Source organism: Erpetoichthys calabaricus, chromosome 3 (genome assembly GCF_900747795.2).
Source record: "Erpetoichthys calabaricus chromosome 3, fErpCal1.3, whole genome shotgun sequence".
In the NCBI taxonomy this organism is placed as follows: Eukaryota; Metazoa; Chordata; class Cladistia; order Polypteriformes; family Polypteridae; genus Erpetoichthys; species Erpetoichthys calabaricus.
The window spans coordinates 290,381,398-290,453,486 of record NC_041396.2 but is presented as its reverse complement, the minus strand read 5'-3'; the positions used below and the strand labels follow the sequence as shown (position 1 = coordinate 290,453,486).

At 40.4% G+C, this 72,089-nt stretch overlaps 2 protein-coding genes across 6 annotated transcripts in view; one reads left to right on the top strand and one right to left on the bottom strand.

Moving 5' to 3' along the window:
• The window catches only part of tespa1 (thymocyte expressed, positive selection associated 1), a 120,978-nt gene extending 115,419 nt beyond the window's left edge, over window positions 1-5,559 (top strand). For both annotated transcript variants that reach the window (XM_028798511.2, XM_028798510.2), the window contains one exon: window positions 5,265-5,559. In XM_028798511.2, the coding sequence (XP_028654344.1) occupies window positions 5,265-5,390 (126 nt within the window). In that variant the 3' untranslated portion in view covers window positions 5,391-5,559. The remainder of the gene's footprint in view (window positions 1-5,264) is intronic.
• A 13,564-nt stretch (window positions 5,560-19,123) lies between these two features.
• tarbp2 (TAR (HIV) RNA binding protein 2) lies at window positions 19,124-65,032 on the bottom strand. Of its 4 annotated transcripts, XM_028798505.2 has the most exons (9): window positions 64,776-65,032; window positions 51,159-51,249; window positions 42,345-42,514; window positions 40,917-41,019; window positions 37,512-37,581; window positions 35,943-36,060; window positions 25,683-25,810; window positions 23,007-23,199; window positions 19,124-20,906 (listed from the first exon to the last, which is right to left on the bottom strand). In XM_028798505.2, exons 2-9 carry the CDS (start codon window positions 51,221-51,223, stop codon window positions 20,749-20,751), a joined length of 1,005 nt encoding a protein of 334 aa, XP_028654338.1. In that variant the 5' UTR covers window positions 51,224-51,249; window positions 64,776-65,032; the 3' UTR covers window positions 19,124-20,748. The 4 variants fall into 4 exon arrangements, with proteins under 4 accessions (XP_028654338.1, XP_028654340.1, XP_028654342.1 ...); XM_028798507.2 differs by lacking the exon at window positions 51,159-51,249; XM_028798509.2 differs by lacking the exon at window positions 64,776-65,032 and having other exon boundaries at window positions 51,097-51,233.
• Window positions 65,033-72,089: the final 7,057 nt, after the last annotated feature.

Genomic DNA, 72,089 nt, shown 5'->3' with positions numbered 1-72,089 from the left:
GACAAAATTGAGAGAAGGATGAATGCAGCCAAATACAAGAGGGGCCCTTGAAGTAAACCTGTTTCTGAGTGCACACGAGTACAGACTGGGGCCATGGCTCACCTTTTAGCATAACAATGACTTGAAGCATATAGCCAAAGCATTGCTGGAGTGACTTTGAGACAAGCCTGTGTCTGTCTTTGCATCACCCAGACCTAAAAAACCACAGAACATCTATGGAGACACCAGAAGTTTGCAGTTTACAGACGCTTCCCATCCAGTGTAACAAAGCTTGGGAGGATCTCCTAAGAAGAATGGAATATGCTACCCAAATGCAGGTGTGCAAAACTTGTAGAGATATACCAAAAAGAACTGAAACTGGACTTTCTGCCAAATGGGTGACTACAAAGTACTGAATTCTTGAGTAAGAGATTTCAGTTTTGAGTTTTTTTTAATAAATTAGGTGTTAACAGAGCAAGAAGCAGAGGACAGAAAGATATGGAAAAAGATCATCCCCAATTTTTCTAAAAAATATATTCTCATTTTGTCATTATCGTTTAGTGAGAGTAGATTGACGGGCAAAAATGAGAAACATATCCATGTATAATTAAATCTACAGAACAATAAAGTGCACAGAAAGTGAATACTTTTTCAGTTCACTGTATCTGTGCTCTTTCTTCCCCATAAAACATAACGAAGCCAAACGCTGAACTTACAGTAAATGCAGATGGAGCATTTCGTATTGGAATCTCTGCAGTCGTTGCCATGGCTCCTGTTACACTAATAGAAAAAGTTGTTTGTAGGCTATTTCTGTTCTTGCAGGAGAGGAAAGGAGTTCAATCTGAGGAGCTGAATATAAAAAAAGAAAAATCACAATTGCAAAATGGAAAACTATTAGATTAGATAAACTTCATTAATCCCCATGGGGAAATTCAGATGCATAAGCAGCAGAAACATAAAACAAGGATACAAACTCACAGGACAGATAATACAGCCAATCAAATAATCAAAAAATAAAAATGAACTTAACAAGTACATTGGGTGGAAACACTGAATTGACTGATAAGCAATGGGCAGAAAAGACGCCCAGAGGTGCTTATTAGCACACCGTGGTGGAAGAGAGAGGGCGCCTCCTGGAGGGGATTTTTCATGATGGCATCCAATTTTGCCATCATCCTCTTTTCCGTAATATCTTCCAGTATCCAGGGTGCAGGCTTTCCTGATAAGTTTGTTCTGGCATTGTGCTTCTTTTAAAGTCAGGTTGCTTCTCTAGGAGACCACAACGTAGAACACCACACTGGTTTCTATGGACTGGTAAAACATCAGCAGCAGCTCGCTGCACATGTCAAAAGACCTGAGTCTCCTTAGCAAGTCCAGTCTGCTCTGGCCCTTCTTGTCCAGCACCACGGTGTTGTCAGAACAGTCCAGTTTGTTTTTCATGTGAGCCCCAAAGTACATGCACCACTTCCATGTCCTCCTCCTAAATGGTGACTGGTCTCAGGGTCTTCTTGGCATGGCAGAAGTCCACCACCAGCTCTTTTGTCTTGCTGATATTGAGATGCAGGTTGTTGTCCCTGCACCACAAGACGAAGTCCTCCACAACTTTCCTGCACTCTGACTCATCTCCATTATTAATGCAGCGTATGATGGAGGAGTCATCTGAAAATATGTGCTGATGGCAAGAGCTTGTATTGTGCTGGAGGTCTGTTGGGTAGAAGTAAGCAGGAAGGGAAACAGGACAGTCCTCTGAGGTGTCCCAGTATTACACTCCTCCATTTCTGACACACAGTCCATCAGCCTCACAAACTATTTTGAAGTAAACTATTTTTTAAAGAAAAAAATCCTCTTTAACACTAACAATTTTACCATAACCCTAAGTGTTATTATTAGCAAGAAATGGCTTATAAAGAAGACATTTCAAATTGAGTAAGAGTACAAAATCTCAACATGCATGAGTAGGAATACTCTCAATTACAAATAGTACAAACAGTAACTGCAGGAATTAGTTCAAATGAAAATGTGAACCACTGCAGTTACACAGGACAAACACTGGAGACCCAGGGCCATAACTGTGTATCGAATTAAAATAAATTTTAAAAAATCCAGCAAAGCAGGTTAATGAAAGGTTTTCATTGCAGTACGTTAGATATATTGTAAGGAAGAATCAGGAGTTTCTTTGGTTTCTATTATAGTACAGATTAGTCTAAACCAGGGGTCCCCAACTCTACTCCAGCAGGTTTTCATTCTAACCCTTTTCTAAATGAGTGCCCTGTTTTTGCTGCTAATTGACTTCCTTTGTATTAATTTTAGTTGACTTGTTCTTGAAGACTCAGACCCCTTAATTATTTCCTTTTCCTTAATTAACAGCAAAACAATAATGAGATACAAAGGGAGCCAAAACAACTGGTGTCCATCATACAATATCTGAAAATAAATAAACATGAAGGTCTCAGTAATGCTGATCTGCTCAGGTCCCCAAAACATTTGACCAGCGCTCTTAGAAAAGAGAAAATCAACAATTTCAGAAATGTCTGCTATTGCACAATGAGAGCAGCAACAAGCCATGGAACAAAAGAACGAGTTTAATTAACGACAAGACTCAGCGCCTAATGAAGCAACTGGTTGGAGTGAAACTGGTTGGAGTTTGAGGTCCTGACCTGCTGGCTCACTCACTTCACATTTCATTTCTGTTTAAGGAAAGAAATGAAGCAATTCAGAGGAGTGATGAAGAAATTCACGGGAACAAATCTTAAAAAACAAGTCAATTAAAATTAATTCAAAAGAAGTTAATTAGCAGCAAAAACAGGTCACTAAGTAAGAAAAGAGTTAGAATGAAAACCTGCAGCCACTGGGCCTCTCCATGACCAGAGTTGGTGACCCCTGGTCTAAATGTTTGTAGTATAATAATAATAATACATTTTATTTATATAGCACCTTTCCCATGCTCAAGGCTCAAGAGTTTTCTTAGCTGTGTATTTGGGGTCCTTGTCTTGCTGAAATGTCCCCCCTCGTTTCATCTTCAGCATCCTGGTACATGGCAGCAGATTCTTATCAAGAATGTCCCGCTTCATTTCTCTATTCATCCTTCCTTCAATTCTATGAAGTCTGCCAGTATTTTGGGGTGATGTGCAGTGCCTTTTCTCCTCCAAACATCCATCCATCCATCTATCTATTATCCAACCTGCTATATCCTAACATATGGTGTGTGTGCAATGACATCTAAAGAGTTCAGTTTTGCTCTCCTCTGACCAGACTCTTCTCTCCCAGTATTTCATTGTTCAAATGTTGTGCAGCAAACTTTCATTGAGCTTCAACGTGCTTTTTCTTCAGCAGTGAAGTCTTGCACGGTGAGCGTGCATAGAGGCTATGGTGATGGAGTGCATTACTTATTGTTTTCTTTGAAACAACTGGACCTGCTTCTGAAGCTCTCAGCGAGTGGCCCTGGGCTCTTGGACAACTCTTCTGATTATTGTTTTGACTTCTGTCAGAAATCTTGTGAGGAGCACCTGTTCATGGTGGGTTTATGGTGAAATGATGTTCTATCCACTTCTGGATTAACGGTGCTCAGTGGAACATTCATAAGTTTAGAAATCCATCTGTCACCAATGCTCATCAGTAAGGTTGTGAAGGTCTTCAGAGAGCTCTTTGCTTTTACCCATCATGAGATGCTTCTTGACACTTTGGGAATGAGAAACCTTTTTATAGGTCATCAGATAGGACTAAACCAGCTGATATTCATTTGCACTGATAGGGGGGCTATCACGATTGCTTTCTAAATACTCACAGATATCATGGAGTTTCATGGCTTTCCAGGCCTTTTTGCACCTCCTTTTCCTCATGTGTTCAATACTTATTCCCCGTGAAATTCCACTATAATACATATAACTTAATTTATGGACTTATTTGTTTTGATTCCTTTGTATTTATGGATCACTTAGGTTGTTACATCTGGTGAAAATGTCATGTCAATAGCCCCATTAGAAATAGATTTACTGAGAAAAACGTTGATGCGTTCAATACTTATTTTCCCCTCTGTACAGTATATTATGTGAAGGGCCTAACTACATGCAGACTATGTACAGAAGCAATTAAGAAGGATAACTGGATGTTAAGTTATAAAGCAACCCAGTGTGTAGGGTACAACTCAAGAGAAGCTTTAGAACGCACTGGTTAGACCTCATCTGGAGTACTGTGTGCAGTTTTAGCCTCCTTATTATGTAAAGATATAGCAGCCCTAGAGAAGGTCCCGAGAACAGTGACTGGGCTGCTTCTAGGACGGCAATGAGCTCTCACCAACTATGCAAAAACCTAATAGGTCACATCTTTCAAGTTTTCGGCAAATTGAGAAAATGATTTGCCCCTATAAATAATGATCTCTAGATTTCATTTTTCCTGAGCTTCACATCCACAATATTGTTTTTTTCTCAAATCAACAACACCTGCCATTTAAATCATGCAGTCGCAGGATTAAAATCACGTGATCATAACTCAACGTTTTCATTGGTAGGTGGTCTTTCCTCATTGGTCAATGGAGTTGCTAGGTTTTTTTCTTGCAGAATGTAAAATACTGTTTACATACTCACTTCTTCCATCGTGCTATGACCGGAATGAAGACATATTTGGCCATCGCCACTACCTTATAACATCAGGAAAGACCTAGCAACTCCAAAAACTAAAAAAAAAACTCAATTCTGAAAAGAAAAAAAAAATATGGCAGTTACTAGGTTTTTCCACTGCACATGAGAACTATGAGGAGAGCTGGAAGGAGTTGTTTAAAATTATGATGGGTATTATAATGGTTGATCCTGCCTACTACTCTAAATGATTAAAATGATGGCAATGGGAATACAGAGGCAGAGCTGTGAATTTGTTATAAACATGAAAGCTTTTTCTTCATCCAGAGAACCACAGACACATGGAATAAGCTACCAGGTACTATGGTAGACAGTAAGACTTTATGGACCTTCAGAAGTTGACTTGATGTTATTTTGGAAGAATTAAGTGAACAGGACTGGCAAGCTTTTTGGGCTGAATGGCCTGTTCTTGTCAAAACTCTTCTAAAAGTGTAAATCTATGGTGTAGGTCTATCTGTGCAACAATAAACAATGTAATCATCAATTTTGTGCAGTCTGGGAAAAGTGAACAATGCTGAACAGTGCAACATGCTGAATAAAGTGGTCAATGTAAGTCAGCATAATAAGGCAGATAAAAAACATTTTCCAGTCTATGCCCTCAGCCTTTATCTAAAACCACCAACCTGAAAATGCTTCATTTTCTCTTTGCAGCTCTCTATCTTCGAGGGGACAGCATGCAGTCAGACAGCAGCGGGTTTGTCGAGGATGAGTTTCAAAACCAAACGCTCGCAGTTGCTCCAGATGAATGAAAAGAAGTACAGCCTTCTTTGTCTGTGAGGGAAACAAATAAAAAATAAAATCACAAGACAGTTGGACGACGACAGTGAGGATCAAGGTCAAGGCTGAGAGAGGACACCTTTGAATCTGTTCTTTTGCTTAGACATCATGTGTGTCATTTATTTATTATGAAAAAAATCTATTGTGTATTTATATTATTTTTCAAATAAAAAAACTGAATTCTCTCAATTCTTTCCCTTTTTAATATCTCTCTCTCTATATATATATAAAATCCAACGTCTGTCTGTCCGCTTTCACGAGAGAAGTACTTAACGGATTTAGATCGGGTTTTTTTCTATAATTTGCTTGAACATTCCAGTTGATTTTGCGACTTCTCTCATTGCGCTAAGTATCATAGTTCGGTTCCGGCAGCGATTTATAAGCATGAAGCAAAGAGAAAGGCTGCGGGCCGATGGGAGTGGGGAGCTGGGCTGACCCTCCTCACTCACAGGCCAGCCTCCTTTTGAGTTGGTGTACATGTTGCAGTGTACCTTATCTCTGCCTAGCTAGCAATATCCCACTTGTTCAGCAGACATTATCACCTAGAGATTGTTAAGGAGTAACATTTGACATTTTTGAGAGAGGGCGGCACAGTGGCACAGTGGTAGCGCTGCTGCCTCGCAGTTAGGAGACCCAGGTTCGCTTCCCGGGTTCTCCCCGTGTCTGCGTGGGTTTCCTCCCACAGTCCAAAGACATGCAGGTTAGGTGGATTGGTGATTCTAAATTGGCCCTAGTGTTTGCTTGGTGTGTTTGTGTGTGTCCTGTGGTGGGTTGGCACCCTGCCCGGGATTGGTTCCTGCCTTGTGCCCTGTGTTGGCTGGGATTGGCTCCGGCAGACCCCCGTGTTCGGATTCAGTGGGTTGGAAAATGGATGGATGGATGGACTCCCGTGACCCTGTGTTTAGATTTAGCGGGTTGGAAAATGGATGGATTTTTGAGAGAGAGATCAGAGCTGCGTGTGTTTTAGAGGGTACCTGTTGTTTGCCAGAGATATCACTGCCACATGCTCTTCTCTCCACGTGGGGGACGCTCTCCCATCATCGCTGAACATGAACAGATACAGTGGCAACGTTTGACGTTACAGCGTACCTGCCTTCCCAACTTTTTACATTTTTGGCAAAGAGATCACAGCTACATTCTCACCCCTGATACATTTTTTTTTTATTATTGATTTTAAAAGTTTGTCGTATTTCACTACTACGCAGGCAGAGCCGTGGGGTACAGCTAGTAATAAATTAAAAATCAGTCATCAGTCAAGTTATTATAATTCGGTTGTGGCACCGATTTATAAGCATGAAGCGAAGAGAGAGGCTGCAGGCCGAGGGTAGTGGGGGGCATAAAATTAATCAATTGGTGCTCAAATTATTCAACACACTGTCTCAGACATACACTTCAATAAATAATGTTTTAGAACACAACGATTTAGTTCATTATCTAACAGAATTTTTAAATTCTATTAATCCTCCAGGCATGCCACCCCAAAACTTAGCATTGAAAGTAGGAGCACCGATTATCCTTTTGAGAAACCTGAGCCCACCCAAACTTTGCAATGGTACCCGTCTCCAGGTCTGTCAGCCTCAGAATAACATCATAGAGGCGATAATCGTCACTGGATGTGGCATTGGCGAGAGGGTTTTAATCCCTTGCATTCCTCTAATCGCAATGGACATGCCCTTTCAGTTCAAGAGACTATAGTTCCCATAGCTTTGCAATGCCCATTAACAAGGCCCAGGGACAGGCACTCAAGTTGGCAAGGGTTGATCTTAGCTCACCAGGCTTCTAGCATGGTCAGCTTTATGTCGCTTTCTCCCAGGTTAGTTCCCCAAGAAACCTATATGTCCTCGCCTCTGATAGCAAAACCAAAAATATTGTATATGAAGAGGCCCTTATATAGGAAACCTATCCATATAAATTGTTCTCAATACAAATGACATTTTTTTAAATTTTTTTATTTTAAAGTTCTGTTTCACTACTACGCAGGCGGAGATGCTGGGGACAGCTAGTTGTAAATAACTTCATGAATTCCAACTACAAGCAATAAAACAACAGTGTAAAACAACTGAGCAGTAAGAGTAAGCCAGGGATGTTCACACTTTCAGGACACCAGAGAAACACACACCGCACGTGGAAGGCAATTCAAGCCATGGGAGACTATAAAATCACACCACCTGTCTGCAGTGATGATGCCTACTTTCCAAATTATCCTAAACAATTTCTATACACAGTTTGATACCTGCAAGGAAGTTTGCCCTTCCTCAGGACGAACAGGTACTGCGCTTGTCCGGTGCTGATGTGAGAAGATTTTCTTGAATGGAAACTCGCGCACAGCTGCTGAACCAAACACATCTGGCAGAGTGTTCAAGGAAGGTGCTAATCAGGTAATGGAGGTCTTTACATGCATTTTCAATGTTTTCTTGAGGCAGGCAGTCATCCCCAAGTGCTTCAAAACCACCACCCTCACACTCATGCCGAGTTAGTCCTTTGTATCTTTCCTCAATGACCATCACCCTATACCATTATCACCTGTCATCTGGAAGTGCTTCGAGAGGTTAGTCTTGGGCCACCTCAAAAATGGACTTCACACATCACACGTCCCTCTCCAGTTTGTCTGTCACCCGAACTACTCCAGTGAAGATGCCATTTCGACTACTCTTCATCTGACCCTATCCAATTTGAACAAAAGAGACACTTGTGCTAGAATGCTTTTCATGGACTTCAGTTCAGCTTTTAATAACAGCATTCCTGAGAAGCTCCTAACAAAGTTGAGTCTACTAGGCTGTACCACTGCTCTACTGCCAAGTTGTTGCCTGCCTATGGAAAAGTCCTTGCTCTCGGATAAAGGAACATTGGAATCATTGGGTAGAAGGGTCCTTTCATCAGATTGGCCGGCTCAGCCGGGGGAAGCAGCTTAGTTTTGGAGGTCTCCAGGACTCTGACTGAATCTGGCCTGTCTGACTCCTTTTCCACAATCTGGTTGTGGTTCTTTAATTAGCCAACAGACAGATGGTGTTGTTTTTTCCTTTATGTTGATTACTTTTTACTTTTTTTTGATTTATTTGAACAAATCTGTATCCTCACATGTGATAGTTCTGTATTTAGTGTGTGGTATTATCTTTTCTCACATTTTGCCTTGTAGTTTGTACTGTTGTGTTGTATTTCTGAGGTGACCATGATAGATTGGCCATTGAGCTCTGTGAAGAGGATTGTGTTCTGTTTTGTGTTTACCCCATTGTTTGACACCCATTGTACACCCAACCAAACTGGAAGGTTCCCCCTACAACAGGGGTCGGCAACCCGCGGCTCTGGAGCCACATGCGGCTCTTCAGCCTCCTTGTAGTGGCTCCCGTTGGCCTTGACAAAAAAAAAAAACCATGAAAATGAATAATTGCAATTTCTTAATTTAAGTTGTATTTATATATATGTTTATTTACGACTACTACTGTTATACATTTTAACATCTAATTTAAAGAGTTTAATTCTGCGTGGACAGAAGCATTTGCCTTCACCGCCAACGACGCTGGCTTACCGGTGTGCTTAATATGTGGCGATAAATTATCGAACAACAAAAAATGTAACGTTGAAAGACATTTTCGAAACAAGCACTCAGCATTCAAAATACCCAAGTGAAGATAAGCGAAAGAGAGCAATTTCGGAACTGCAACGGAAAGCTGAACAGAGCAAACAAACTTTCAAAAAGTGGATCACTTCTACACAGTCAACTACAGCTGCTAGTTTTGTGGCAGCTCAAGAGATCGTAAGGAGGGATAAGCCGTTCACAGACGGAGAATACATGAAAGAATCGTTCATAAAAATATCAGAGCATCTATTCTCCGACTTTAAAAACAAACGGGAAATTGTTCAGAAAATGCAAGCTGCATTTAGAGAAAGGTTCAGTGAGTACAGAACGGAAAAAAACACTCTCTCCTTCCCTGTCACACCCCTGGACATCGACCCATCCCTGCTGAACACATCCGCATTCACAGGAGTGAGTAAGTAAGCCCGATCTAGAAATTGAACTGGACGACATAGCAGATAAAGATTAATGGGTGTCCAAGTTCAAATGCCTGACAGCGGATCTTGAAGAAGTCGCCCGTCAGAAGGCTACTCTCGCTAAAGAGCACAAATGGAGTGATATTGAAAACCTCCCCAAACCCGACAAATTTGTTTTCGACACATGGAGTGCCATTCCCGAAACATATATGAACATGAAAAAATATGCATTTGGAGTCCTGTCCATCTTTGGCTCAACATACTTATGTGAGCAAGTTTTCTCAAGCATGAACTTCATAAAGTCCAAATATCGCTCCTGCCTCACACATGAGAGCCTGCAGTCCTGTGTGAAGGTCAAAGTCACATCGTACAGCCCCGACATAGAGATGATCAGCAGCGAACTTCAGGAACAGAAGTCACATTAAACAGGTGAGAACAATAGCATTTAATATGCTATTATTTTTCAGAAAAAAAAACACATTCATTTCGGACCAGGAGCTGATGTGGGTTTTTTTGTATGTTCAGGTGCTTCAGTTGATTCAGCACACTGAAATGGAATTTAATGTTTACTTTTTTAAAGCTGCTAAGCTACAGCTAAATGTTTTATTTATATTAAAGTGGACTAGTTTTTATTTTAATTTTACACAGGTATAGGAAGGACCCAAATAGGCCTGCATAGTTCAGTTTAATTTATTTCAAAGTAGGCCTACACATGCACACTGCACTTCTGTTTGTTGTATTCCGTTGTTGTAACATGTAAAATCTAAAAAAAGATTAAAACTTTTAAAAGTTTATAAGCTGTGTTATGTTTTGCGGCTCCAGACTATTTTTCTTTGGAGGAAGGGGGGGCAAAATGGCTCTTTTCATAGTGAAGGTTGCAGACCCCTGCCCTACAAGGATTTTTTTTTAGGAGTTCTTTCTTGTCTTCTTTGGGAGTGAAGGCTGTCAAAAAGCATGTTTGACTGTGGACTATACAAGAAATAGAATTGTTGTATGCAAATGAGTCCTGAACTTCCTGATGGAGATAGTGCTTTGGATGTGGACTATCTCAACTACCATCACACTGAGCAGTAGGAGCACTGGTTCCAAACCATTCTCCAAGGCCGTGAGGGGCAAGCAGAGGAGCCGCCAGATAGCAGGACAAGGCACCAGGTTTTTATATAAAAAAAAAAAATGATCGTTACTGCCAGCAGATTTTAACCTCATTTTATTGGGATTTATTGGATTATTTTAACCTCCACATTTTCCACACATTTTTATTGATTATTTATTTATTAACTCTGAGCACTGCACTTTGGACACTGTTTTTGATTTGTTTTAATAAAAGCACTGAACATTTTTCCACCATCCTGTTGCCTAGAGTGTTTTGTCCCCATTTGCCACGCTTATTCAGTTACAGTATTGACGGTGACTGGTTCAAAAGGTTGCCAAATTGGAGCCGGACCTGTACCATCAAAAATATACTTCAAATTATTACTTTCTATTCACTTACCTATTTTTTATTACTTGTCTATTATAGCATAGCTGTTTACCTGTCTTGCACTTGTTCTATGTTTATGTACAGTGCATCCGGAAAGTATTCACAGCCCATCACTTTTTCCACCTTTTGTTATGTTACAGCCTTATTCCAAAATGGATTAAATTCATTTTTTTTCCTCAGAATTCTGCACACAACACCCCATAATGACAACGTGAAAAAAGTTTGAGGTTTTTGTAAATTTATTAAAAATAAAAAAACTGAGAAATCCCATGTACATAAGTATTCACAGCCTTTGCTCAATACTTAGTCAATGCACCTTTGGCAGCAATTACAGCCTCAAATCTTATTGAATATGATGCCACAAGCTTGGCACACCTATCCTTGGCTAGTTCCGCCCATTCCTCTTTGCAGCACCTCTCAAGCTCCATCAGGTTGGATGGGAAGCGTTGGTGCACAGCCATTTTAAGATCTCTCCAGAGATGTTCAATCGGATTCAAGTCTGGGCTCTGGCTGGGCCACTTGAGGACATTCACAGAATTGTCCTGAAGCCACTCCTTTGATATCTTGGCTGTGTGCTTAGGGTCGTTGTCCTGCTGAAAGATGAACCGTCGCCCCAGTCTGAGGTCAAGAGCACTCTGGAGCAGGTTTTCATCCAGGATGTCTCTGTACATTGCTGCAGTCATCTTCCCTTTATCCTGACTAGTCTCCCAGTTCCTGCTGCTGAAAAACATCCCCACAGCACGATGCTGCCACCACCATGCTTCACTGTAGATTGCTGCAGAGATGGTTGTCCTTCTGGAAGGTTCTCCTCTCTCCACAGAGGACCTCTGACAGAGTGACCATCAGATTCTTGGTTACCTCCCTGACTAAGGCCCTTCTCCCCCGATCGCTCAGTTTAGATGGCCAACCAGCTGTAGGAAGAGTCTTGGTGGTTTCGAACTTCTTCCACTTATGGATGATGGAGGCCACTGTGCTCACTGGGACCTTCAAAGCAGCAGAAATTTTTCTGTAACCTAACCCAGATTTGTGCCTCGAGACAATCCTGTCTCGGAGGTCTACAGACAATTCCTTTGACTTCATGCTTGGTTTGTGCTCCGACATGAACTGTCAACTGTGGGACCTTATATAGACAGGTGTGTGCCTTTCCAAATCATGTCCAGTCAACTGAATTTACCACAGGTGGACTCCAATGAAGCTGCAGAAACATCTCAATGATGATCATGGGAAACAGGATGCACCTGAGCTCAATTTCGAGCTTCACGGCAAAGGCTGTGAATACTTATGTACATGTGCTTTCTCAATTTTTTTATTTTTAATAAATTTGCAAAAACCTCAAGTAAACTTTTTTCACGTTGTCATTATGGGGTGTTATGTGTAGAATTCTGAGGAAAAAAATGAATTTAATCCATTTTGGAATAAGGCTGTAACATAACAAAATGTGGAAAAAGTGATGCACTGTGAATACTTTCTGGATGCACTGTATATATTGCACCACAGTCCTGGGAAACGTTACTTCTTGCCATTGTATGGATGGTATGACTATATAGCCACTTGACTTCAACATAAAGCGAAAATGCACAAAAATTAAAATTATACAGACTTTAAATAAGTGGGTCTCCTGAATAAGTGGTGGCTCTGAGGCTAAGGACCTGCGCTGGTATCCCGAAGGTTACCGGTTCGAATCCCCGTCACTGCCAAAAGAGATCCTACTCTGCTGGGCCCTTGAGCAAGACCCTTAACCTGTAATTGCTCCAGGGGCGCTGTACAATGGCTGACCCTGCGCTCTGACCCCAAGGGGTATGCGAAAACTAACAAATTCCTAATACAAGAAATTGTATAAGGCGAAATAAAGAACAAAAAAAAAAAGTACTATTTTAGCATTTAGACCTGTTAGGTGAGAGAATACTTTCTTTCTCTTTAATTCATGATTCAGGCCTTTAACATTCCAGCTCACGAAGTTAAACTGCCTCATCATGGAGACATTGATTCTGAATTTTTGATGTCATTTTGTAGTCTTAACTGGAAGTGAGACAGCTTTAACCTTAATTTCCAATTTTCCCAGGAGTTATTGCCATGAAGTCTATTGTTACGTTGGTGCTTATAATTATAAGGATTAAAAGGACAGATTAGAGATAGCTTGTCGGACAAACTTTAAACTTTTTACAGTCATCTGATTACCTTGCAAACTGTGATTTCTTCACACCCATAGATGTTTTCATCAATCTATGTTTTGGACCTGCAGGTTGTTCACAGTGTCCCCAGGAACTGGAGCCTAAACACGAAGCATCAAGTGTGAAAACAGAAACCATCTTTGAAAAGGTTGACAGGAAAAATCATATCAGCATCAATACCAACTCACCAGTCAACCTCAAATACATTGGGTTGGAAGAAGAGATCAACATAAAACGTAGAAACACTCCAAAGAGTGTTTGCACTAGAAACTGAACTAAGGCATCTGCTATGCCACTGACTGCATTTACCTGAACACACAAAACTAGGACGATGAAGGTGATCTAGCTAAGGTAGAAACCTGGTTTCGTATATTATATATACATACATGCAGTACAAACATACACACAAGGGATTACCCAAAAATAACCAGAATCTGTACCTCGTGCACAATCTAGACTTAGTTGCGACTTTCACCACTAGATGTAGCACACTTACAGTATTCTATGGCAGTCTGTCAAGTGGCGTTGCTCTGTATTGTTCGTACACCATTCCGTGCTGGTTTTTCTTGGTGCTTATTAAGCATGTTCTGCAATTTTTGTGATGGGTGATCATAAAGAACAGCCAGTCTCTTAGGGAAACTGTAGTGACGCTTGAAACTGCTTTTAAAGAGGAAGTTTTAAGTAAAACACAGGTTAACAAGTAGTCTTTGCAAAACGAGGGGAAATGTCACTTGAAGACCAACCAAGATCTGGCTGACCTTCCACAATTAGGAATGAGGAAAAACTGGAAAAAGTTCGCTATGCAATTTACGAAGATTGTCATCGGACTATTGATGAAATTTTTGAATTGACATGTGTGTCTTGGAGTTCTTGCCACCATCCCTACTCACCTGATCTTTGCTCAGTGATTTTTTCTTGTTCCCGCATATGAAAAAAGAACTCAAAGGATAAGTGTTTTTGCACCATGGAAGAAGTCAAAGAAAAATCGCTGCATGCCTTGGACAACATTCCTCTTCAGCAATTCCAAAAATGTTTCCAGCAGTAAGAAAACTGTTGAGACAAGTGCATTCATTCACATGGACAGTACTTTGAAGGACACTAAAGTTTTAGTAAGTAAAAATAACATTTTTCCCCCTCCCAATTCTGGTTGTTTTTGGGTACCCCCTCGTATATACTGTATATTTATATAAAAAAAACTCTCTGATGTCATAAAAATATGGTAAAGTTTAAACCTCATCAACAGCTGCAGTGAATCCAAAAATAAGCACGGACCCTGTGTCTCCAGTGTGTTCTTTCTTCTTCATGATATTCCAGACAGTTGATTTTGTTCATCCTAAGGTTTTACTGATGTCTCCAATGGTTTTATTCTTGTTTCTCAGCCTCAAAACGGTTTCTTTGACTTTCATTGGCACAGCTCATGTCTTCATGTTGAACAATGGCAACTAGAGACTCCAAAGGGTAGAAACAAGCCAAGGGATCTTATGAAGCCATGAAACTCACCTGAGGAATCACAAACACAAGTGACACCAATCGTCACAAACATTATGGTGCCCTGAAATGAGGGGCCCATACAATAGATAAAATGTTGTCATGTCTACACGGTGTGACCGAAAACCTGAAATGAATGTCTGCCGTGTGCATTTTAATAACAATGTCTGAATTGTTTGTAATTTTAAACTATGTAGCAGAGGGGGAAATCAAGGAAAAATAGTAGAGAAATCATTTAGGGCAGTGTGTCTTTCTCAAACACTCTTCTTTTTGACCAAATCTGTTAAGTTTCAAATCAAATATTATTTGAGCTGCTCATGTCATTTAATTTCTTGTTCATTTTGCTCTACACTTGTGTACATACAGTAATACATTATAATATACGTTAATGCACTTGATTCCATATTATAGCACAGTACAAATTGGTTTTACTGTAAAATACTCCATTGGGTGATCACACGTGGTATCACTAGGGCCATTCCAAACCGATTTTTATTTCTTTGTCTCCCTGTGCATCTGGATTGGCTAACAGTTACACTTTTTTTTTTTAATCAGCCATGCTGCATTTCCAAAAAACACTTTACCGCCTTGAGTTTGCATGTTGTCCCCATGTCTGCTCCAGTTTCCTCCCACAGTCCAAAGACATGCAGGTTAGGTGCACTGGTGTTCCTAAATTGTCCTTGGTGTGTGCCCTGTGGTGGGCTGGCGCCCTGCTCGAGGTTTGTTTCCTGCCTTGCACCCTGTGTTGGCTGGGATTGGCTCTGGCAGACCCCCGTGATCCTGTAGTTAGGATATAGCAGGTTGGATAATGGATGGATGGACTTTACCGCCTTTATTTTCATCTGGACCAATTTTCTGTGAAATACACGGGTCAAACGCATACAGCAATGTTTAGACAAACCCATAGGGCATAATAGTCCTTTATTTTTATCACCTAAACAAAAGGAAAATGTTATAAATCCCCAAAAAACTTCTTTTTCGAGTTTGGCAATCCGAAAATCACATGTAACACAAATTAAACCATTCATTTTGCACAACTGCATTCAATATGAAATGACTGCCTTGCTTCAAACTAATGAAAATCAATATGAACACGTATTACTGTCCAAAGCCACTTATGTTGGTTTGTGTTAAATGGATTATTGATCGCATTGTAAATTTTCTTTATGTACTGAGAGTGAGTGTGAAAAAAGAAATTCCTTTGCATTTATTACGTACAGAAGTCACTCTAGCAGTGATTTCCAAATTAAGTCTTGTGGAAACCTTGTAGCTGCATGTTTTTATTCCCACCTGTTTTACATCCAGTGTTGAATGTCTATAAATTGGGGATTACTGTATATACTTGCGTTTAAGTTCTCACACGGACAAGTTGGGACTTGATTCTACTGTATAATTTCTGGTATTTTATAATGTTGGTCGTATAAGTCGAATGCAGAAAACTCATGCTATTGGTCCAAGAGATTATGATATGCTAACGCCCATCTGAGAGTAACCACGGAGCACACTGCCTTTAATTTCTATGTATTGTGCCTACGTGACCACACAGTAATACCCAAACTGCTCCAAAGCGACGTTTGCACTGATTTGTGTTTTTTGTATCTCACACCCTCATACACCTTTATTGTAAGAGCATCCCTTATCTACGATGGAGCGTTCAATCAGAAGAAAATATGAAGCTGGTTTTAAGTTAAATGTCGTTGAAGTAGCGAAAGAAATTGGTAACTGCGCTGCTGCAACAAAATTCGATGTGTCTGAGAAACTGGTGCGAGATTGGAGGAAGCAAGAAGATGTAAAAAATAAAATTATGTGTTGTACCTTTGAATGGGCGTATAAGTCGTGGTCTGATTTTAGGATCGTTTTTTTGGGTTTCGACACCCAACTTATACGCAAATATATACGGTATTGCCCCTGTCCTTAACTGTCAATATTAGGTTAGAATTAAAAGGAGTGAGAAGTGAGTGTTAAAATGGGAACACTCAAGGAAGTCTGAGTTAACGGAGAGGTGCAAAATAAGAAGAATGTGTCACTGCAAGACAGACAGAAGGATGAAGAACCTTCAGTGAATGTTGAACCTATACACATCATCTTCCAGTGGTGTCACCTTAAGTGGTATAGGCATGTAATGTGAAAGCATGATGATGACTGGGTGAAGCGAAATCTTGATCTATTCGTGGATGATATAAGGCATAGAGGTAGGCCAAAGAAATGGTGGATTGAGGAGGCGAGAGGAGATATGAAGAAAATGCAGCTGACAGATGCTACTGTGCATTTTAAAATGTAAACCCCTGAGGAAGTCATTGAAAATGGATACGTATAAAATAAGAAGGATGTGTCACTGGAAGACAGATTAAACAATAAAGATCTATATAGCAGAGTGAATGTTGGACCTATACATATCATCTTCCAGTGGTGCCATCTTAAGTGGTATGGGTATGTAATGTGAAAGCATGATGATGACTGGGTGAAGCAAAGTCTTGATCTATCAGTGGATGGTAAGAGGCATAGAGGTAGGCCAAAGAAATGGTGGATTGAGGAGAAATGAAGAAAATGTAGCTAACAGATGCTGTTGTGCATTTTAAAATATGAACCCCAGTGGAAGTCATAGAAAACAGAGACGTGTAAAATAAGAAAGATGTGTCACTGGAAGACAGACTAAAGAATGAAGATCTACGCAGCAGAGCGAATGTTGAACCTATACGCGTCATCTCATGTAATGTGAAAGGATGATGATGATGACTGGGTGAAGCGAAGTCTTGATCTATTGGTGAATGGTAAGAGGTCTAGAGGAAGGCCAAAGCAGAGATATAAGAACATGCAGCTTGCAGATGGTGATACGCATGACAGAAGTCGATGGAAAAAGGGAATTTGGGGTAAAACAGCCAACCTGGGTTATCCTGGAAGTTAGCCATAAAATCAAATGAATGATGACACTCTGCAAAAAAGTGAATTAATAGGGAAAAAATTATAAAAGCCAAGGAAACTACTTATTAAAGTAAATCTTATACTACTGCTCTTTTCTAAACGCACAATAAAAGAAGAAAACAAAGAGCAGCTAAGCAAACAAGCAGATCAATTAGAGAGAAAATGAAGGACTGATTGGGAAGCTACCTGGAACAAAAGGAAGAGTCACAGGACTGATCCTCTAGGACAGAAACCACTGTGTTAAGATTATAATTCCAAAAAGAAAAGGGAATTTTATAGCTGAGGCCCTTGTGACACTGAGAACACTCACGTTTCTGATAATGGTTTCTAATTGCGGGGCACTAAGGTGGTACCAGACACTACAATTTTAGTAACAGATTCAACAGCATAGAAAATAATAATTGAGCGCACTTATTGAAATATAACTTTTATCATTTATATTTTTCAGATTAGAAAATGTGGCTGAGGTATTGTATTCTGTTTTAGGAGTGAATTAGTAATCAAACATTGGTGGAGAACTATACACACACACACACACGCTTAAACCTGTTTAATCCAGTTTAGGGTTGCAAGGAACCACAGCCTATCCTAACAACAACGAGTACAAAGCAGAAATAACTCTGACTGGGGTTACCAGTCCATCACAAGGACCACTCATGTACTGTACATACCCACACTTTGAAAAATCTGGAGTCTTCATTTCATCTAACGTGAATGTCATTGGGGATGTAGCACAAGAGTACTGAGAGGAAAACCCCACGCTGACAGTGGGACAACATGCAGACTCACAAAGACGATGACTGGGTACAAGATTCAGATTCTGGATGCTGGATCCTTGAGAGAGAAAATTCTAACCACTGTGTCAATGGAGAAGAATAGACCAAGTGGGTGTTTTTGGGCTGTCAAGAACAGTGACACCCACCTTAGTGTTCCCCTTTGAGCTGACAAATGAAACAAGGTGTGACAGAACATTCTTTAACCTGCTGAACCCAATTCAGAGACACAGGCGAGCTCAAGCTTATCTCAACCATACTGTCTGCAATACATGTACCAGCCTGGACAGGGCATCAGTCATCCATCATGCATGCACCCACACAATTTAGATTCGCCAATTAGCCTAACACTTTGGAAAAGTGAGAGAAATCACAAAAAAACTAAGCACACATACACACACACAGGGAGAACGTGCAAACAGTATAAAACAAGAGACTGGGTGTAGAATCTGAATCCAGGATCCTGGATTGAGCATTGTTAAGTATTATGCTCAAGTTCAAAATATCAGGCTAAATGCAAAAAAGAAAGAAATGGGAGCCAAGATGAACAACTCCCATCATAAAGGAAAAACTGGAAACAATACAGGGTGAGTCAAAATTATGTGAACATTTGAATGGCGGAAACACTTTATTCATAAAACATACTTCATATGTGCAACATGATTTACAGGAATGTCCCAACCTGTTCGCCATCATGTTCAACACATGTACCATATGCGGCAAATAAATTGTCCACAAAAATTGTATATAAGTATACAGTATACATAGCAGTACCATTAGTGTTAACATAATTTTGATTCACCCTGTACATGAATGAACAACATCAGAACGTCACAATTTTCTTAATACAGAGAGCAAACTACATACTTTAAATTCAAATATTTCATATGAATGCAGTCAAAATTGGTCTACTTATTGTAATCTTTATTAAAAAATAAACATACTTGCATTATTTAACAGAGGTAGAAAAACAGTGAACCCTTGTGCACAGGGACCTTAATGCACATGCCCTTCCTTGACAGCCACTTCATTCACCCACCAAATTGTTGAAATAGCACACCACCTAGTGGTCAGTTTTAATTTTTCGCTTTAGACCTCTCAATATAACAAAAAAAACAACCGAAGTGTCGGATAAGAGGGTGGTTCTTCTTATATTTTAGAAAAACAAGAACTGCTTTCTGAGTTTACTTCTGCATTTGTTTTACAAAATCACAAGAAATATACTTTGTTGATCTGGTGGGTGAAAGAGGCAGATTAAATGGTGAACAACCCATTGAAAAATAAACAAAGCCCATTCCCTCCCGACGAAAACACTTGCCTAGCACACATGGCACTCAAGCAACCATTTCTCGTATCAGGTCATCAGTTGCAGACACAACCTGTAAAAAATGTAAAACTTCCCGATCAAAATAAAACCTGGCATCACACTGGATGAGAAAGCATGATATTAAAATATAAAACAAATTAACAGGCGCAATGAGAAGTGCTTTTTAAGCAGGACTTCGTTCAGTGTATTTTTAACTAAATGGACACGTCAACAGTGCTCCTTTCAAAATCTGTATTCTGCTATTTGGACTTTGTACACCTGGGTATTTTTATAATAAACCAAGCTGTAATGTTTACACCAATTTCTAGTATTTAAAAATAAGAATATGGACATGTATAGGCATATTATAAAATGTAAAAATGCTAAAGTGGTTGTAAGAAGGTAAAAAATATATATATTAAAAACCTCATTTCTTTTGTACACAATTTAATGCAAAGTTCCAAATTTGAGGATACAGACAATATATATACTGTATATATATATATATATATATATATATATATATATATATATATATATATATAAAATGCCTTCTTGTACATAGAGAAAATATTTAAACACGGTTGGGCATTATAACAATATTGAAGAAAACGGACTTTGACTGTGGCTACACCATCTGTAATATGGAAATGGTGCTTTCTTAAACATAATAATATGGTATGCAGCTTGTGGCAGACCTAGACAGTGTTTATAGGAAAACCTAGAAATGCGTAACTTTTACAAAATAAAAAAAAAACACCCTCATTGTTCATACAAAAAACTAAAACCACAAAATTTTATCAAAAGTGGATCACTATGTGTGTTAATGATAATTGTACTTTCACATTTTCTGTACATACGGCTGGGGAAAAAAGAAATCATGAAGTAGTCAGCAGTATGCCAAAGTAAACATTGACACTTTTTTTTTTATTTTGATTGAGGAATCTAGGAAGGAATTAATAAAATGAAGTTAGGTAATGGCAAACTGTATTCTCAAAGAAAAGTCCACTCTCTGAACCATTCACAAGTATCCATGTCATTCCCAGCCACTCCACCACACACACTCATACATTTACATGTATATATACTTAAGTCCCCCCCCCCAGGCCTCAAAACCCTGGGGTTTATGTTGAAATAAATAACTCTCCCTTTTCTTCGTTGATGTCATGTTGCTGACTGGTCACCTCTGTAATGATATTCCTCCAACAAATCTCCACCAAAGAAAAGTTTATTTGCCACCTGCCATGATCTTCAGGTACTGCAGTGCGTTGTGGGCAGCATTGGCACGTGCCGCATCCTTGGTGGGGGCAAAACCATGGCAGACAGTAATGGGCTGCGTAGACAGTTCCACCAGGCACTGACAAAGTCCACTTAAACTGCGCTCCTCTGCATAGGTCAAAAAATAAATAAATAAATGAATAAATAAATAAAAACAGAAAATAGACAAAAGTTACGTCATTTTCTAACACACTTCATCCGATCAGGGTTGTTGGGGGGGCTGGAGCCTACCCCAGATAGCATAGGGTGCAAGGCAGGAATAAATTCTGGACATGGTGCCAGTCCATCGTAGGGCAAACATATATATATACACATACACACACACACACACACACACACACACACCAAACACATAGTAGAGCCAATTTAGCATCGCCAATTCACCTAACCTGCATTTTCTTTGGACAGTGCGTAGAAACTGGAGGAAACCTACATAGACACAGGGAGAACATGCAAACTCCATGCAGGAAGAAGAACCAGGAACATGAACCCTGGTCCCCTTAATGCGAGGCAGCAGCACTGACATTGTGCCACCATGCCATACAACAGATAAAACTATAAAATAAATTGTTGAGTAATATTGTTTGATCAAAAAAATTAAATTAGAGTAATATACAAAATGTATTGACTATGGCAAACTTCACAATTATATTTTTAAAAAGTATAAATTAAGGAAAGCAATGCCTTCTAAAATTCTGTCCATTTGACAGAACTTCTAATTTGCTGAACTTACTTTTCCAGGCACAGTTGTGGTTAGCCAAGCCTGCCCTGGCAGCACAGAGAGCAAGGAGGGATCTGATTATAGATAGGACACCGCATTTTGGAGCACACTGTCATATTTACTTTAGATGAGGTGATTTAACATTTTCAATTAAATTAACAAGCATGTATTTCGGCTATGGGATGACACTAAAGTGGCCATGGAGAGGCTCCAAACATATGAACAGGATGTACATTTTCCATAAAAGTCAGTTATCAGGCTAGGAAGTTTGAGTTAAGATGTACAAAATAAGAAGGATGTGTCACTGCAAGACTGATTGAAGAAAGAAGATCTATGCAGCAGAGTGAATGTTGAGCCTATATGCATCAACTTCCAAAGGTGCCATCTTAAGTGGTATGGGCATGTAATGTGAAAGGATGATGACGACTGGGTGAAGCAAAGTCTCGATCTATCGGTGGTCCATAATACAGCAAACATATACACTCGCATACACACACACACACACACATAAAAGTCAGTTAGCAGGCTAGGAAATGAACTTACATTCCTAACTCTGTAGCACTGTGTCATCGTTAAAGAAATTATAAAGTTTGTTTTTTTTTTTTTTTTTTTTGTTTCAGGATCTTAGCTTTCAGAAGACAAAAATAAGACTTTTTCTCTGTTATTAGATTTCAGTGCACAAATTTAACTCTACGTAACCATCATAATTTACCATTTGAAGATCACATGGAACCACTTGTGTTTTTGGACAAATCTGGGCCATGAAAACTATGGCACTATGCACAATCTTCTTTGTTTTTGCTTTCTGACAGTCTTACCATCAAATCTTACCTTTGACTTGGCCAAATAACATTCTAAAAAAAGTTTGTCTTCATTCTAATATACTGTGAAATTGTCATACCCTCCTGCTTCTGTACTTATAGTCACAATTGCTGCTTATATCAGACTAGTATCCTCATAACTTAGGGATCCAGTGAATCATGTCTGTATGGATTCATCCCCACATTTCTGAGACATGCATGTTAAATGGAGATCCAGTAAGTTTGTTTTTTCCTTGTTCCTGCTGCTGCCCAGATTGACTCCTGCCTCCCATAACTCTGAACTGGAATAAACTTGTTTGAGAATGTTATGTAGAATTCATGTGCCTTTCATTATAATATTCTGTTGAATTTCTTGAACTGCTATAAACAGCTAAATTTCCCTTGCAACAAATCTCTTTATATAGTAATGGAACTACAAGAACATAATAATAATTTTAACCTCATGAATTTCAACAATAATGCATAAAGCTGAACCTCACTTTATCAACATTTGCCCTGAGCTTATCATATTTATGGAGGTTTTCACAACTTCTGATCAGCAAACCTGACATTAGGCAATCTCAATATTAAGAGAATACAAAAAGAATAGACAAGTGCTGAGATGGTAATGTTCATAATAAATCCATCACCAGTATTAAAAAAAAAAAAAAAAAAAGTTCAGTTTACCAATGTCCAGGTAGCTGATGTCAAAACGCTGCTCTTCAGAGAGGTCATTCAGCAGGGAGCAGAAATTTGAGTTGGGCATTCCCAGGGGATTTGATTTAAGGTGCAGTATTTTTTCCCCTGCTGAGTTACGCAGAGAGTCCCAAGTGCAGCCAAAACTTTTATACTTTCCGCTTTCCGCTTTAGCATTATGGTTCTGTGGAACAAACAAAATTGCATCTTGTTAAAATATAGATAATCTTTGACAAATGAATACATTGTTATACATTGGCTGAGGGTGAAGATTCAGAAAGGACATTATAAAGTTTAATGATGGCTGCAGAAAAAATGACCTCTATGCCCACTATAATAAGTCTGTTCCTAAAGGTTCTCCAAGACAATATGTCATGAAGTATATGACCAGTGATTAGCAAAAAATAAATAAATAAATAAGCGGAACCACTGGATTTAAACCTTTCGGCCCTGGATTTTCTTGTTTTTATGGGAAAAATTATTTTGTGAGATATTCTACCTCTGAGATGTCTAGAAAGGTCAAAAATGAAAACACAGTAGCTGCCAAACACTTCAATCTTCTTGAGGAAATAAAATTGAAAGTGGAGCTACTTACTATGTGGTGTGCACAGTCCGAAAGCATCCATTTTCACTTCCATGTTTCGCGGACTGTATGCCAGTCTGCTCTAATAGTACCATGCCTGGTTCCAACGGCTGTAAATGTACCTGTGCTTTACAAAAACGACTGCATATTTATATACTAGTAATAGGATTTCAGGGCCTAAAGGGTTAATTCCTTATTTCCAGATTTGATGAATATAAACAATATCTGGGCACAGTAAAGCCTGCTGACAAAATAACTTTTCACCTAATTATACATAAAAGTATATTAGCAGGGTGGCTGGTTCAACAGCCTGGGATACTGATTTATTTTTTAACTGTATGACTCTGACTCACAGAGTTTTTTATTTTTTGTGGAGGATGTTAGGATTGGCTCTTCACCAGGCAGCGTTCAGAAAGGGGAATATGACCCTCCGTAGCTCCATGCCAAGATAAAGCCCTATAGCATTAGCTGCTTTAAAAGGAATATTAAAAATTCCTCTTTATCGCTGTGCACTTGTAGATTCACTGTGACTCATATTCACTTCTGCACGGCATGGTGGCGCAGTGATAGTGTTGCTGCTTTGCAGTAAGGAGACCAGGGCTCACATCCAGGGTCCTGCCTGTGTGTAGTCAAAAACACATGAAGGTTAGGTGGATTGGCGATACTGACTTAGCCCGTTTGTGTGTGTTCGCCCTGTGGTGGCCTGGTTTGTTCCTGCCTTGTGCCCTATGATAGCTGGGATAGACTGAAGCACCCCTTGTGATGCTGTTCAGGACTAAGCAGGTGAGAAAATGACTGACTGGCCCTTATTTAAATTTACCCTTATTAAATTTAATTTAATTAATGATGATTTTTATATAGCTCCTTTTCCAGTAGACAGACCATTTTCAAATATAGCACAATTAACATACAAAAGCACTCTTCAGTATACAGTAATACTGTATATAGAATGTATAAATATATTTTCATAGGCTTTTGCTTTCTTAAGGCTCCCATAATGCAATTTAATGAAAGGTCAGTTAAGCTGACCTCACATGAGGTATTTCTAAGCCACTTATCCGAGGCAGAAATTCACCACGGATGGGATATCAGAATAGGCCACTATAGGTAAAATAGTTACTACTGAAATACCCAATTATATAAAATTTTAAATTATAACACCCTTTCAACATTTAACACATTGGTCTATTTGGTTTATATCATCAAAAGACATTTCCATACCCCCTAATCAGAAAACTCAAGATAAAATCAGAAAGGAGCAAACAATTTTGACAATGGCCATGTAGTTAAAACAACAAATACAACATATATTAGAAAAATGTTGGCTGCACAGGCAATTCACAAAGTTTAATTTAGTGTCAGCAGTTCAGTACCTGCAAAAGAATAGGTTTCCTTCATTGCAATTTAATGTGTAAATATTAATCTCCAGCTAGCTTGTAATACTGTATTATTTGTACACATTCTTATTTTCTGGAGCTATGAAAAGCCAAATATGTACATTGGCACCAACTGTTTTGAACTGGCACACTACCATTCGTGTCACTGCAGTAACTGCAAAAGTTCACCATATTGCCTATTTAATTGAGCTGTCTATTTACAAATTATAAAAATCACTCAAACTTAATTTATTGCGGCACCTTTCACAAAGTGTGCTGTCAGAAAACACACAAAAGTCACGAGATGCAGCAACTGCCGCAGAGATTATGAGAATTGATGCCTTCATGAGTTTAAGAGAAAATAAAATATTTCATATGCCACTAAAAAATTAAAGCCACTGATCACTTAAGTGATAAAACTTCAGGCAGATGCACATTTGAAATGGTGCCGTCAACCTTATATGAAATAAAAATAAATAAATAAAAATGAAACCACAGATATGTATCTGTCCATTCTCTGAATGTACATTTTGCTTTAGAAGAGCTGGAGTAAATCCCCCACAGATTTGTGGTCTTAATTATAACAAGCTCTCAGACAAGAAGTTCTTTATTCTGAATGTTTACTTGCCAAGACTTGCGTCTTATTAGAGAAACCCAATAAACAGTTAGAAAAGGGAAGAGGAAGCAGCAGTACTTTAATGGACTCACAATGCAGAACTGGTCGTCATCTGGATCAGCCTCGTTTCCATTACGCTGATCAACAGGAACGTCATGAATTCTCGCCAGCATTTTGGCAGCAGCATTCCGCTTTGCCAGCTTCTTGGATGTCCCGCTGCCTGTAAACACAGATGCTATCAAGCTCCTCAACCCTTAAAAGCCTCATAGCATAATGCAAAACCACTTGCTGCCCGAGGCGCCAGGCAGGCCATAGCTACTTTCAGGAAAAGACCATAAATTAAGTACGGCTTCTGGACTGACCAACAGCAGCAGGTCATGAATGTGAACGTCTCACTCTACACAAACCAATTAAACAGGGTGGAACAATGCACTAAAGTTAGCTTTTTTAAAAATATGCTTCCAAAGTGAACACCCACTACTATTAAAATACGATTGCTGTGAAGTACACACCCAATCTTGGGCAGTTTGGGACATTTGAAAACAAATGCTTAACGAAAAGATTAATAAAAACAAAACATGGCATATAAGGCAGTAGGATGGTAGCCTGGACAATCAGAATTATGGAACATGAAGACCTAGGAAGTTGGACAGTTTTGAAAGGGGGGCATGCAGGTTGAGTAAACTGCAATAACTGATTATAAAGACAGAACAGTTCACAAGATTACAAATTGTACATTTTAATTTTTTTATATAACTTTGTAGTATTATTAACCATTATTTTTTTTTATTAGATTTGCAAGTATACAGGACTATATACACTGCATGGAAAAAGATGATCCGCTGTGGCAACCCCTAACTGGAGCAGACGAAAAAAAAAAGAAGACGACAAACGAGAAGAAGACAAAGAAGAAGAAGAAGAGGATTATACACTGTATTCCAAATTATTATGCACATGCCATTTTTGTTTGTTTTCCCTAAACAGTACGATTAAGGATTTCTTATTTACGGTGCAAATGTTATTAGAAGCAACACTACTGCTAATGACAGCAGCTGTTTTTAATATAAAAAAAAAATTTGGACATGAGCATCAGTAGGCTTTGCGCCCTTGGAACCAAGTTATCTGAACTATTTGATAACATGTCAGGAATTATTTACCACTCTGATGCTGTTCTTTGTGGTCATAAAATAGGTCATCCTCTTTAAGAAAACTCCTGTGTGCGTCCAGGGTGTCCGTGTGTGTGTGTCTTCTGGTGAAGTGCGCATGCGTGGAGTCGCGCCACGCATGACACCGTGGACGCACACACACATTGGAAGCTGGGCACACAGTGAATGGCCTAGCTGTGGCCACGCATGATAAGCAAATAAAGGACATCATTGCTGGGGAGAGTGCCGATTGCGTAGTCGCGACCACGCACATAAAATCCGTTGCTGGGGAGATGTCACACATACAATAATCAGCTGCACGCCAGCACAGATTAAAATACTTGCTGGGGAGACGCCACAGGCACGATTATCAGCTGCACGCCACACATTACATCAGTTGCTGGGGAGACTCTGCTGATTGCCCACTGCTGTGACAGAAAATTAAAGGCATATTACGGACATCAAAGCCAGTATTACTGTCTTACAAGAAACAGAATGAGGTCAAGGTCCCTTGCCATTTAATATAGACTGTCCCTACTAATGCTTATGCACTACTGTTTTAGCGCCCGTTATTGTAATGTAATGTCTAGTTACTATAATAATTGACGAGAAGAATTCATAATGAATTGCAGAATTACGGCATTTGAGGGTTCCTCTCGAGTACCTCTTTCTCTTGGATGATTTCGCTGAAAAACTAATCAGCACATCGTCATCTCAAAACAAGCTTAAATTTCAAGTTTGGTATTTTTCCATCCATCCATTTTAGCTCTAGACCGTCCTCAAGAAACTACGACACACAGACAGACACACACCCATCATCGAGATACTGATGTTTTTCGGTACCAGAAGACCCCAAAACGTCGAAGATCTGTCAAAAACCGGAGATCAAAATTTTGGACGAATTTAAAGCTTTCGCTCCTCTCGGATAGACGATAGCTTATAGTGGTGGAGGGTGCTAAGCACAAAACACACTCAATACATTGTTCCAAATATTATACAAAATGCAGTTTGAAAACATTTAATAGGTTGTAATGAACTCAAAACCAAAATCTGTTGTATTTCTTGGTAAAAAAAGAGAATTTATTTTAAATAAAACACATTTGCAGATCAAGTTCCATATTAATTGTATATGCCCTTCTTTGATAAGACATTAACAACTCTCTCATCCACTGAACCTGTAAGTCTATGCACAGTTTCTGCCTGTATCTCATTTGAGGATGCCAGCATTAGATAACGGGTATACTGCTGCCTACACTCATACATCTTTCTTTTAAGGATGCTGTACTGGTCCTTAATAGGTTTGAAGCCAGGGTTATGATGATGTCCACACCATGATATTTTTCTCCTTTTATTCCCTACAGTAACTATTGAGTCTATTGAGTTTGTGGGCAGCAGTAGGATGGTGTATTGTCCTGGATAAAAAAATCATTTTATTCCAGAAGGCACAAATCTTCATTTAATGCCATTGCAGAAAATGATCAGTTAGGCACTCTGTATATTTTGTGGACACCCTCAGAGACTGTAAGAGCCGGTTTATACTTCACGTGCAGAATGCGTACACGCACACATCATGGCTGCCATGCGTTCATTTGACACATCCTCAGAAATTAACGCGACGCTTGCACAAGTTGCAATACCAGCAACAAATTAGGGGCCGCAGTGTAATCAAGTCAGAATGTGAAGTCAGAGTCTTTGTTTACTGTCAACATGTGAAAACAAGCCACTTGGCAGATCCTACAGGATCGATGTTTGATGTGGTGAAGCAAAATGCTGACATACAAATGCATCAGTGGTGCTTTTATATTCAAGCATCACGTGTTCCCCATTATAATGACATGATAGATTTTAAAGGTCTCACATACCATCTTCTATGCCGTCTTTTTTTTTTTTTTTTTTGCAACTTCACAACAGCATCAGAATGTACAACAGCGTATTTGAGCCACAAAGAAAAAAAATAAGGACATGGTGAAAAGATGTATTTTGTGATTAAAGTGGAAATATCAGCTGTAATCTCAAATGTCCACTTTAACTTCATAGTTTATTTTATCATTAAAGTAGACCGTCGTAAATGTCATCTTAAAACTGACCCAGTTGTTAATTGCTATGTGCTTCTGGGGATTCCTCATAAACTGACAGCAGCAACAAGTAGCCATCGCCACACAGAACACATTAAATTTATTATATCCCAACTCTCTGCACATTTAGAATCCTTAGATTTATACTTGATATCACTTTCTGATGAAATGCATTGAAATACGTACGTTACATTTTACAGATAAATCGTTAACTTCATTGAAATAATGAATACTGTTAATAATTACACATTTAGGGGCAGCACAGTGGTGGAGTGTTAGCGCTGCTGCCTCGTACGGAGTCACGCTCCTGGTATTCCCTGCCTGGAGTTTGCATGTTTCCCAGGTGGGTTTCTACAGTGTGCTCCGATTTCTTTCCAAAGACATGCAGGTTTGGGGATTTGGTGATGCCAGAATAGCGCTGGTGTGCGAGTGTGTGCTTGTATTCACCTTGCGTTGAGCTGATGCCCTGGCCAGGGTTTGTTTCTGCCTTGTGCCCGAATGGGCGCATCCTTGAAGTGATGGATGTAATCATTAAACATCCGTCCTTTTCAGAGATATTGTGGTGAGGTGTCCGCGGAATTTAATGGATGTTTCATGCAATTAACAACACGGGGAAGCTGAACGTTTTCTCACCATGATATCATCTTGTACTGCCACCTGTTGGAATCTTCTACATTTACGTAAAGTATGTGTATAACAATAAACAGTACACTGCTTGTATAGCAGAAGCGTCCGCAGGAGCAAACATCATGATGCATGAAGTATAAACTTGGCCTAAAGGGACCTACCATCTCACTTCTCAGTATTCAAGTCTAAATTATTATCATTACCCCACCGCCTCCTTTGGTCACACTGAAGTCTTACAGGAACCCAATCCAGCTTAACGTGGTCTCTATCGGTGAATAAAAATGCTTGAAAGTTAGCCTTCATGTATTTAACTCACTCCAAATATTTCTCTTTGTGAACTTTGGATAAGGGTGGCCGATATACAGCTCTATGCACAACTGCAAGCCTCTGCAGGATCCTGCATCAAAAGGTTTTTAGGACTCTAGAGACACCAGCGGCTTCAAATGCCTGATTGCTGCTCTTTTAATAGCAATAATTTATCTGACAGAAATTTTCCTTAATAAGCCTTTATCTGACCCAATTAGTCTATGCTCTACATCTCTCACAAATCTTTTCTCAGTTCAATGGCCTCTTTCACATTTCTCAAAATTGAAACTGTTTTCATGCCTTTGCAAGACATTAAACTATTTCACACTCTTCATCTTCAGAACAATCTTTATTCCTCCCCAAATTGGACGACAGCTGTGATTTGCTTAAGAATGTGGAACAAACTCTTTAGTAGATTTCCCTTTAATGAAAATCATCTAGCAAATGAAATCTCTGTGAGCTTGATTCTAGTCGTCTATGAAGATATGAGAAATGAAACGAGCAAAAACTTTCATTGACAAACTAAAACCCAAATATTTGTATTACTGAAATTCTAGTGATGTGCCACTTGCATAATAATTTGGAACACAATGTATATGAAGAAAATAAAAGGTAAAGTACGACTTCCAGTTAGTGGAAATAGTCCCAAAGTTGATAGAAATCTATGTTTTGTACCTAATATTTGTATGCAAAATTTGGTTGACCTAAGTGAAAGCGTACTCAAGTTATCATGTTTACATACACACACACACAGACAGAGAGACAGAATTCCAAAAATTGTATTTTTGGTTTCCGGAAGTTCTAAAACTTCGAGATTCATTAAAATCTCAATATGGAAGTTTAGGACGATTACAATACTCTCCCTATACTTCATATATGAGAAAGTCAAGGAGGTCTAAAACGTTGAGATTCGTCAAAATCTTGAGGTCGAATTTTTAGACGATTACAATACTTTCCCTATACTTTGTATTCGAGAAAGTCAGGGAGGTCTAAAACATTGTGATTCATCAAAATTTCGACACTGACTCTTTGGACAATTGCAATACTTTCCCTAAACTTCATATGAAAAAGTACAAAAAAGAATATAAATTGCCTTATACACAAGAGCTAATAATGTTTAACTGTGAAAGGCAAATAAAGCATAACAATAGTTGCCAAATAATGAAAGATACAAATGAAAATGATACGGATTTCTAGAGTTATCTACTGTATATTTAGAATAGACTAATTGAATAGGTTCACAAAAGCAATTTAAACTGTTTAATATTTTATCTTAAAAAGTATTTAGTAAACATTTTAATGCATACCATAAAAATGTACATTAAGTGACTTTTAAGACAGAACTAATATGATTAGTAGATAACACAGTTCCTGGCACAGTCAAACATCTATGAGAACCAATGCTGAACAAAACTTCAAACAAAATCAAAATGTCCTTGAAGAAAATCTCAGTTTACTCATGACGCGTAGTCCAGATTTCATTTATCCAGTTGTTTGCATTTTTGCTAAAATGTTGTTAAATAAAACACTTCCAGGAAAATTCCCTCGTGAATGGCTGTGGAGTCCGTTCAAACGTGAATGAGCTTTTGAAATGAAGACTTGCCTCTCCCTTTTTTTATCAATATCAAGTGTTATGGAAAAATATATTATTTTAGGGCCTCATTGCCCAATTCTAGTCTGGCGACTTCAGCATTTTCATCTCCTGGTTTAGTTTGTAAAATCTTACTGGGCACTTCCTCTCAAACTGGGACTTTAATACATTGAAAGTGCACTAAAATCTTATGAAAAGCAAAGGCTTACTCATGGTAAATTTCTCCTTTGGAATCAATAAAGTACTACTTATCTATCTACTGATCATCATCAATATGTACCTTGCTGAATCCTCCACCCATGTCCTCGACCCACGCCCAACAAGCAGTTTGGAGTGTGAATAATCAGCTGGGGTGGGGCAAATGTTAAGATGTAAAATAAGACAGTATGTCCCACAGGCTCCATGCTCTAAGCAGCTCCACACCGTCACCTGTCTATCACTCATGATAGAGGCTTAACTGACGCAGACCACAAAATCTCAACCCAGGCAACATGGAGCAGTGCACAAGACTTTATTTCCCACAGAAGCTGTGTTTCCATGACATTTATGCACAAAACGAAAGCAACACTACTGAAAATTCGACAAAACAGAAATGCGAATTGTCTGTGTTTCATGGAGTGACTCTATACAAATAAAGTTTATTTCATCACCTGAAATGAAAAATAGCGACCAATATAAGAGGTGTTGGATCAATCATTTTAATTGTGTCTACAATCACCGTGTTTTTTTTTTAATCGGAGGTGACAAGAGCAAGTGAATACAATAAAGGAGAGCTGAACTCCATATAGAGGATAGTGGCCAGAGACCAAGTATTAGGAATTTCTTTGAAATTGACCCGTGATTTTACTGAGGAGCTGTGGGTACAAAACTTTAGGATGAGCAGCTCAACATTCATGGAATTATGCGGTGCAATAGGCCCTCTTGTGTCCCCATGGCGTAGAATACAAGAGGAAGCCAGTCCTGACTGAGAACCGCATAGCCATCGCGCTTTATAAACTGGATACCTGTGGGGAGTACAGGGCTGTTGCCAAGACTCATGTGACCTAAATGCGAAAAAAGTGTTTCCATTTCAGTTTTGCCAATTATTGCTTTGTTAAACCTAACCTTACCCCTAACCCTAACACCCAATTTTAACCCTAATTGCCTGAAAAACCACCTCAACTGAGCGTATAAACTTTTGTGCGATTTTTGAGAGTTTTTCTACAAAATTCACACATTTCCATTATCGTTTTTTTTTTTTTGTTTCACAATTTCAAAGTGTGCATTAAGGAAGCTGATGGAAACACGGCTACAGACAGGATATTAATAACAAATGTGTCACTACACAGTAAAGTAATGGGGTGGGGGATACAGCCTATTTTTCTTCTAGGCTTTTTGATAAAAATATAGCTTCTTTTTTAATTGTGTAAGTTTATAGTCTTTTGTTTAATGTTTCTTGGTGTTTGTAAGCCACAACTACAGCCTTTAAACCCAAACTTTAAGAGGCTAGAGTGCTAGAAAGTAGATTAATGATTTGCACTGGCAGTGATGAAGTGCCTTGTATCTCTTATGGTGTGTGCTTTCAATCAACATATCAAACAGATTACTTTAATTACAAATTGAGGAGACACAGTTGAAGTCGAAGGTTTTGTGTATCGACTCCACACTCTTGGAACTACATACTGCCTAATGAAGAATTCCAGGTAACATCCAAATATTAAAAAACATTGAAGGGTTTAACACAGAAAATCCCTGAAGTCTACGAAAACAGTCGTAATGCCGGGCCACCTTAAATTCCCTCACACCTCCTCATCAGAGTCATAGTTTTGCAAATGTGTCAATCAGTACAGGCAGCAAGCAGTCTGCTATCCTATCCCCCACCGACGCAGCTGAAGTCAGTTGCAAGTTCTCCCAGCTCATGTCTATGTATCTGGGCGTGAGGTGCCTTGAATTGTATTGGGTAAATAATATATCATTATTTGGAATACATACATTCCATGTGTGTTCTGTTTCTACAACGATCTGGGTAAATACAGGATGACAGGAAATGTGAGGCAAGAAATATTGAACACATAACTAAAACAGAAACTTTTTTCATGTTCAAATAAACACTTTCAAAAAAAGGTATAACAAAGCAGGTATGCTTTTATTCAAGAATATAACCAAAGAAAAAAAAATATTCAGTTTACATGTTGCTGTCAATGAGTGAAAACCAAAGCTCAAATATAAACTGACAGACTGTCTGCTTGGCTGGTGTAGAGTTAAGAGCTGCTACCACGTAAGCAAAATGTTGAGGTTTAGAGCCTGGGCTCTCCTCATTTTGAGTATTGAACTGTTATTATTATTATTATTACTATAATAAAAATATACATTTTATTTGAGTCTGTAACACCTGTAGTAAATTTTTGCTAAATGTAAAAGATATCGCTGAATGGATATACTGTAAGCAGACACACAAACACTGGTGAATCATGTCTTCTTGGTATCGTGTTGTCAATTGAATTTTTTGTTATTCAGTTTTATTCTTGAATAAAAGTACACTTGTTTCGTTATACAGTGGTGTGAAAAACTATTTGCCCCCTTCCTGATTTCTTATTCTTTTGCATGTTTGTCACACAAAATGTTTCTGATCATCAAACACATTTAACCATTAGTCAAATATAACACAAGTAAACACAAAATGCAGTTTGTAAATGGTGGTTTTTATTATTTAGGGAGAAAAAAAAATCCAAACCTACATGGCCCTGTGTGAAAAAGTAATTGCCCCCTGAACCTAATAACTGGTTGGGCCACCCTTAGCAGCAATAACTGCAATCAAGCGTTTGCGATAACTTGCAATGAGTCTTTTACAGCGCTCTGGAGGAATTTTGGCCCACTCATCTTTGCAAAATTGTTGTAATTCAGCTTTATTTGAGGGTTTTCTAGCATGAACCGCCTTTTTAAGGTCATGCCATAGCATCTCAATTGGATTCAGGTCAGGACTTTGACTAGGCCACTCCAAACTCTTCATTTTGTTTTTCTTCAGCCATTCAGAGGTGGATTTGCTGGTGTGTTTTGGGTCATTGTCCTGTTGCAGCACCCAAGATCGCTTCAGCTTGAGTTGACGAACAGATGGCAGGACATTCTCCTTCAGGATTTTTTGGTAGACAGTAGAATTCATGGTTCCATCTATCACAGCAAGCCTTCCAGGTCCTGAAGCAGCAAAACAACCCCAGACCATCACACTACCACCACCATATTTTACTGTTGGTATGATGTTCTTTTTCTGAAATGCTGTGTTCCTTTTACGCCAGATGTAACGGGACATTGGCCTTCCAAAAAGTTCAACTTTTGACTCATCAGTCCACAAGGTATTTTCCCAAAAGTCTTGGCAATCATTGAGATGTTTCTTAGCAAAATTGAGACGAGCCCTAATGTTCTTTTTGCTTAACAGTGGTTTGCGTCTTGGAAATCTGCCATGCAGGCCGTTTTTGCCCAGTCTCTTTCTTATGGTGGAGTCGTGAACACTGACCTTAATTGAGGCAAGTGAGGCCTGCAGTTCTTTAGACGTTGTCCTGGGGTCTTTTGTGACCTCTCGGATGAGTCGTCTCTGCGTTCTTGGGGTAATTTTGGTCGGCCGGCCACTCCTGGGAAGGTTCACCACTGTTCCATGTTTTTGCCATTTGTGGATAATGGCTCTCACTGTGGTTCGCTGGAGTCCCAAAGCTTTAGAAATAGCTTTATAACCTTTACCAGACTGATAGATCTCAATTACTTCTGTTCTCATTTGTTCCTGAATTTCTTTGGATCTTGGCATGATGTCTAGCTTTTGAGGTGCTTTTGGTCTACTTCTCTGTGTCAGGCAGCTCCTATTTAAGTGATTTCTTGATTGAAACAGGTGTGGCAGTAATCAGGCCTGGGGGTGGCTACGGAAATTGAACTCAGGTGTGATACACCACAGTTAGGTTATTTTTTAACAAGGGGGCAATTACTTTTTCACACAGGGCCATGTAGGTTTGGATTTTTTTTCTCCCTAAATAATAAAAGCCATCATTTAAAAACTGCATTTTGTGTTTACTTGTGTTATATTTGACTAATGGTTAAATGTGTTTGATGATCAGAAACATTTTGTGTGACAAACATGCAAAAGAATAAGAAATCAGGAAGGGGGCAAATAGTTTTTCACACCACTGTACCTTTGTGAAAGTGGTTGTTTTACATTCCAGTAACCACCAGAATGAATTTAATTGAAAGGAATTTAAGGTGACTTTTTTCGTAGGCTTCAGGGATTCGAGTGTTAAAACATTTTAAAGCTCCCAAGCCATCTAACGGAGACCTTGATGTTTTCCATTTTTATGAAGTTAAATGTAAAGATGGCGTAAGAATAAAAGTTAATCTGAACAACAGTACAGTGACTAGTCCAACTCCAGTGGCTGCCAGTAAAATACTAAGACACCACACATATAGAAGAGGGGTTAGGATTTCAACAAAACAACAAGAAATCCACCCAGAGGTATGAAAAGCTCTCAATACACACAATAAATATCCTGCTCAGTGATTTATTCCCTTTGTAGACATGTAATCAGAGAGGACACAGATGTGAGAGTAGATATCAGCAATCGAAATGCACCACAGGGCTACTGTACATACCAATCTCAACAAATCGCTCCACACGGCAGGTCATAGTGAACTCCTTCCGGTGTGCAGGTCCCGACTCTTGAGTAACAGTGTACTCCGGCAAGCGCCATCCTTTCTGCACCACCAGTTCCTAGTGTGTGAACATGAGGGCAAGAGGAGATGGGTTAAATTTAAAAAAAAAAAAAAAAGATCTTCAAAGTTACAGTGATCCCCCACCTATCGCGGAAGTTACGTTCCAGACTCATCAGCAATAGGTGAAAATCCGTGATATAGAAAGACCATAAAAACAAACATTTTTTTAATAGTTTAAGCCTTAAAATACCCCTCCCACACGCTTTAAATCCATGTAAACTTATTAATACACACTTTGTAAACAGATATGATATGTGGATGTCGGGCTAAGGATATGAGTAGCATCTCTCTATTATAAAACATTTTAATGTCACGCAAGACAAGGCAGTGAGACAGAAGGCCAGCTGCTGTACAGGCTTTTAAATGATCGACGCGTAGACAGACAAGCAGAACAGGCATCTTGGCAGAAGCAGCACAAAGCCAGTAGCTGATCCGTCCACTTCTGCTTAGCGTGTGTTCAGCTCCCCACCTTCACAACACGAGTGGGAGAGACGCGAAGTGGCAGAAGCATAGCGTTCCTTTCAGGGTTGATTGGGTGGGATGAGTGAAGCGATCGAGACCAGATCATCTCGGAGAGACACTTTGACGACATGCAAGACTAGACATTACAACCTTAGGGAGCAAAACCCGTGAGACGGTGACTTTTGCACGTCACGCCCTACTTACAAACAATTTAAAACAAGTTCACGGACATCTGACCTCGCAGTTGTTGGACTGCTTTTGGCAGACAAATTTCAGGAGCTCCGAGCTCTTAAAACAACGACAAGCAGAACACGCAGCTTGCCAGCAGCAGCTGAAGCAAGCCAGCAGATGATCCTCACACAACCCCACCGCCGTCCCCCCCCCCCATCCTCCTCCTCCTTCAGAACGCTAGCGGCAGAGACGCAAAGTGGCAAAAGGTCAGCTGCTATACAGGCTTTTGACGCAAAGCGCGATAAGCACAACACACAGCTGAACAGCAGCTGAACCGATCGAATCTCTTTAGCGTGTGTTCAGACCCCCCCCCCCCCCCTTCACAAGGCGAGCAGCGTTATAAGTCCCACGAGAATGAGGTGTAACCACGCCCGGGGCAGGAAATAAAGGACAAATACTGTTTTTACAAAAGTTTTAAAGTAAAAATGAAAATAATGCATATGTAACAACTCCCATGAAAATAATCTCTTTAAATTGTTTATCTGGTAACCCAAACCCGGGGGTGGGCGAACAAAGTGAGCAGGGGGCAGAGCCCCCTTTTAATAATAATAATATCAATAAATCCCCGATGTAGCGGGGGGCACGATAGCTGAACCACGATATAGCGGGGGATCACTATATACCATATTCATTTGGGCTAAGCTGGCTGGAATAATAACTTGTCAACTAAATTCACTGATCTTTGCTAAATGTTTTCCCTCTCCATTTGGAAACTTCACTCACTTTTAAAAGGCATGAGATCCAAACATACTCTACCTGCAGTGCTCCCACTGGATTGCATTCAGCTTGCTGAGCAGAGCTGGAAATTTTTGCCTCTAACGGTGAGCTATAAAAAAAGGAAACAAAAAAATTAAAAAATGCATAAGAGAATGCAAATGTCATTATCTTAAGAAAAATCCAGAACTCTAACACCTAGAAGCAGGTGAAATAGACACACACAAAAAAAATAATTATATACACACACAGTAGAACCCCAATTATCCATGCCCCGATTTCCTGAGGTTCCACATTATCTGAGGAGAACCTATAAGTGTATTACACTACTTTTCTTACCTTATATATAAACGTCTACGAGTAGAAGATTGCCTGTCTGCCCAGCCTGGAAGTGCGAGGCTACAGCATGAAGCTCAAAGAGCTGGCAAGTCGGCCCCAAGTTAACATGTCAGAAGACGAAAGAAGTACGAGGCTACATGTCGCCAAAGTGAAACCGCCAACAAAAGACAAACTCACTTAGTCACTAATACACAAGCGAGGCGTGCACATCGGCAAAACGAAACCTCCAAGGAGAGAGAAACTCATTTAGCCACTGACAGACAAGAGAGGCAAGCACAACCATAAAATGAAACCGCCAACTCTGCATTTCAATTTTTTTCCCCTGACGATTTCAATAGTTTCTAGGAGCCTGGGCTTTTTACAGCTCAGGCTTACACAGCTAGTAATTAATAAAAGCTTAAAAGTGAATACTATAAATACTATACTAACCTCAAGTGTACCGAGCAAGCAGTCGAGGAGCTGGTGATTATGGGAATGTGGGCGTCTCTCACTAACCCCTACCCAACTGCACCCCTCAGCTATTGTGGGTGTGTTGCCAAACCTGATCATGTGTACATGCTGTACTATTTCATTTACTTAGGATTCTTGATTTTATACATTTCAAAGCACTGTGGTGAACTGCCACTGGGAATTGCAAACACGCGTTCCCTGGCTCAGAGGTCAGCATTTTGCAGTGTGAGCAAAACAGAGAGCTCCATCTGTCAGCTGCACAGAACCTGTCTCTCTGACCACTGTGAACACTTTCCTGGTGATGTCAGCTGATATTTCTCTGTGTCAGTCCCCACCTTCTCTGCACAGCATCAACACTACACTCCAGCCATCCACAGTGCAAATACCACCCATATCAGCAACTGAACTTCTACGGACTCGAACCACGAAGCATCTCAGTTCGAAGATTTGTGCTGTGGTGAACTGTGACCTGTGTTCTCTGGCTCAGAGGTCAGCGCTTTGAGGCATGAGCTAAATGGAGAGCTCCATCCGTCAGCCGCACAGATCCTATCTCTGACCACTGTGAGCACTTCCCTGGTGATCTCTCTCGGGGTCGGCCTCCATCTTCTCTGTGCAGCATCGCCACTACACTCCAGCCACTAATGGTATAAAAAAAACCCTTATCGCCAATTGAATTGCTGGGGACTATGACCACAAAGCATCTCAGTTTGAATATCTGTGCTGTGGTGAATGGAAAACCTGCGTTCTCAGGCTCAAAAGTCAGCACTCTGTGGCATGAGCTAAATGGAGAGCTCAATCCGTGTGCTGCGCAGAGCCTGTCTCTCCGACTACTGTAACCATGTCCCTGCTGACGTCTGCTGATCTCTTTCTGTGTCAGCCCATTCCTTCCCTGTGCAGCATTGCCACTACAGCGGCTATGCGTTTTATTGGAGTTTTCAGCTCTCTGAGGTAGCATTGGTCCACATTACCTCAGATAATCGGGGTTCTACTGTGTATTTAAATATATATGTGTATATATATATATATATATATATATATATATATATATATATATATATATATATATTATATGCATAAATACATATACAAACACATTTGGAAACACTCAGAAATATTCATGACATGAACTGAAGTTCATATTATCTATCTATTTCTCTACATACATTAAAAATCTGTCTGTCTATCTGTTTTTCACGAGAGAACTACTTAACAGATTTTCTCTCATCGCGCTAACAATTATAGTTTGCTTGCAGGAGCGATATATTCGCACTAATCTGAGACAGAGGCTGCGGGTCGAGGGGAGGGGGAAGCGTGACATCAGGAGTGGGGAGCCGGGCAGGGCCCTCCTTACTGTCCTGTTTCACTACTATGTGGGCGGTGCCAAAGAGGACGGCTAGTTTTCTATAAAGTTACCAATAAATTGACTTATAAACATAGCCAAGACATTAATAATATTGCTAATGGCTGATTTTTAATTTATTACTCACATCTGAGTGCTCACTTAGAACTAGAGTGTTGTACCGTGCTAGCCATTGTGGATGCAATGAGAAGTCAAGCAAGTCCTGATTTGCCTTGAAGGCTTGCATATTGTAATCTTTTTAGTTAGCCAATAAAAGGTGTCATTTTGCTTGACTTCTCATCACATATGACTGCAAAGCCCCATTTTCAGAAGCCATTCCTTCACTGTCCTCATGGTAAACTCCTTTAGTTCATCCTTAATCATGCTTACATGCTAATTGGTAGCAAAGCCTTTGTCACTGCATTAGCACCACTGAAATCTGTTATTCTCTTCAGTAATGTAAGTGATTTGTCTTTCCTTGAGTTACAAGGTAATGGCATTCCTAAAGTTCAGTTCTGAGCTCAAAAATGGCTGAAACGAGACAGCTTTTTCAAGGAGCATGTCAGTCTATTGCTTTTTTTGTAAATGAAGATTATTTCAAGTGACAGACTGCCATGCAACTGAAGACAAAACAACCTGTTTTGTGCGGGACAGAGGGTATAGACCCCCCCTTTTTTAAACTTAAAGGAATACTCCACCCAAACAGTATTTTCTTATATATTACTTACCCCATAATAGTCTATAGAAATGGTCAAGAAATATTTTTAATATCATGTTTTCATGAAGAACAGAGACGGAAAAGTTTCTGATTGTAAAGACATCTATAATAACCAATGCTAGACAACAGCAAACACTATAAATAACATCCATGAAAACATCTCACGTTACTCATGTCGCATAATCCACATGTCAAATGCTCACAATGTGCAAAACATGTGCATTTTATTACAATATTGTTAAATAAACAAACTTCTGGAAAAAGATTGCATGAATGACAATGGAACAAGCTCAAACATAACTGAGCATTTGCTGTTCTGCATTGTTGGTTACATATGCACCTATAAAATAAAGAGTATTCCATTAACTGAAGACTTCAAATTGGGCCCGTTTGGAGGAGTGTATGCACTGCGTTTGCAGTGGAGTGTGTTACCCTCTGCCTTCTATCCAATGCTGCCAGAATAGGATCCATCAAGCCATGCTCCTGAACTGGATTCAATGGGGTTGTAAATTGAAATTTTGGAATGTTGACAAACACACACAAGCAAGCAAGCACTACTACTACATAGGTAAAAAGAGTGGAAGAAGATATTGATACTCGCCTTATTCCATCCACTGGACCATCCATCATATTGCCCCCTTTCAGCAGCTTAAGAACCGCTTCTGCTGCTTTGTGTTTAGCAGCCTTCTTGCTGGGCCCCTGCCCTGTGTCAGGATGAAAAAAGAGCCATTAATATGCACCTAAAATTTCTAGATTGTCAAGATGCATTTCCAAACTAACAAAACTGGGAAAGCCGTAGCAAAATCTTTGACACTCCTTCAACTTCCATTCAATACAACATTTCTATATTGTCCGATATATTTATTTTTTTCTGTTCTACTTATTCATCACAGGATATACGAACAATGAACGTTAAGAAATTTGACAAATGAGAGGACACCATCCATGTCTATCAGACTCATTTGTGTAGCTAATAACTAACACCAAGGGACTTCTTAAAGGTTGGCAGCATTTCTCCTTCAACAACATGTCTCAGTAGTTTGTTCTAGATTCCCACAAATCTTTGAGTAAAGAAGTACTTTTTGGCTTCGTTAAGAACATACACTATTGTCTGTCGATTTTAATTACAATGTAAATGCCAAATTTCCCCCTGGGGACAAATACGAGGGGTTACCCAAAAATAACCAGAATCTGTACCTGGCGCGCAATCTCGACTTAGTTGCGAATTTCACTGCTAGATGTAGCACACTTACAGTATTCTGTGGCAGTCTGCTGAGTGGCGCTGCTCTGTATTGTTCATACGGCATTCAGTGTCAGTTTTTCTTGGTGCTTATTAAACGTGTTCAGCAATTTTTGTGATGGGTGATCGTAAAGAACAGTGAGTCTGCGTTAAATTTTGTTTTCTCTTCGGGAAACTGTAGTGTTGCTTGAAACTGCTTTTAAAGAGGAAGCTGTAAGTAAAACACAGGTCTACGAGTGGTCTTCACGTTTCAAAACGAGGGGAAATGTCACTTGAAGACCAAGCCAAGATCTGGCTGACCTTCCACAATTAAGAATGAAGAAAATCTTGAAAAAGTTCGCAATGCAATTTACGAAGATCGTCGTACTATTATCAAAGAGATTTCTGAATTGACTTGTGTGTTTTGGAGTTCTTGCCACCTTCCCTACTTGCCTGATCTTTTCTCTGTGCGACATTTTCTTGTTCCCACAAATGAAAAATGAACTTGAAGGAAAGCGTTTTTGTACCGCCGAAAAAAGTCAAAGAAAAATTGCCGCAGGCCTTGGACAACATTGCTCTTCAGCAATTCCAAAAATGTTTCCACCAGTGGGAAAACCGTTGGGACAAGTGCATTCATTCACATGGAGAGTACTTTGAAGGAGAATAAAGTTTCAGTAAGTAAAAATTATTAAAACATTTTTTTTTCCCAATTCCGGTTATTTTTGGGTACCCCATCGTAAAGTTCTGTCTATCTAAACATGCCAGATGACAGAGCTGCCTAAGCATTAACAGTATCCCAATAGTGCAAACCTGTACAGCTGATATCCCCGACAGTCACTCTGAAAGTGAAGTTGGGCTGATGTGCTTGTCCCTCAGCCTTCAACAGATCATACACCGGTGTCTTGCCTATCCGCGTTCCATACTCTTGTAGTAAGCTGATGGGGGTCTTGCCAGGGTTCAGAGCCAGCATTTGATCAATACTGAAATGAAAAAAAAGAGACACCACATCTGAAACAAACTGCTGTTTTGCAGGAAAGGCAAATCTGATTAAGAGCAGATGAGTAGCTGCTGATCTGGCTGTAATTTACTTGGGATAAGAAAAAATGAAGACTATCTCAAGGTGCACTTTTTTTTTGTATCCTTGCAGACACTAACTACTGGACTCAAAATTAAAAATATGTGAGGTGCAAACATTTCTGAACGTAGAGTAGGCTTAATTTTAACAAATGCTTGCTAAAAGTCATGTGAACCAGTGACTTGTAGATTACAATCTGTGAATTGCATTGATGGGTCATATGATCAAATATGTCTAACCTTTCTAAGCAGACTAGGATACGTGCACAGATCATGTGACCACACTGAGGTCTCTGTACTAAAAGCTTTTATCATCCACACTAATCACTGGAACTAAGCAGCCTTTAATCTCTACTAAATCTGCAGCACTAATCATTTTGTATCCCGATTTACAGCATCACCACCAACCCCCCCACAGACATACCAACAATCTGATACTTGACTAGCAGCTTTCACATTGGTCCACCTTTGTCAGCTACTTGCACAATGGTCATTTAACTTAATGGAACCATGGGCACTATACTATGCTCAGTTCAATTAGACAGACATATAAACACATAAATCCAGTCACTTTTGTTTAATGTTACTTTTCTTCAGATTTAATAAACACCCTCCAGTTTTACAGAATTGTGCTGCCTACCTGTAGACAATACTGATAGCCTTCTGAGATTTCCTTTAACTATCACCCTTAGCATTGATCAATTTATTTACATACAAACAAGTTTATGCAGCTCCATTCCACATTGAACACCACTGCAAGATACTTTACAGGCACAATGGAGTCATTTTCAAATTATTACACCTTGTGCAATAACAAGTCATGCCACTCCCATGAGTCTCGGCAAGTAGCAAAGTGGGGAACTGGCAGTCTTATGGTTTACAGTCCAACATCATACAGCCATTACAAGTAACATTCCACAATGCAATATAAAGCTCAGGAACAAGAATGGGTTTGTTACATGGGGTGGCACAGAGTTCACTTCTGTCAATGTGGGGTTTGCATGGGTTTTCTTTGGTTATTTTCATCTTCCTGCTAAATCCTTAAGCCAGCTATGTCAGGTTATTTTCAACATCTACAGTGTATTATCGGCGTGCGCATGTGTGTGTGTGAATGCAGGTGTACCCTGTGATTTGACTAGAATCTACCATATTTTTCGCACCATAAGACTCACTTTTTTTTCCCCAAAACACTGGAAATGTCTGTGCGTCTTATGGAGAGAATATTGCGTCACAGACCATGATGTGTATTACCTGACAAAAGTCGACATCCAGGGGTAGAGGGCGGCTCACTGTTACGTTACAGGCATTCCCTCTGTGCTTGGAGGAATGTTAGACTCATTGACTCGGCATCTAATCCTTGCGTGAGTTGCGAAATGTAAACAAATGTAAACAAAGGCAAGATGGCATCGACATCTCACGAGGGAGCAAAGCGAGTGCAGAAAACAAATGTTTTGTGCATTATCACTGAGTCGGACTTTTGTTGAGAGTGATCAGGAGATTGAACAAGAGAGTGAGGAACTGGCATCAGCTGATCGGGACACCAGCCGATGCCGCCCCAGCTGAGCGCATTCGTGCAGCCAATACACCTATGGCAAGGTTCATGTGGGAGGAATACCTAGATAATGATCCGTAGGAGCCAAACTGGCTACCGGACTTCACAAGACAGTATGGCTTGCTGTTGGACTCGACAGATTACCAGCCGCTGGACTATTTCAGGTTGTTCTTTCCTGAAGCTGCTTTTCAGCTACTGTCAGACGAGACAAACAGGTATGCAGAGCAATTTTTTAAATTGAGGGCTGTGCTTGCACCGCATTCTCATGTTTCAAACTGGAAACCTGCAACAAAACACGAGATGAAGGGCTTTGTGGCATTACAAATATAGATGGGACTAGACTGGCGATATAACTTCAGGGAGCATTGGTCCAAAAGTGCGTGATGATAGGTACGTGCTCCTGCAAAGTGATTGTGAGCAACTGAGCTTCATAAATTCTGACACTAGCGATGAGGAGTTCTTGGGGTTTCCATCAAACTAGAAGAGTGCTTGAACCATAAAGTCTCTCCTTATTTGTTAATGACAGTGATGATGTTTCTTAATACCACTGTTGAATTTACATGGTTGAAATATTATTCTGCTATATTTTATTAAACACATTAGTACACCATTTGGTTCAGAATATTTTTTTTCTTGTTTTCCTCCTCTAAACCTAGGTGCGTCTAATGGTCAGGTGCGTCTTATGGAGCAAAAAATATGGTAATCAAGTGTAGATTCTTGCCTTGCACCCAGTGCTTCTGCCATCGGCCTCACCTCAGCTCCATGCAACTTTACAAAGGACTAAGCGGGTCCAGAAGATAGTTGGATGGATGGACATTTGTTAAATAATTTGACTAGGGTTGCCAATTTAGTCACAAATTAATGTTCAAATATTCAGATTAAACACAAGTATAAATATGAACAGAGTCAAACACACAGTACTAGTTAAAAGCCTGGAAGCACTGAGAAATTTTCAGGTTTTTGATAGAAATTGATATCTGTATTTTTAAATCAAGATACCATTAAATTGATATAAAAATGCAGCCAAGATTAACTAGTGTTGCTACTGTCTCTTGCTGCTTGAAATGACTGATTGCAACATATTGTTCACAACTGTATTTATCAATAGCACCTGATGACCCCGACTCTCTTGGTTCACTGACCCCCAATGTCTTACTTGTGTTTCTGAATGGATGAGTAATAATTTTCTTAAACTAAATAAGGAGAAAACAGAAACCTTAGTGATTGGCAAAAATGGATATAATGAGGGTATTAGAAATAAACTTGATCCATTAGGATTAAAAGTCAAGAGGGAGGTAAAGAATTTAGGGGTAATTATTAACTCTGACCTGAATTTTAAATCACATTTTAATCAGATTACCAGGATAGCATTTTTTTCACTTAAGAAATATAACAAAAGTTAGACCTTTTATAACATTGCAAGATGCCGAGAAATGAGTTCACTCTTTTGTTTTTTAGTCGACTAGATTACTGTAACGCACTCCTCTCAGGACCACCCAAAAAAGACATCAATCGATTGCAACGAGTGCAGAATGCAGCTGCTAGAATCTTAACTAGGAAAAGAAAATCCAAGCACATCACACCAGTTCTGATGTCACTACACTGGTTACCTGTGTCATTTAGAATTGACTTTAAAATACTGCTTATGGTTTTTCAAAGCCTTCAATAATCTGCTTCATTTTATATTTCAAAATGTCTCACACCTTACACTCCACATCATAACCTTAGATCTTCAAATGAGGGTCTGCTTAGAATTCCAAGAGCTAAACTTAAAAGAAGTGGTGAGGCGGCCTTCTGGTGTTATGCACCTAAAATCTGGAATAGCTGGCTGATAGAAATTTGCCAGGCTAATACGGTGGAGCACTTTAAAACACTGCTAAAAACTCATTACTTTAACATGGCTTTCTCAGAGCTTCATTTTAGTGTAACCCTGATATTCTGTATATGCATTTAATTATCGTCTTTATCAGGGCTCTGCAATCCGTACTCACCCCTATTATCTCTACTGTTCTTTTTCCAGTATTCTGTGGTGGCGATTTGCACCCTCACCATTTGATTTGGGCACCATGCAGTCCTTACATTGACGAATTGAAAGCCAGATGTCCACATGACCATCATCATCAAGTTCTGAAAACCATGAGGACTGATTGAGATCATTGGTGTTAGGTAGAATGCCCAGTGTGGGCTGGGTGGTCTCATGGCCTCAGAACCTCTGCAGATTTTGTTTTTTTCTCCAGCCCTCTGGAGGTTTTTTTTTTTTCTGTCCTCACTGGCCATCAGACCATAATTTATTCTTTGTTACTTAGTATTGTCTAATCTTATTTTTGTATTTTTTCTTTTTTCTTTCTTCATCTTGTAAAGTACTTTGAGCTACATCATTTGTATAAAAACGTGCTATAGAAATTTATGTTGTTGTTGCTATTCATTCAGTGTCCTAATGGTCAACTTCCTTAGCTTAACCTCAGTTAGTGATTTTAGTGAAGCTACTTGGGTATTAGAGAAACCTTTGTAATTGTAACAGCATCGCTGCAACCTGTCATTCTGTTCACTTGGGCTGCACTGTACTGGCTTTCCCAAAGTTTAGTTCTGGGTTCAGAAACGGCCAAAACAAAACAGCTTTCTCAAGAAACAAGTCAGTCTATTGTTTTCTGCAGAATTACTCCATTGTCAAGTAACTAAAGATTTCACACAAAGGCATCCATAACTGTCTTGGGAGAAGAGGGCAAACTGGATCAAAATACTGAGGCGATTGCCAGGACCTTTATCCGGCCGGGACACCTGTGTAATGGAAAGAGTGGGGAAAGAGAACACATACAGGGCATTATCCCCCCATAGCACTAGATGGCAGTCCCCCTGGGTTGCAGCAGTGCCTCAGACTGCCACAGGGCTCCATGGGCGTTGGAGTTTAGCACAGCCCTGTTGGGTTACATGGGTGCTGCTAAGGGGTGCTGCAGGGACTATGGAGCCCTACTGTGTCAGATTTTCGCCCCTCATGGAAGTGCTTCCAGACCACATTAACAGGCCACCAGAAGTACTCAGAGGACCAGGATAATAGGAGTCTGCTGCCACTGCTCCGTGAGCCAGAGTCGGGAGGAAGAGGATGAAGCTTGCCAGAAGGACTGAAGGCGGAAGACAAAGAGAAAGACAGAGACAGGGAGAAGAACAGGATTCAGTATTGTGCTTGTGAAATGTACGGAACAGGTGGGACATGAGGGAAAGCATTTCCCGCAAGAAAAGATAAGAAAAAGTGTGTGCTGAACTTGTGTCCTGCATCTGACTGTGTCGGGTTGGGGGGAGCTGGGCGCCCCCCTGCAAACCACACTATGTTAGAAAAAGAAGGAGAAGGCCCAGATGCAGAACTACATAAGAGGATAATGACACCACAGTATTGAGATTAAGAAACAAACACCTTACAGGTCCTCATTTGGCTTCTTCCTTAAATACAAGACAGATAACAGTGTCATCTGCAAAAGAGAAGTGACAACTCCTGGATGCTGAGCATAATACACTTCTCCAGCCACCTTCCGTCCAAAGTCTCAGTTATTTTTCCCATTTTAACCTTTTCTTTCTATCTGACAGTTTCACATATGGCTTTTTCTTTGAAAAAAGAAAAGGCTGCTAAGGTCAGCATCCCTGAATCTTTCCTGTTGCAGATGACATTAGATCTTGGCATGTACTTAAATAAGAAGTCAACTGAGGACCAGTAAGCCATTTATTTCTCAAATAACAGGTTCTGATGTGCTTTTCCTCTTACGCAGTTGTGAATCTGGGCCTTGCCCTGCTTTACTTTGTCGTACACATAGTACAGAGAAAGATATAGGAATCATGAAAGAAACCTTGACCTTGAGATTTTGATGAATCTTGACGTTTTAGACCTTCCCGAGTCCGAAAATACCCTTTTTGAAATTGTGTCTGTCTGTGTGTAAACACGATAACTCAAAAACGCTTTGACCTCGGTCAGCGAGATTTTCTACACCTGCTTTATATCAAAAATAAGGGATCCTATTAACTTTTGGGCCACTGCCAACGACCAGAAATGGTACTTTAACTGAATACTTTTGCAAATTTTCAAGTAAACTATGGTTATAATTACAGATATATGATTCAAATTTTGTATAGATATTTATAATGATAAAAAGCAAACAGATATAAAGTTTGAGAAAAGTTACTCAACCAGAAGTAGTATTTTATTTAAACGACTATCCAAATTTTTTGTATCATGGAAATATAAATGTGTAAATGATATTAAAAACTGTTTTCAATATAAAGCATATTCTTTCAGTAACGATTATTAATTGTATTTTAATTTATACATTACTAGTCATTAAGCCCATTACAATAACGGGCACTAGAACAGTAGTGCATAAACATTAGTAGGAACAGTCTATATTAAATGGCAAGGGACTTTGACCTCATTCTTTTTGTTGGTCGTATTTTTCTTTCTTTCAGCCTTTCTTTTGTTGATGTTTACTTGCTGAGCTGGCCGTTCTTCATGGGCTGCCGCCGTGTATTGTGTGTCTTTAATTTTCTGTGACAGTAATACTGGCTTGTACGTCCGTAATATACCTTTAATTTTCTCTGGCGGTAATACAGGCGTGCGTGTCGGTAATATGCCTTTAATTTTCTCTGACAGTAACACTGGCTTGTATGTGGCTGTAATATGCGTCACTGTATTGTGTATCTTTAATTTCCTCTCACAGTAATACTGGTTTGTACTTCCGTAAAACGCCTGTAACTTTCTCTGACAGTAATATCGCGCATCGCACCGTGCCCCGCGCATGCGCACTTCACCAGAAGACACACACACACACACACACACGGACACCTGGACACACACAGGGATTTTATTAAAGAGGATTAGTTTAACAATAACGTGTAAACATTGAACATGCCATGTAAATATAAAGATGTAACAGGAACAATAAGCTGCTACATCCCTGTTGTGTTGCTGGTAATACATTTAATTTTTTTTTACATTTTTGCATTATTAAATATAGCTAAATACAGTTTTACCTATACCAATTTATTGCAACAAATATTATATAATACTAACACTAACTAACTACTAACTCTTTTTACTTTGCATGTAATTGAGGTAATGCATAAGTAATCATGAAAAAATTCCACCACCATTTTTAACCTATGTGTGAAAATATCATTGAAATATAATGCTTGACAATAAATAGAGATAAATGATTGTGTACTGATATTACCAATTTGTTACGATGAGAAACAAAGAGATATGATATTTGAGAAATATTGTGCATCTGGAAGTAGTTCTGATGACCTTTTCCTCTGTCTCAGCATACGAGAAAGTCGAGGGGCACGCACTGCCGATTTTTTTCTATTCAGATTTGATCCATTACAGCCAACAGACTGACGTGTTTCTTGGGAAAGCCATTTTATTTTGGCCATTTTTAATCCAGAATTGAACTTAGAAATGCCAGTTCCTTGCAACACAAGTGAACAGAATAACCGGTTTTGGTGGTGTTAATGCAGTTGGAGAGGTTTCTCTGCATACAAACATGACTAATTAAAGATATGCTAAGGGAGTTGGCCATTAGGACACGGACAGAACTGCTGCTGAAATTGGGGCTTTGTGAATAAAATCCAACATCAGTCTATGTCCGCTTTCACAAGAGAACTACTTAATGGATTTAGATAGTTTTTTTTTCTATAATTTGCTTGAACATTCTGGCTGATTTTGCAACGTCTCTCATCGGTTTCGGCACCGATTTAATAGCATGAATCCATGAGTACAGGCTGAGGGTCCAGGGGAGGGGGAGGTGGGACCTCAGGTGTAGGGAGTCGGGCAGGGCCCTCCTCACTCATGTGCCAGCCTCCATTCGAGTTGCTCTACCTCTCACCATGTGTTGGAGCATACCTTGCCTCCACTTAGCTAGCGATACCTGCTTGTTCAGCAGACATTATCATCTAGAGATTATTAAAGAGTAACGTCTGATGTTTTTGAGACAGAGATCACAGCTTCTTGTGTTTTAGAGGGTAGCTGCTGATTGCCAGAGATATCACAGCAGCGTGCTTTTCTCCCCACATGGGGATCTCCCTCCTGTCAGAGCTGAACACGATCAGATATAGTGGCAACGTTTGACGTTAGAGCATACCTACCTTCCGCTTGGCCAGAGATACCTTCCCAACTTTTTACACTTTTGGCAAAGAGATCACAGCTACATTCTCACCCCTGATAGCAAAACCAAAAATATTGTATATGAAGAGGCCCTCGGATAAGAGCTATCAAAACAAATTCTTCTCAATACAAATTTTTTGTTTTTTTTTTATTGATTTTTAAAAGTTTGTCCTGTTTCACTACTACACGGGTGTAGCCGCGGGGGAATGCTACTAATAAATTAAAAATCAGTAATTTCAAGCAACAATAGCCATTATAAACACTAGTAATGCTTTGGCCATATTTTTAAATAAATTTAATGGTATCTTGATAAAACTTTCGGAGTGACCCCAAATTTTTGACCAGTGGTGTACAATTAATCTCCTCCTCAGCATGCTACCTTATAATGAGGCTATCAGTCTCGTTCTGCCTCTAGATGGAAAGTTGCACAAGCCAACGGAGATCTAACCCTTTTGATCATTTTGGCTGGAATCACACTACATGACTTAACACAATAAAAACTCGCAAGATATCTTACATTTTAAAGAGAACTCTATACATTAGGGATCAAAATCAAACATTGATTTTCCTGTTCATTTGGCAGTCATAGTCTATTCCCAGTGTGGATACTAATCCATCATTAAAAAGATTCACTTACACATTGATACACCAATGGCAGGTAATTGAACAGCAAGCATAGAAATCAAATGACATGCAGCCAAGTGGCTAAGCAGTGTACTGTAAACCATAAAGCTGCCACCAATGCGCTATGTATAGAAATATAGAAAAACTATACTATACCAGGAAAGCACCTTGAAATGGAGTTCACTATAAAACGGCGCCATATTAAATGATCCTGAGCAAGTCACTTAACCTGCCAGTGCTCCAACTGTCATCATCATGGGCTATCCCTCGTAGCTGAGGATGATTGTCTTCCATGGAGTGATCTGTGGATCCGATGATGGCTGATGAGACCGAGAAATATGGGAACAATTGAACCACTGAGATTTGTAAGTCTCTTTTGATAAAGGCATCACACATAAAAACTTAATAAAAAGCTATGAAAACAACATTGCTTTTCCAGTTGCTTGGAGTATCTACTAATTAAGGAGTTACAAGGCTGTAGAAGCCGACTTCTGTAAAACTCGCCTTTGTTAATTGCTCCACTTCTGTACCTACCCTACCAATACCACCTGCTCTCTGCTGTCCCTTGCTGTCAGTTGACCATGTCCAGGCCTCTGCAATACCTTTATGATACATTATCTCCCCAGAAGTGACAAAGTACACAACCCAGTTCCAAAAAAAGTTGGCAAAGTATGGAAAAATGCTAATAAAAACAAAAAGGGGGGGGGGGGGGTTTGGGAGCATGCGCTGTTAGTGTGTTGTTGTACCCACCACACAACGAACCACCTGAGTTGGGCCCAGAGTGCAGCGGGTGACACCTCTGCACCACACTGGAACATGGTGGCTGGAGTGTCAATCCTGCCACCAACCTCCAAGTTTTTCGTGTAAGTTGGAGGACTCGCTCGCAGGGAGTAGAGTCACTTCTGGCATTTACGAGATTCGAATCGACAACATTCTGATTGCCGGCGTAGATCTCCAGCCTCAAAGCCACCACTTCACCCTGTTTATCCAGTACTATGCTGAAAACGTTACAGCAGCACTTTGTTTGATGTTTTACCTTGTGAATTTAATTGCTCTTTTGAAAACATGCACTCGTGTCAAATCTGATGGCTACAACACACTCCAAGAAGTTTGGGAGAGTCGAGTGTTTCCCACTGGGTCACAACACCATTTCTTTTAATAATACTTATTAAGTGTTTGGGCACTGGAGACAAAAGTTGGTGCAGATTAGAAAGTGGAATTTTCCCCCATTCATCCATTACGGAGGTCTTCAGCTGTGCAATTGGACAGGCCTTTTGCGTTTTATAATGCGCCATACATTCTCAATCAAAGATAAGTCAGGAGTGTGGGCAGACCAATCTCGTACCTGCACCCTCGGCTTACACAGCCAGGTACTTGTAATCTGAGTTGGATGTGGTTTGTCATTCTCCTGCTGGAAAATGCAGGGACATCCCTGGAAAAGATGGCATACGTTGCTCCAAAATTTGTACATATCTTTCTGCATTAAAGGCACCCTCACATATGTGCAAGTTACCCATGACACACACCCCCATACTATGACAGTGACTGCTATATTTTTTCTAAAAAACATCTGAAAGGTTGACTTGACGGACCACAAAACACGATTCTATTGGGCTACATTCCATTTTAAATGACATCACCTTGTTATTTCTGCTTCTCACGTCATTAGTACTCCTAAACTGCATCTGCTCCAACTTTTTTGGAATGTGTTGTAGGCATCAATTTGAGAAGAAACGTGTATCTTCAAAAAACAATGCAGTTGATTAAATAAAATATGAAATACCTTGTCATTATACTTTTTCAATACAAATGACTCCTTTTTGCTTTTATTACCATTTTCCATATTATCCCAACTTCCAAGGAATTGAATTATTTGCTTGTATTGTACTGGCATGCTTTAAAAAGCACCTTCCGATGGAGCACTCGGGTAAAGGCACTACATTACATAAAGCTCTAATTGTCAAAGTAATACAGAAAAGGCTGTGCATTTTTCACTCTACATAATAAATACCTAATGTTGAAATAAATGCAGGAATTGACATCAGATTAAGAATACAGTTAAAAGGAAAAGGGTGACCTGCAGGAGTTAGCATGGGGGAATTCCTGCTTCCAGGCAAAAACAGCATAACATTATGAAACCTGCCTCAAGGCAAAGGAACAATTTTCTATCTATAAATAGCAAAAAGACCTCTTGCGTGTTGAAGCATTGACCAAAACTGCAGGATGACGTGATGCCCCCATTTTTTTATTCATCGCCACAAAAGTGGCAGTGAAATCCCTCGTCTAGTACTGTGCTGGGCAAAGAACTCAGAAACCCAACAATCCATGCGCTGGATAGAACAGGGACATCATCAATGCACTCTTTTCTGTGGATTTCCACTAAAACAGCTACACTGTTTCTTGCCACGATTTTTCAACATTCCCACATGACAGAGTTACTTTTCACATTTAAAAGACAGAAAAGTGTGACTAGTTTCTTTTTAATGCAATCCAGAGTCACAACCGCCCAGGGTCTATCCTTATAGCTTGTCAAAAACCGACGGCGAGAAGGCACAAGTCCATTCCGGGGCTCAATCAAACATAGTCCTGAACCTAAAAGCAACCCTAAGTATAAAGCAACAGAAAAACTTCAGTGGTGGGACATAAAATTTTGGGAAAAATTTCAGAATTATGCAGTTTATTTTTGGAAAACTTCAAAAAATCCTTTTAAAACTATACAGACCGAGCCTTCACTCTTGCGTATTTGTCTTCCGCCCTTTAATTTTCGCCCACATTTCCGATCAAGTACAGTTGTCTAGCCTGTCCAAATATATTGATCATACAAATTCTGAAAAATAATTCACCCTTTTCTACAGTCATTCATCGCAAAACTTTAAGCAAATACATTGGCACTTGAATAAGAATAAATGGCTTACCATTTTAAACACGACTTAACATTGTCTTAAGCTCGCTATACCTAAAAACAATAATTCAGGATCTCTCTCCGGCTACAGCTGTGGTGAAAAGTTTCCATCCACTCATTTAACAGAAAAAGGCTGATGGGCGAAATTTGCCAAAGCGTTTCTGGCAGCGAATATGCTGTGTTCACTGGTGGCCTACTTTGCAGAATATTTTCCTAGAAATTAGCCCTGCAGCCAGCTAGACAAGTATTTCTAACAAAGGCACCATGATGCTTTTTCTGAGGTAAGGATGACATCACAGTACTTAGGCGGCCATATGCATAACTTTCACCCATGCTTAATGTCAGATCCCTGCCCAATCTGCTTCAGGCACGTAATTTCGCGATCCTGACTGTAATGAGAACATTAGGAGTACTGCCACCGGATATATAATACTGATCCCTGTTAGCTGGCAGCGCAGCACCGCATGGCTAATTTGCATTTATAATTAGCCAAACAGTACTGTAGAGCTAGGATCCAAAACAAGCCCTACAGGACAGGGCTATTATTATTACACAGGGTTGCATGCATTTTCTTTCTTGGGCCCTGTGTAATAATAACAACAATAGATTTATGTGTGCTGCAAGACTGGTTATATTTTGTTTTATCTACTGCAAGTTTGTGGCCATTTATTGTACTTTGTGGTTATCCTTCCATCTGCGCCTTTTGATGTTTGAGGCAATGGTGGCCCAATGCTGCCTCACAGCCCAGATTCCACTTCGGACCACAATAATCAGTCCACCATAGTTAGTAGACACTTCCCTAGCCGTCGGGGACACTTAAAAAACACTGCACCCAGTGTCTTAACAGCATCATAGGCCCCCGGGCAAAGTAGTGCACTCTGGCCTCTGTTTTGATAGAAAAACAGAAACATACACAGACATCAGAAACATCATGGGTCCCCAGCCACTGCCCTTTGTGCCCATATGCTAAGACAGCCCTGACCACACTATCATAATCCACTAAAAACTAGTTCAGTTTCTCCTTGTCGATTTGAACACATACATTTCATTGTTTATTGGAAAAGTTCCCAATCATTGTCTTGATTTTGCAAATTCACAGTGAAGCGAACTCTGCGGTGTTCGCTCATCATGACCACAGACATGTATGTGAGGGTAGTGTTGTGCTTTCAGTGATCTCTACAACTGTTCTGTTTCTGTGGAAGAATGACTGTAAAGTACAACATATATCTTTTTTGAAGAAGAGGAGAGACAGGTTAGGAGCATGCGCTGATACAGCGCATTGCCGCACCCACCACATGACAAACCAACTCAGGATCCCAGATGAGGGCCCAAGTGCAGCCATGCAATGGGTGACAACACCACACTAGTTCAGATGGAATGGAACCAGTGGGAGGTTTTTTAAGGTGGCTAGAGTGCCAATTTTGTCATCAACCGCCAGGTTTTTCCTGCAGGTTGGAGGGTCTACATGCAGGGCTGGATGCAGATTCATGACATACCCAAGAGGGAGCAATTGCAGGTTAAGGGCCTTGCTCAAGAGCCCAACGAAGTAGAGTCACTTTTGCCATTTATGGGATTCGAACCGTCAACCTTCCGATTACCAGTGCAAATCCCTAGCCTCAGAGCCACCACTCTGCCCCAAGAAGAGGAAAAAAAAACACTACTGCACAAGTTTCAATGTATTGTGGGTTAGCTAACATAATCACAGAGTCACAATTACATACATACAGGGGCAAAAATATACAACACACCAAAAAACAATGCAACATATTTGGTTATGTCTCCCTTAACTTGTTTCACCTAGATCAGGGGTTCTTAACCTGAGGTCTGTGGACCCCCTTTCAGGAGGTCCGTGAGAGAACATTTATATTCACTATACAGCCCAGTACTGTTGATTCAGAGTAGATAGAGTAGTAGTAGTAGTAGTTACAGTAGTAGAAAACGTAGTAGTGGTAGATTTGGTTAAATTTGCACAAGAGGATTGTATTTCAAAATTATAATGAGTGGCCATTACTTTTTGCATAAAAAAGGAGAGTTTTTTATTAGATTGTTTACTTTAAAGTTTAATAATACAGGGTGAGTCAAAATTATGTTATCACTAATGGATTATTTTGATCTCGACCACACCTTTCCAAGTCGATGGACCATTGCCACGGCCTCCACACTCCCCTGATCTGACACCCTGTGATTTCTGGTTATGGTGTCTGGTGAAGGAGAACGTGTATAGCTGGAACGTTTGTGATATCAATGACTTGACGGACTGAATATGGACTGTGGTATCATCTATTCCCGCGAAATGTATGTCCGGGCTTTAAATGGTACTGCTGCTTGTTGGTTTTTGTGTGTTGAACATGACTGCGAACAGGTTGAGACATTCCTGTAAATCCTCTTGCACATATGAAGTATGTTTTGTGAATAAACTGTTGCCACCATTCAAATGTTGACATAATTTGGACTCACCCTGTACCTTGTGTGTGTCATATACTGTATGTATGAGACAATTAAATCTTGATAAAGTAAATTATAACCATTGCATACAAAGTTGTGTTTGTGTGAGTATTTCTATGGAAAGGGGGTCCATAGCTTTCATCAGATTCTTAAAGGGGTCCGTGACTCAAAAAAGGTTAAGAATCACTGCCCTAGATTAGACGCTCTGGTGGAGTTAATAGAAGTTCAACCAAAAGTGTTGATTTTTTTTTTTTTGGTCATGGACCTGACTTTTAATTATAGTAAATAGATTTTCAATAGGGTTAGGATTTGAGTTGGGGAAGGCCACTCTGCATGCTTAATGTTATCCTGATTTAGCAATTCTAAAACCACCTCTGATGTGTGTTTAGAGTCATCGACCTGTTGGAACACCCACAAGTGTGTCCAGGTTTCAACCTTTTGCTGGTGGTTTGAGGTTATGCTGAACAATTTTGAGGTAATCCTTGTTCCTTATTATTCCATCCACATCCAGTGCACCTCTTCCACTGGAAGCAAAAGAGCCCCTGAGCACAATGCTAACACCACCATGATAAACAGCTGGACTAGTGTTCTAGAGGTTGAATGCCTCACCTTTTCTCTTCTAAATTTACCTTTGGTATGTCACTGTGGCCAAACAACTCAATCTTTCGCTCATCTAGTTATAAAACCTTCCTCCAGGAGGCTTTTTCTTTGCCCATGTGTTCCGCCAAAAACTTTTTAGTTGAGCTTGAAGGTGTTGATTTTGGAACATGGATGTCTATTTAGCCCATGGTGATGTATAACTCACATGACTGTGGACAGTGACACTGGTGTTCTAGCAGCTTCCAGTTCATGGTATCTCCTAGGTCTTGGTGGTTCTTGGATTACATCTGACTATGCGGTCTAATTTTCTCTCAGCTCTGGTAGACAGTTTGGGTCTCCTTCTACACCTTGGCAAAGTGACTTCAGTTTCAAATAACTTGTACTTACAAACAATTAATCATCTTGGAATCTGAAGTTGTTTAGAAATGGCTCCAAGAGACATCCTTGACTTATGTAAATCTACTATCTTCTTCCTCACATCTGTACTGAGCTCCTTGGACATTCCCACTGTAATGTAATGTGTATTGGTCAATCCAATATGTGCTGTCAAACTAGAAATATAGGGGAGAAGCTACCAGAAGACATCAATCATGATCACTAACGGGCAGTTAAGAGGCACCAAGTTAAAACACATTTTGGAATTTCCAGCACCACTTAATTAAGAGTATTGTGGGGCCAGACATGGTTCTAAAATGAGAATACACGTCTGGGAACAACTTGTTAAACAGTTTATAGTGAAGAGAGGCAAAAAACACCACTGCTAAGGCTACACCCACCTGTCTTCTTTCTAAAACACCTGCCAACAATTCTTCCAGTCAATGAAGTTTAAACCACCGGGGTTTCAGGGAGAAAACCAGACTGAACAAAGACTTGATGCTGAGAGAAAGTAAAACGCTAAAATTCCTATTGTCAGTTCAGGAGCTCAGTAGCACAAAGTAACAGAAGTTTAATAATGCAATTTGTACATTGTGGTGAGCGCTGCAACAGAGTAGACACATACAGTGCATCCAGAAAATATTCACAGCGCATCACTTTTTCCACATTTTATTATATTACAGCCTTATTCCAAAATGGATTAAATTCATTTTTTTCCTCAGAATTCAACACACAACACCCCATATTGACAACGTGAAAAAAGTTTACTTGAGATTTTTGCAAATTTATTAAAAATAAAAAAATTGAGAAAGCACATGTACATAAGTATTCACAGCCTTTGCCATGAAGCTCACAATTGAGCTTAGGTGCATCCTGTTTCCCCTGATCATCCTTGAGATGTTTCTGCAGCTTCATTGGAGTCCACCTGTGGTAAATTCAGTTGATTGGACATGATTTGGAAAGGCACACACCTGTCTATATAAGGTCCCACAGCTGACAGTTCATGTCAGAGCACAAACCAAGCATGAAGTCAAAGGAATTGTCTGTAGACCTCAGAGACAGGATTGTCTCGAGGCACAAATCTGGGGAAGGTTACAGAAAAATTTCTGCTGCTTTGAAGGTCCCAATGAGCACAGTGGCCTCCATCATCCGTAAGTGGAAGAAGTTCGAAACCACTAGGACTCTTCCTAGAGCTGGTTGGCCATCTAAACTGAGCGATCGGGGGAGAAGGGCCTTAGTCAGAGAGGTGACCAAGAACCCGATGGTCACTCTGTCAGAGCTCCAGAGGTCCTCTGTGGAGAGAGGAGAACCTTCCAGAAGGACAACCATCTCTGCAGCAATCTACAGTGAAGCATGGTGGTGGCAGCATCATGCTGTGGGGATGTTTTTCAGCGGCAGGGACTGGGAGATTTGTCAGGATAAAGGGAAAGATGACTGCAGCAATGTACAGAGACATCCTGGATGAAAACCTGCTCCAGAGCGCTCTTGACCTCAGACTGGGGCGACGGTTCATCTTTCAGCAGGACAACGACCCTAAGCACACAGCCAAGATATCAAAGGAGTGGCTTCAGGACAACTCTGTGAATGTCCTTGAGTGGCCCAGCCAGAGCCTAGACTTGAATCTGATTGAACATCTCTGGAGAGATCTTAAAATGGCTGTGCACCGACGCTTCCCATCCAACCTGATGGAGCTTGAGAGGTGCTGCAAAGAGGAATGGGCGAAACTGGCCAAGGATAGGTGTGCCAAGCTTGTGGCATCATATTCAACAAGACGTGAGGCTGTAATTGCTGCCAAAGGTGCATCGACAAAGTATTGAGCAAAGGCTGTGAATACTTATGGACATGGGATTTCTCAGTTTTTTTATTTTTAATAAATTTGCAAAAACCTCAAGTAAACTTTTTTCACGATGTCATTATGGGGTGTTGTGTATAGAATTCTGAGGAAAAAAATGAATTGAATCAATTTTGGAATAAGGCTATAACATAACAAAATGTGGAAAAAGTGATGCGCTGTGAATACTTTCCAGATGCACTGTACATGCATGCACTACTTGGCTCCATGCATTTCAGAAGTGCTTCTGTCTGCTACAATGTCATTCTGTCATTTTGACTATATTCATCATCATATAGCAGAACAACAGCAACTAGAGTTTAGACAAGCATGGTGGTCTACAAATATACGATGTGTCAAAATGCAGCACCTGTATTTGGTCATGGCCTGTTTGCACTTCAACTAGGCAGTAATGTTAGCCATCTTTAGTTATTCATTAAGATGTGCAGTCAGATACTGGAGTTTGTACGGTATTGTGCTTCTGTTGGTGGCGTTATGTAGATTTGGGTGTTCTAAGTACTGAAATCCACATCTCCTGTGGCTCTTCATTATCAGCAGTCCTTTTGACAGGGTTTGACAAATTGTTTATTTTGAGTACATACTGTGAAGTTCATATTTTCACAAACATACAGCAGTTGCATACAGCAGTTGCTAACACTTTCAAGCTTACATCGACTCCTACACTCTCATAGTAATGTTTAACAATGGAGTGCACACACAGCAGCTGCGACAGTGGATCGGTCACTTCTAACACTCGTCCATTGATATCTTTCAATGCCAATGTATAATCTGATTTTACAGAAAGATTTTTCACTCGTTACAGGTTAATATTTATTTTAAATGCATGCAATGCGTTTGTGTTAAAAATGTGCTCTGTGCACATGCGACACACATTTATACGGTCTTTGTAGGTGACTTTACAGCTGTACACGGTTTATCGTAATCTGAAGCTTGCTCTCTGTCAAACCAGGCTAACAAGACCACCAGTACCAGAAGTTCAAAATTAACATCCCTATCTTGAGCACCATCTTCATTAGGTGTTGGATTGATTTAGAAATGTGACACTCAATGAGCCGTCTAATTGTTCAAGCCCAATTTTGAGTAAAATTCACTCAAGGTTGTCTCCAGACATACATATACGGTACTGTGCAAAAGGCAGGTGTGAAAATATGCTGTAAACAAAGAATGCTTTCAGAAATGGAAGTGTTAATCATTTATTTTCATCAATCAACAAAATGCAGTGAATGAACAAAAGAGAAATCTAAATCAAATCAATATTTGGTGTGACCACCCTTTGCCTTCCAAACAGCATCAATTTTTCTAGGTACACAGTTTTTGAAGAAACTCGGCTGGTAGGTTGTTCCAAACATCTTGGAGAACTAACCACAGATCTTCTGTGGATGTAGGCTTCCTCACATCCTTCTGTCTCTTCATGTAATCCCAGACACACTTGATGATGTTGAGATCAGGGCTCTGAGGGGGCCATACCATCACTTCCAGGACTTCTTGTTCTTCTTTACGCTGAAGATAGTTCTTAATGACTTTGGCTGTATGTTTGGGGTTGTTGTCCTGCTGCAGAATAAATTTGGGACCAATCATATGCCTCCCTGATGGTATTGCATGATGAATAAGTATCTGCCTGTATTTCTCAGCATTGAGAACACCATTAATCCTGACCAAATCTCCAACTCCATTTGCAGAAATGCAGCCCCAAACGTTAAAGGAACCTCCACCATGCTTCACTGTTGCCTGCAGACACTCATTATTGTACCGCTTTCCAGCCCTTCGACAAACAAACTGCCTTCTGCTACAGCCAAATATTTCAAATTTTGACTCATCAGTCCAGAGCACCTGCTGCCATTTTTCTGCACCCCAGTTCCTATGTTTTCGTGCATACTTGAGTCGCTTGGCCTTGTTTCCACGTCGGAGGTATGGCTTTTTGGCTGCAACTCTTCCATGAAGACCACTTCTGGCCAGACTTCTCTGGACAGTAGACGGGTGTACCTGGGTCCCACTGGTTTCTGCCAGTTCTGAGCTAATGGCACTACTGGACATCTTCCGATTTCGAGGGGGTAATAAGCTTGATGTGTCTTTCATCTGCTGCACTAAGTTTCCTTGGCCGACCACTGCGTCTACGATCCTCAACGTTGCCCGTTTCTTTGTGCTTCTTCAAAAGAGCTTGAACAGCACATCTTGAAATCCCAGTCTGCTTTGAAATCTTTGTCTGGGAGAGACCTTGCTGATGCAGTAGAACTACCTTGTGTCTTGTTGCTGTGCTCAATCTTGCCATGACATCAAACTGTCTTCTACAACCTCACCTTGGTAGCAGAGTTTGGCTGTTCCTCACCCAGTATGAAGCCTTCTACACAGCTGTTTCTGTTTCAGTTAATGACTGTGTTTCAACCTACATGTGACATTGATGATCATTAGCCCCTGTTTGGTAGAATTGGTTGATCAGACACCTGACTAGAATCCTACAAAATCCCTGACTTTGTGCAAGTGGACCTAGAAGAATTGATGCTGGTTTGAAGGCAAAAGGTAGTAACACCAAATATTGATTTGATTTAGATTTTTCTTTTGTTCACTCACTTTGCCTTTTGTAAATTGATAACAATAAACAATCATTATTTAAATTTCTGAAAGCATTCTTTGTTTACAGCATTTTTTCACACCTGCCTAAAACTTTTGCACAGTACTGTATATATACATATACATACATATATACACACACACACACACACACATACATATACTAGCTGTCCCCTGCGGCTCCACCTGTGTAGTAGTGAAATAAGACCTTTAAAAATCAATAAACAAACAGATATCGCTAGCTAAGTGGAAGCAAGGTACACTGCAAAACGTGGCCAGAGGTAGACTGATTCGAACGGAATTCAGCCTGCAGCTCTGTCTCGGATTAGGGCGAATAAATTGCTCCTTTCAGTGCGCTATGATACTTAGCACAATGAGAGAAGTCGCAAAATCAACCGGAATGTTCAAGCAAATTACAGAAAACAGCCCAATCTAAATCCATTAAGTAGATCTCTCATCCGCTAGCCAAGCAGATGTAAGATATGCCCCAAAGCAGACGCATTAGTGAGGGAGGAGGAAACCACCCCATCTCTCTCGTATTTACGCGAATAAATCGGTACCACAAATGAACTATGATATTTAGCGCAATGAGAGAAGTCGTAAAATCAAGCAAATTATAGAAGAAAAAAAAGGATAAAATATGTTAAGTAGTTCTCTTGTAAAAAGCGGACATACAAACGTTTTATATATATATATATATATATATATATATATATATAGAGAGAGAGAGAGAGAGAGAGAGAGAGAGAGAGAGAGAGATGTCCTGCCCTGAGAGACTACTTAATTAATTATCTAAGCAGGCGTATGGATATTTTTGATCCTGTATGTATAGTTATGTGATGTTTCCAGGAAACCCATAGCTCACACAGGCCTGACTTGCAATGGAAACCAAATCCTCATCAAAATGTTCCTTATATGCCCTGCTTTGTGTACCACTCAATATTACCACTTCAATTTACCAGTCCATCAGTTACTTAAAACACTGAACCAATGAAGGGGACATTTCAAGGTAAAAAGGCACTTATCTGCAGCTTCTATACATGACAATTATCATGTTTCCCCCCTCTCAAACAAACTCAGCGTTTAACTTACGGACCACGCTAGGAATTAAGCCACATAGAAGTCTCCATATAGAAAATGTACTTGCATCTTATAAACAATTTTGCCCAAAATTTAACTTTCCATCTACATATTTTTTCCTATATGCAGATTACAAACATTTTGTTAAAAGACATCTACCAAACCCCCCTCAACTCATAGCTGTATCTATCCCAGAGACTATACTGGTTAGTCTCAATGAAGACTCACTGAGCATTTCAACAATCTATAAAAATATTTTCCCTTCAAAGTTCCTACAGAATGGTGGGAATGAGGCATTTCAATAGGCATCTCAGAAAAGGAGCAGAACACAACCTTACATTGAATGCACTCAAGTAAAACAGGTGCAAGAACTCCATAATTTAGTTAAAGGTCATTCACGGATCACATTTATCTCATTTGAAATCATACAACATAATGTACCCAGGACAAAACCCAACTTGTGAGGGTTGCTCCAGTATCACTAGATCATATGTTCTGGGAATGCACAAAATTAGTATCAATTTGGACAAAAAACTTTACGTACTTATCAGACAGCCTCAGTCGTACATTAATCCAGTAATGATTATATCTGGTGTACTCCTGGATGGCAATAATGTGCACAGAGATATGTCAATTGTAACCACACTACTTAGCTGGAAGAATCCCAACCCACCTTCTATAATTCAGTAGATACAGTATGTAATGTTCTATATTATCTCAAATTAGCAAAGAAAAAAAATTCTCTCTCTTAGAATATGTACAAAACTTTTTAAAAAACATTTCAAGAATATATTAATTATTATTTCAGACTAGGTATGCGAAGTCTACTCTTTTAATGTTATTAATGATTTTATCATATTTACAAAAGACTTTTTTTTGTTCACGTCTCTCTTTCTCTTGGTTTCCACTGCATTCATTTTGAAGTAAACTTGTGTATCTATTAAGTTATTGCTGGATCAAGTAACATGCCATTGTAATTTTTGAAAATAAAATTTAAAAAGAAAGAAGGCTCACAATAATTTAAACCATGCGCACTAAATTTCTGATTTTTTTGTAATAATGATTGTGCTGTAAAATCATTCCTGCCACTGAAAATAACAGCTGTAGAATTCACCGGAAGCAGAACCCTGTCCGGACATACAGTACATGCCCGTTATATGAATAGACAGAAACTTTTCACCACAACTCTATACTGTATACTCAAAATGGTACCAATTGCTGAACGTTTTGACCTGAAGAGATGTATATTAATATATTACAAATTTTGTCTACATAACATTTCCAAATACAGTGTTCTTAAAAAAATAAAACGTCTACCACTGAATATTTTAGAAACGTAAGCCACGGTAGTTCACCGTGCTGCTTCACACTTCGCAAGGAGTCCACAACTTCTGCATCGGCCATCACGCATGCGAGTTCACGAAAAGTCCCGATCCCAATACACAGCCAAGACTCGGTACGCATGCGTTGTTGCATCTGTCGCTTTATCCGTCCCATCAAAAAATCTTCTACCTCTTCCATAATCAAGTTAACTTATACAGAGCAGCATCATAATTTTATATGGTATGGTGCATAATCACTGACGTGATTTTCCACAACGTGTTCTGCCTTCAGCTTTCTACAAAGGTTGTTTGTCCCTGCTGTTCTGCCGTAACCTCCTTCTCGATCAAGTAAAAGCAATGGCTCCAACGGCTCGCATGCGCGCTACAAGCAGCCCCCCATACTATTCTTCACAAAGAACCGGAGAAAACGCGAAGGCCAAAGTAACGATACAGTTAACCACATCATTCAGAACCAGCCCATCAAAAGAAACGGACTGTACAGTACATAAAAATTCACGCTGCAAAAACTGGACTCTAAAGCGACAGCGCATATGCTTTCCCTGTGCCAAACAAGTGATTCTTATCTCCACCTCGCGTGTCCCGTTAAGCGATTCTTCTAAACACTGGCATATAAAAGTCAATAAAAAATTAACTGTTTTCCCACTTTCCTCACTTTTAAATATTCGTTTTATTACTGCATACCTGAGGCAACCAGAGTTGTTCTTACAGTTACCCGCTGTTTGCTCCTCGTTCATTCCCTGTCGCACAAAAAGGAAACCGTGCTGTGTGAGACTTGACGCTGCCCACCCCTTTGCCTGTTTCCTATTCAGCTAAACGAAGCGATCGCCTTGTAAGGCTTCAGATGTAGAAAAATAAAACCACAATGAACATAATAATTGTTATAATTTTCAAAGCCCCGACACCCGTTTACAGGGAGTCCAGCCTAGCATCCGGGCTTGCGCCGGTGCATGCTGGGACATGTAGTGTTTATTCTTCTCGGGACAGCCGCGTCACTCTCTGCTAGGTTGGTAGAGTGTTGGTTCAGTTCAGTTTATTTTTCTGTAGCGCTCTTCACCGAGTGCTGGTGCGTAACTCTGTGAAATGCAAGCACAGATTATACAGATTGTCAAATACAGAATCAGTACACATTACAGATTTATTAATACATATACAAAAAGTCCAAACAGATTAACATAAATGGAAAACAATAATATTAGACTATTAATTAATTATTGAACTATGGCCAGTTGACAACGTGGAAAGAAAAACAAAAACTGTAAAAATAATGGAGGTTGGGGATTCTACCCTGAAGAAAAGCATATACAATAGAACCCTGATTTAACGTTCCCATACTTAGCATTTTCACACATTAAACATTTTTGGATGGTATTGCTGTAATAAAAATACTTTTGTCTGAAGAATCGTGAGGGCTTTTCACACGGAAGAATTTTGCCACGTATCTTTTTCTTTTCTTTTCTTTTTTAATTGCAACTGATCCAAATCTATATATCCTGAATGTGTCCCACATGCACAAAATGAATAATATTGAATGCAGATGCAAACTAAAAGATGCTGCTCTACTTCACATCATTTCGGTGCAAGACACGTGCGAATTTGTCCGCTTGTGATGGAAAGAAAGAGAATCAAGGAACGACAGATTGGGGCGCATTTGTCACCGCTGGTGCTCTGTACAGAGGAGCAAGTGGCCCAGAGGACTGGAGATGGGACTGGAGAGAGCGATGTGGACGGGATGCAAAACAGTCGTTACGAGACAACTGTATATCCTTTGTGAAAAATTTCAATTCCGTGACTTTTTTTTTTTTTGAGAATCACACTTCTCTAAAAATCAGATCTTTGAGCGAAAAAATGGAAACGAAGCTGCAGTGTGAATGTCACTTTTTTGTTTCAGATGTCCAACGCAAGGCTGTACGCGGAGGCTGAAAACAACGGCGCAGTTACTGCCAACTACACGGTGCAGTTAATGAAAAAGAATAACAATCGGAAACAACAAAAACAGCAATAACAATTCAACAGATGAAGTAGACTAAATCAGAATTCTTCAAACAGGATGAGAACTATTAATCCTAAAAAATAAATGCAGTGAAGATACCAAAAACCTGAACATCGCAAACCCAGACCTGTAGGATCCCAAGAAATCCTGGACAGTTTCCTGCATTTAACACTTTATACATTTTTTCCCCACGTTGGCCACTATGAAATCGCTCCACGGGGGTTCTCCTGGTTTGCCTCTCCAGTAAAGTCAGAAACAATTCAAACAAATATTTAGAGTCTAAATTAAACCCGCGCTGTGTATTGCCGATTTGTCGCAGTTTGGAGGAAATCTGCCATTATATTAACGTATAACAATGTAATATTTTCAGACCCCAATGTTATTATCGACTTATTTCTATGCATATTCTGCATGCCCTGCTTGGGTCTGGAGCTGTCAGGTTGCACGGCACATCATCATAAATAAACTTGTGGTCACCTGCAATGGTAAGGAGGACAAGCAGAAGAAGCCATTTGTGTCACACTAGACGCGATGGTCGAGTCGCATGATGTACAGTATAATAATCTGTTCCATTTATGACATGGGCAACATTTCACCAATTCCCTCTTCCACTGATGCTTTAAACACAGATGTTATCTTTGGTAACAAGAACAACAACAAGTTTGGCAAAGGCCTGTTATGCCTGTTGCTTGATCTGGGTAGCGCTAGAGTTGTTTTCTTTTTTTTATCATGATGGACCTCTTCCTTGTTTACTTATTAGCTTATTCAGATTTTATCGTGTTTGCCAGTCTGTTTTCTGTAACTTTACTTGATGCGACACACCCGTTTTTCACTATTTCGTTTAGCCAAAAAATGTCCAAAACAAATTTTTCTGAAGGGCTTCAATGCCTCTGTCTGCAGGAGAGTCCACTACACCACAAGTCAAAAGCATCCCCATCAGAACATAACAGAGATAGTCAAGGTCAGGGCTGCATTAATACCTTAAAAGATTTTGGTGCCACCATACATATGAGCTGCACTTACTCTCACAGGGCCGTCTTTCGCATTCATATGCATCAGAAACATCGCGGGGCCCTATATTCCTGGGGCCCCCGACCAGTGCCCATATGTTAAAACAACCCTGAGACGACTTAACGAGACAGTCGACATGACCAAGACAAGAATGACCACATGAGCCTCAATGGACCATGTGGCAGTTATCCATCCATCCATCCATCCATCCATCCATCATCTTCCACTTATCCGAGGTCGGGTCATGGGGGCAGCAGCTTGAGCAGAGATACCCAGACTTCCCTCTCCCCGGCCACTCTTCTAGCTCTTCCGGGAGAATCCCAAGGTGTTCCCAGGCCAGCCAAGAGACATAGTCCCTCCAGCGTGTCCTAGGTCTTCCCCGGGGCCTCTTCCCGGTTAGATGTGCCCAGAACACCTCACCAGGGAGGCGTCCAGGAGGCATCCTGATCAGATGCCCGTGCCTCCTCATCTGACTCCTCTCCATGCAGAGGAGCAGCGACTCTACTCTGAGTCTCTCCCGGATGACTGAGCTTCTCACCCTATCTTTAAGGGAAAGCCCAGACACCTTGCAGACGAAACTCATTTCAGCTGCATGTATTCGCAATCTTGTTCTTTCGATCACTACCCATAGCTCATGACCATAGGTGAGGGTAGGAACATAGACTGGTAAATTGAGAGCTTTGCCTTGCGGCTCAGCTCCTTTTTCACAACGACAGACCAATGCAGAGCCCGCATCGCTGCGGACGCTGCACCAATCCGCCTGTCGATCTCCTGCTCTATTCTTCCCTCACTCGTGAACAAGATCCCAAGATACTTGAACTCCTCCACTTGGGGCAGGATCTCGCTCCTAACCCTGAGAGGACATTCCACCCTTTTCCGGCTGAGGACCATGGTCTCAGATTTGGAGGTGCTGATTCCCATCCCAGCCGCTTCACACTCAGCTGCGAACTGATCCAGAGAGAGCTGAAGATCATGGCCTGATGAAGCCAACAGGACAACATCATCTGCAAAAAGCAGTGACCCAATCCTGAGTCCACCAAACCGGACCCCCTCAACACCCTGGCTGCACCTAGAAATTCTGTCCATAAAAGTTATGAACAGAATCGGTGACAAAGGGCAGCCCTGGCGGAGTCCAACTCTCACTGGAAACGGGTTCGACTTACTGCCGGCAATGCGGACCAAGCTCTGACACCGATCATAAAGGGACCGAACAGCCCTTATCAGGGGTTCCGGTACCCCATACTCTCGGAGTACCCCCCACAGGATTCCCTGAGGAACACGGTCGAATGCCTTTTCCAAGTCCACAAAACACATGTAGACTGGTTGGGCACACTCCCATGCACCCTCCAGGACCCAGCTAACGGTGTAGAGCTGGTCCACTGTTCCGCGACCAGGACGAAAACCACACTGTTTCTCCTGAATCCAAGGTTCGACTATCCGATGGACCCTCCTCTCCAGGACCCCCAAATAGACTTTTCCAGGGAGGCTGAATAGTGTGATCACTCTGTAGTTGGAACACACCCTCCGGTCCCCCTTCTTAAAGAGGAGGACCACCACTCCGGTCTGCCAATCCAGAGGCACTGTCTATGATGTCCATGCGATGTTGCAGAGACGTGTCAACCAAGACAGCCCTACAACATCCAGAGCCTTAAGGAACTCCGGGCGTATCTCATCCTCCCCCGGGGTCTTGGCAGCAAGGAGTTTTTTGACCACCTCGGTGACCTCAGTCCCAGAGATGGGGAAGCCCACCTCTGAGTCCCCAGGCTCTGCTTCCTCATTGGAAGGCATGTTAGTGGGATTGAGGAGGTCTTCGAAGTACTCCCCCCACCGACCCACAACGTCCCGAGTCGAGGTCAGCAGCGCACCATCCCCACCATATACAGTGTTGACACTGCACTGCTTCCCCCTCATGAGACGCCGGGCGGTGTACCAGAATCTCCTCGAAGCCGTCCGAAAGTCGTTCTCCATGGCCTCCCCAAACTCCTCCCACACCCGAGTTTTTGCCTCAGCAACCACCAAAGCCGCATTCCGCTTGGCCTGCCGGTACCTATCAGCTGCCTCCAGAGTCCCACAGGACAAAGGGACTGGTAGGACTCCTTCAGCTTGACAGCATCCCTCACCGTCGGTGTTCACCAATGGGTTCGGGGATTGCTGCCACGACAGGCACCGACCACCTTACGGCCACAGCTCCGGTCAGCCGCCTCAACAATAGAGGCATGGAACATGGCCCATTCAGACTCAATGTCCCCCACCTCCCTCGGGATGTGGTCGAAGTTCTGGAGGTGGGAGTTGAAGCTACTTCTGACAGGGGGCTCTGCCAGACGTTCCCAGCAGACCCTTACAACACGTTTGGGCCTACCAGGCCTGACCGGCATCCTCCTCCACCATCGAAGCCAACTCACCACCAGGTGGTGATCAGTTGACAGCTCCGCCCCTCTCTTCACCCGAGTGTCCAAGACATGTGGCTGCAAGTCCGACGACATGACCACAAAGTCGATCATCGAACTGAGGCCTAGGGTGTCCTGGTGCCAAGTGCACATATGAACACCCCTATGCTTGAACATGGTGTTCGTTATGGAACACCATAACAATAAAGAAGGGGGGGCCATTCCTCCCAATCACGCCCTTCCAGGTCTCACTGTCATTGCCCACGTGAGCATTGAAGTCTCCCAGCAGAATGAGGGAGTCCCCAGCAGGTATGCCCTCTAGCACCCCCACCAGGGACTCCAAAAAGGTTGGGTACTCCAAACTGCTGTTTGGCGCATATGCACAAACAACAGTTAGGACCTGCCCCCCACCTGAAGGCGGAGGGAGGCTACCCTCTCGTCCACCGGGGTAAAACCCAATGAACAGGCTCCAAGTCGGGGGGCAATAAATATGCCCACACCCACTCGGCGTCTCTCACCAGGGGCAACTCCAGAGTGGTAGAGAGTCCAGCCCCTCTCAAGGAGATTGGTTCCAGAGTCCAAGCTGTGTGTCGAGGTGAGTCCGACTATATCTAGCTGGAACCTCTCGACCTCGCGCACTAGTTCAGGCTCCTTTCCCTTCAGAGAGGTGACATTCTACGTCCCAAGAGCCAGCTTCTGTAGCCAAAGATTCAATAACTCTCTGAGTCAGGCGTGGGTCGAATGCTACAGTTCATTGATTGTCTTCAGAACATAGTATTAAATGTTTTTTATTGGTTTGTGCCTTAATGTCGAGTACTGAGTCTTGTTCTTAAAGAATAATATATATATATATATATATATATATATATATATATATATATATATATATATATATATATATATAAATATATATATACAGTATATATATATATATATATATATATATATATATATACAGTGCATCCGGAACGTATTTACAGCGCATCACTTTTTCCACATTTTGTTATGTTACAGCCTTATTCCAAAATGGATTAAATTCATTTTTTTCCTCAGAATTCTACACACAACACCCCATAATGACAACGTGAAAAAAGTTTACTTGAGATTTTTGCAACTTTATTAAAAATAAAAAAATGAGAAAGCACATGTACATAAGTATTCACAGCCTTTGCCATGAAGCTCACAATTGAGCTCAGGTGCATCCTGTTTCCCTGATCATCCTTGAGATGTTTCTGCAGCTTAATTGGAGTCCACCTGTGGTAAATTCAGTTGACTGGACATGATTTGGAAAGGCACACACCCTGTCTATATAAGGTCCCACAGTTGACAGTTCATGTCAGAGCACAAACCAAGCATGAAGTCAAAGGAATTGTCTGTAGACCTCCGAGATAGGATTGTCTCGAGGCACAAATCTGGGGAAGGTTACAAAAAAATTTCTGTTGCTTTGAAGGTCCCAATGAGCACAGTGGCCTCCATCATCCGTAAGTGGAAGAAGTTCGAAACCACCAGGACTCTTCCTAGAGCTGGCCGGCCATCTAAACTGAGCGATCGGGGGAGAAGGGCCTTAGTCAGGGAAGTGACCAAGAACCCGATGATCACTCTGTCAGAGCTCCAGATGTCCTCTGTGGAGAGAGGAGAACCTTCCAGAATTACAACCATCTCTGTAAAAGGCACATGGCAGCCCGTCTGAAGTTTGCCAAAAGGCACCTGAAGGACTGTCAGACCATGAGAAAGAAAATTCTTTGGTCTGATGAGACAAAGATTGAACTCTTTGGTGTGAATGCCAGGCGTCACGTTTGGAGGAAACCTGGCACCATCCCTACAGTGAAGCATGGTGGTGGCACCATCATGCTGTGGGGATGTTTTTCAGCGGCAGGAACTGGGAGACTAGTCAGGATAAAGGGAAAGATGACTGCAGCAATGTACAGAGACATCCTGGATGAAAACCTGCTCCAGAGCGCTCTTGACCTCAGACTGGGGTGACGGTTCATCTTTCAGCAGGACAACGACCCTAAGCACACAGCCAAGATATCAAAGGAGTGGCTTCAGGACAACTCTGTGAATGTCCTTGAGTGGCCCAGCCAGAGCCCAGACTTGAATCCGATTGAACATCTCTGGAGAGATCTTAAAATAGCTGTGCACCGACACTTCCCATCCAACTTGATGGAGCTTGAGTGGTGCTGCAAAGAGGAATGGGCGAAACTGGCCAAGGATAGGTGTGCCAAGCTTGTGGCATCATATTCAAAAAGACTTGAGGCTGTAATAGCTGCCAAAGGTGCATCGACAAAGTATTGAGCAAAGGCTGTGAATACTTATGTACATGGGATTTCTCAGTTTTTTTATTTTTAATAAATTTGCAAAAACCTCAAGTAAACTTTTTTCACGTTGTCATTATGGGGTGTCGTGTGCAGAATTCTGAGGAAAAAAATGAATTTAATCCATTTTGGAATAAGGCTGTAACATAACAAAAGGTGGAAAAAGTGATGCGCTGTGAATACTTTCTGGATTCACTGTATATATATATATATATATATATATAATATATATATATATATATATATATATATATATATAATATATATATATATATATATTATATTCACGGCA

Excerpts from the sequence above, each read along its gene's own strand:
- tarbp2 (XM_028798505.2), bottom strand. The coding sequence starts at position 51,223 with ATGGAAGACAATCATCCTCAGCTACGAGGGATAGCCCATGATGATGAC. Across the intron at positions 36,061-37,511 it reads ATCCAGTGGGAGCACTGCAG|GAACTGGTGGTGCAGAAAGG; the intron begins GTAGAGTATGTT and ends TTCACACACTAG. Across the intron at positions 20,907-23,006 it reads CATCAGCTACCTGGACATTG|AGGAGCGCAGTTTAAGTGGA; the intron begins GTAAACTGAACT and ends TGACCTATGCAG.